General features: G+C 35.8%; 4 protein-coding genes and 2 pseudogenes across 4 annotated transcripts; 3 read left to right on the top strand and 3 right to left on the bottom strand.

Annotated features, from left to right (window-relative positions):
• Positions 1-14,746: 14,746 nt before the first annotated feature.
• On the bottom strand, positions 14,747-16,093 carry LOC149239634 (2-hydroxyisoflavanone dehydratase pseudogene; annotated as a pseudogene).
• A 7,825-nt stretch (positions 16,094-23,918) lies between these two features.
• Positions 23,919-25,236, bottom strand: LOC149239633 (2-hydroxyisoflavanone dehydratase pseudogene; annotated as a pseudogene).
• Positions 25,237-38,107: 12,871 nt separating this feature from the next.
• On the top strand, positions 38,108-38,926 carry LOC149239632 (uncharacterized). The gene has a single exon (XM_089369927.1). The coding sequence runs from the start codon at positions 38,108-38,110 to the stop codon at positions 38,924-38,926; it is 819 nt and encodes a 272-aa protein (XP_089226053.1).
• Positions 38,927-38,959: 33 nt separating this feature from the next.
• LOC149239631 (uncharacterized) lies at positions 38,960-39,574 on the top strand. Its single transcript, XM_089369926.1, has 2 exons — positions 38,960-39,088; positions 39,284-39,574. Exons 1-2 carry the CDS (start codon positions 38,960-38,962, stop codon positions 39,572-39,574), a joined length of 420 nt encoding a protein of 139 aa, XP_089226052.1.
• A 4,265-nt stretch (positions 39,575-43,839) lies between these two features.
• On the bottom strand, positions 43,840-44,941 carry LOC149239630 (tuliposide A-converting enzyme 1, chloroplastic-like). Its single transcript, XM_089369925.1, has 2 exons — positions 44,462-44,941; positions 43,840-44,373 (listed from the first exon to the last, which is right to left on the bottom strand). The coding sequence occupies exons 1-2, from the start codon at positions 44,939-44,941 to the stop codon at positions 43,840-43,842; spliced, it is 1,014 nt and encodes a 337-aa protein (XP_089226051.1).
• A 6,134-nt stretch (positions 44,942-51,075) lies between these two features.
• Positions 51,076-66,267, top strand: LOC149239629 (uncharacterized). The gene is made up of 4 exons (XM_089369924.1): positions 51,076-54,034; positions 62,692-62,777; positions 63,639-63,977; positions 66,211-66,267. Exons 1-4 carry the CDS (start codon positions 51,076-51,078, stop codon positions 66,265-66,267), a joined length of 3,441 nt encoding a protein of 1,146 aa, XP_089226050.1.
• The last annotated feature ends 5,822 nt before the right edge of the window (positions 66,268-72,089 follow it).

Raw genomic sequence — 72,089 nt, 5'->3', positions numbered from 1 at the left:
AGAATCCCTAATCGATGTTTCTACACTGACCTGATTTATAGCTTATTGGCATCTTGAGTTCTTATTTGTCCATGTTTTCGAACTATCTCTTATTTCTCCATGTTTTCGAACTATCTTTTGTTTATGTTGTAGGGTTGCATGCATTTTATATCTAGATTTTTTTTGTTGTTGTGGATGTCATGTATTTTACACCAAATCTTCTATTTAGATATCTCAATACATATATAATAATTTTTTGAATATAAAATCATCTTCTCTCGTCAATTACCCAGTTTCCCAAGTTGCATACCAGTGCCCAAAAAAACAAGAATAGGTCACTATGGATGTAACTTGAAGCTTTCATAAATGATCAATAGAAATTTAAATTTACTATATATATATATATATATATATATATATATATATATATATATATATATATATATATATATATATAATGATTCATTCTATGGAAACTACAACATCACTCCCATATTCAGTATAATTTAAAAGTTTACACTCATTTACAAGCACTACAATATATTCCCTATATTGAACTATAAAACACCTCTCAACATAATTAAAAACAACAAAAAATTAAATTTAACATTAACAAAAAATTATATTATTAAATAATCAATCTTTTTCACTTAAACTTGTTTTATCATACTAATAAATAAATAATTGATATCTGCCCAGAATCCAAATAAGTATCGTTTGTTTTATTTATCTAAATTCCTTAGATTGATTAGTGCAACTATTTGATACTAGGTCTTGTTAAATAATTTATAGCTTTTGCTTCATCTCTTCCCTTTATTAAAGAAACTAACTGATACTAAGTCTTGATTATAAATAACTTTTACCTATTGCTTCATCCATTGTGTAAGGACTTGTGGCCCAAAGGCATTACCGCTGTGAAGTGCAACTCGTTTGGGTGAACGAGCGAGGTGGAGAACATAACAATGTGAAGTCCTACAACCAAAGTGCGTGTGAAGAACATGGTTATAATGCGCATGAGAAGTGGAGGGTGAACATAATTATACGGTGGATAGCGTGGGCATTCACTTGTAAAGCCGACGGTGAAGAATAGTTGCGTTTGAGGTGTTGGCAATGGTCCGACTAAACGATAAGCAAGTAAAGGGCGTCGGTTTGGAGTAAACAAGAGTTGGCCAAGCAATGGCACGACCAGACAGCATAGCATATATATACAATGATGCATGGAGGCATTGGAACACATTCGAACGTTGCTCAAGGTACTCAAGCAAAGGAGAAGTGCGCAGTTCAATAGTGTAGCCGAAGTAAAGGAAGGTGAGGTGCAGTTCTATGCGCCCAGCCTTGGGCGAGGTTGCACGGAGGTGAAAATGCACAATCTTAAGTCTTGGGTGAAGGCGCAGGTAGGAGGTCGCCCAACGTATCGGTTAAGGTGCAGGTGAAGCTACCCAGTGTTCGGGTGAAGTCGTGGGTGGAGACTCGGGTGAGTCGCCCACCCATCAAGTAGGAATATTAAACGGTGCGATAGAACTCAGGTAAAGGCACTGGTTGTTGGGCGCGAGTGGTGACTCATGTGAGGGCGCGCCCGCCCATCGTTCAAAGGCATTCTTGGGTGAGGTCACCCACCAGTTGTGCGAAGGCGTGCACGGGTGACTTGGGTGAGGTCACCCGCCCATCGTGTAGGAAGAGCAAGGTTCGGTTGTGAAGTGCGGAAGGCAGCTCGTGTGAGGGCACGCCCGCCCGAATTGGGTAAGGGATCTTGGTTATCACATAGAAGTGTGACGAAGTTGTGAAATTGGCTAGGTATGAAACTTGGGGTTTCCAAGTATACTTGTAAAGCATTGTAACTTTGTAAAATACTGTATAATATATTATTCGGGTAGACTCATTGTTCAGGGAGTTGCCTCTCCCTTTATACTGTGAAATTGTGTTCTCTTGTATAATCGTTGATGATAATGAATGTGTATGGGTGTTCATTGGTATAAAGGAAATAGTAATAATACTTGGTTGCGAAACACAAACTAAGTAGGACACATGGTTATGCGTAGTCCATGAACATAAGTATTGGTGAAAATAAAGTGTTCGATGGTGCCGCACCTCGCCAAGAGCGGTTGAAAGACTACCGCCGGCCTAGGGGCATGACAGGTGGTATCAGAGCTAGTCTAAAGACTTGGAGAATTCTTGCAGGAAGCTGGGTGAAGCAAGTGTGTAAGCACTTGACAGTTGATGACAATGGAAGAAGGTACTTACAGGTGAAGGAAGTTGGTTTCACATACAAGTGGAACAAGGGCTGGTTCATGGTTGCAGGCAACTTGGTGAAGAATCAAGAAGGATGTCTATCTTGCAGGAAATGGGTTTTGCAACCTTTAAGGAATTTGAAGGAAGTATACTTGAAGAATCAAGGAAGGTTGAACAAAGATTTGCAGAATAGGGCAAAGGCTTGTTCAAAGCAAAGGATGTTCTTCGTGCTTTGGTCAAGGAAGGGATTTGTGATAGGAATAGGGATGAAGCCTATCGACTTGCAAAGGAAGTGGACTTGTTTGATTCAAAACTCAAGGAATTGAAGATAAGGCAGGACTTGATTCAAGAGAAGTGGAAATGGCTAACTCTTGAGAAGAAGCATTTCATAGCTTTGACTCATAAGGAGGAAGTTGCAGAATGCAATGATAAGGAAGAGGAAGCCGTGGTGATTGAGGATGTTGCAGATGTGACAACGATGGAAGATGAACTTGAGATTGATCACGTTGGACTAGGATCGTGTAGTTTGCAGACATGGATGAATGAGGATACTCACATGGAGGAGTCTCATGATGATTATGTAAGTACTATTGATACTTGTGTTTCATTTGAGCATTTGGTAGATGGATCGTATGCAGGGAAGGAAAAAATCAGTCTGCCAATGCTATGGAGGATCTTACCATGGATGTCTACAATGAGACCTTGTATGGAGAAGCAAGGATTGTTGACTGTTGCAGGACTTGTTGGGGTTGTTTGTGACCTTATGGTAGAAGGTACAAAGGCCCTTGACAAGGGAGGAACATGATGATCATTGAGGAGGATTGGGTCATGCTTTAGCCACATGGAGAATTGGCTAAGTGCCCGGCATGACTCATGGACATATTGAAAGAGGGCACACACTTGAGGTATGATGATACTTGGGTGGATTTCTCATGGCCAAGACCAAGAACAAGTCTTGGTGGAACCTTTAGTGGCGGAGCTATGATGGAAGGGACTCGTGATGGTGATGATATGGTTGGGTGACTGAGTTCACTAGACCAAAGATTGCAGAGTTGGATGAGGATGACCGATTATTGTGATGAGTCTACTTGGTTAGACTACATGGGCAACTTAGTCATGGACATCAGGCTAGAGACATGGAGCATGGCAGTCTTATGCAGGGACATGATGCAGGAGCACTTGTAGAGGTGTCATTTATGGACATCCAATGAGGAGTGCCAAGGCAGGGATGTTGTGCATGTGGATTTGCTGGTGTGACATGGAGATGTTTTATGGAGAGGTTGTGCACTCTTGTACAACAAGGCCATGGACTTGGACGGAGTTGTGAGCAGACTATGGAGCATTCCTACTACATGGAGAACTAAGGCATCTTGCAGAAACCTTTGGGCCGAGACTTGTATGCTTGCTAGAGTGTTGGTTGGGGATGGCATATGGAGCTCATGATGACCTGAGGTTGTGACTTTTGGAGACTTCATATATGGTGGACTTGGAGGATCTGATGCATTGAGGAGCTGAGGTCAGAGACTTTGATGCAGGATGGGGTGCATACTTTCAAGTACATGTATGGGTGTGGCTTGGAAGAGTGACTTGATGTGGAGGATTGATATGAGACACTTTTGAGTGATGGGGTTACAATGACGATGATGCCTTGGTGGCAACACTTAGGCATGGGTTGAGCCGAGACTTAACTAATTTTGACACATCGGAGCTGATTGGTCTATGATCATGGGCAGCACATTGATAGATGAGACAGGTGTATACCTGTTTCTATGGCAGACTTGAGGGATGGCACATACAGATATGATGGAGGTGACTTCATGGACCTGGATGTGGCACATCGAGAGTCGGAGTTTGAGGAGATGATCTCTTCACCTTGAGGAGACGGATGTTTTGCATATGGATGATGTTGGGATAGATGCGGCTGATTTCATGTAGCACATTGACACCAAACGTCATGGACAGCATGTTGCAGATGAGATGAGGACTACTTCATGGACCTAAGCATGGCTTACTTATATGAAGATGGATTCTTGAACGAGTTGCGGATGTGATGAGATGTTATAAGAAAGATTGATGATGGCATGGGGATGTGAATTCTCATGGTTTGAGCATGATAGTTGGACTAGCTACCCAACTAGTTCAAACATGAGGGAGCTCAATGTACAGAGATGTGTTAGCATTATGTTGGAGTATCATGGCAGCAGTTCACACAAGGATGACACATGATGAGGTCGACACAAGAGGTTACAGGAAGCATGTAGCTTGAGATGGAGGGACCAGCCTTCCACAATGGCGAGCAGCATGTGGAGATTGCGACGAGATGGTCGATGGTCATGGATTGAGATGATTTCTGGTGTATGACATACCGATGAGGTGTATACCTTGGTATGGTGATCTTGGTGACAGATGGTTGTCGGGATGAGATATTGTCGAGGACGACAATGATTTCAAGTGGGGGAGGATGTAAGGACCTGCGGTCCAAAGGCATTACCACCGCGAAGTGCAACTCATTTGGGTGAATGAGCGAAGTGGAGAACATAACAGTGCGAAGTCCTACGACCAAAGTGCGCGTGAAGGACATGGTTATAATGTGCATGAGAAGTGGAGGGCGAACATAATTATATGGTGGATAGTGTGGGCATTCACTTGTAAAGCCAATGGTGAAGAATAGTTGCATTTGAGGTGTTGGCAATGGGCCGACTGAACGATAAGCAAGTAAAGGGCATCGGTTTGGAGTAAACAAGAGGTGAGCAAGCAATGGCATGACCAAACAGTATAGCATATATATACAACGATGCGTGGAGGCATTGGAGCACATTCGAACGTCGCTCAAGGTACTCAAGCAAAGGAGAAGTGCACAGTTCAATAGTGTAGCTACAACAAAGGAAGGTGAGGCGCAATTCTATGCGCCCAACCTTGGGAGAGGTCGCACGGAGGTGAAAACGCACAATCTTAAGTCTTGGGTGAAGGCGTGGGTAGGAGGTCGCTCGGCGTATCAGTTAAGGTGCGGGTGAAGCTGCCCGGTGTTTGGGTGAAGTCATGGGTGGAGACTCGAGTCAATCACCTGCCCATCGTGTAGGAGTAAACGGTGTGGTAGAACTCGGGTGAAGGCGTTGGTTGTTGGGTGCGGGTGGCAACTCATGTGAGGGCGCGCCCGCCCATCATTCAAAGGTGTTCTTGGGTGAGGTCGCCCACCGGTTGTGTGAAGCCGTGCACGGGTGGCTCGGGTGAGGTCACCCGCCCGTCATGCAGGAAGAGCAAGGTTCAGTTGTGAAGTGCGGAAGGCAGCTCGTGTGAGGGCACGCCCGCCCGACTTGGGCAAGGGATCTTGGTTATCACACGGAGGTGTGACGAAGTTGTAAAATTGGCTAAGTATGAAACTTGGGGTTTCCAAGTATACTTGTAAAGCATTGTAACTTTGTAAAAGACTATATAATATATTATTCGGGCAGACTCATTGTTCAGGGAGTTGCCCCTCCCTTTATACTGTGTAATTGTGTTCTCTTGTATAATTGCTGATGATAATGAATTTGTATGGGTGTTCATTGGTAAAAAGGAAACAGTGATAATACTTGGTTGCGAAACACAAACTAAATAGGACACATGGTTAGGCATAGTCCATGAACATAAGTATTGGTGAAAAGAAAGTGTTCGGTGGTACCGCACCTCGCCAAGAGCGGTTGAAAGACTACCGCCGGCCTAGGGGCATGACACATCGCATCCTAACATCTCAAGGAAAAGCTTCAAGAAAGTCATAAAATTGAAGGAATCCATTATTAACTATTTTCACACATAGTAAATAAACTTGATGCATTTTTCAAAGAAACGGTGGGTCATTACTTTTTCACATAATCGGAAATTAATAAATTTTGATTATTCCTCCCTGCATAATACTAGTGATAAAGAATATATTATAAAATTAATAAGATTTCTTACCACTATTGTAAAATTGAATCCTCATGATTTTAATATTTATAAATAAATAAATAAATATTGTCATATCCAACCCTTGTTAACATTTTAGGGAAGAATACCAAGAAAGGCATGTAGGAATGTTTCAATTGGCCACCTACTTAAATATTTCATATGAAGTCGACCAACATGAAATATCTAGCAAGGAAATGGGAGGAGGACATTCCTCTGCCCCAACTTTGGTATGATTTAAAGGAGCATAATATTTTGGTAGGGAAAAGGAATGATATATCTAGCAAGGAAATGGGAGGAGAACATTCCTCTACCCCAACTTTAGTATGATTTAAAGGAGCATAATATCATGGTAGGGAGGAGGACATTCCTTTGCCTCAACTTTGGTATAATTTAAAGAAGTATAATATTTTCGTAGGGTAAAATTATTGAAATTTATTATTTAATTAAATAATAAAAATAGATTATGAAAAAAATAAAAATAGAAGGAAACAATATGTTTTGTTTATGTATATATAAATTATATCAAAATATAAAAAAGTTCAAAAATATTAATATCTCAGAAAATATAATTAAAAATTAAAATATCATAATAAATAACTACTGGAATTTTTAATAAAATATTAAATATCCAATATGTATTTTACCTCATATGTTTTTTTTTTTTTATGTTTTTTATATACTTGAATTAAAATATCATGATAAATAACTACTAAAACTCTTAATGAAATAAAACACTTCGTAATAAACATCAAATTAAAAAAATAGAAACACAATCATAATATATATAATATTCCACGTACAAGATTAAAAGTTAAGGCATGTGTTATGCATGACCATTATGAAATAGCACACACATGTTTACCATTCCACAGAGACTAAGAAAAATCTCGATTCACGTTAGTCAAGGGATGGACTTCTTTACAACCATTGTGAGGAGGGGCCACCCTCATGAAATGTTTTGTAAAACTAAAAGTTTTCTTGTTTTTCCCTACAGGGTTTCCAGGGCATATCAATGTCCAATGATGTGTTTTCTTATTGTGTCATGCTAATGATGTTTCTTTATTACATGACGTTAAAATTTACATTATTAAATATGTGAATAACTAGCCTAGGTAAAAGAACCATGATAATGATGTAAGTTTACAATAGGAAGCTTCTGTTAATTTATTGTCTCAATGTTTGTAATGTCATGTGACTTTCTATTCCATTTTTAAAGTTACTCTATGTAATGATGAATATTTAATCTAATGGATAGTGAGGGAATATGGAATAAGTAACTCGAAATTTTACATCCTATTAAATTCCGTAAAAATTGTCTAATCCTATGCATTTTTTCACAAGGATTATCGAGGGATGTTACAAATGGTACTAGAGAAAAATGTTGTAGCACTAACACCTTTTGGGAATCCGTAAGTGGAAACTAAGTAGAGGTATGATGTTAATGAATATCGGTTCAGGTATGAAACTCACAACAATTCCATGGAAATGTATGCAGTATACTACATTTTACATGAGATGCATGATGGTGTTAATAACTACATTAAAGAATGATAAGTGTTAGTGTCTACTTCAAAGAATAAGTGTGCTTATGGCATTTGAAGTTTTATGCAAATAAAAGAAAATAAGGAATTCTATTGTACTATTTGGAATTAAATTATGAACAATTTTGAATAATCACACTGTGATTAGCGATAGTGTGAGTTAATTATCAACCTTTGCATGTATATTCTTATGACAATATTTAATGGTTCATTTAAAGAAAAAAATGATTGAAGTTACAATTCATTTCTTATAAGAAAATAATCAATGCAATTTTTTGTGTGATAACGAAGGAATGGACAAAAGTGGGGGTTGTCTTTGAAGACGACAATATGATGTTTTAAAAGAACATTGAAAGAAGACCTTTGGATGTTAAAGATAAACAATGAGTCAAGTGTGAAGGTTTTGACTGTAATGACTAATTGACAATTGAATTTTGTTATGGAATTTGATTGAGTTATGATGGTTAGTAACATTGATTATTTGTTATTTCATTACACCATTATTTGTGGTAAGTTGACAAACTATATTGCAATATGCATCATTCAATTCTTAATTGAAGATTATTGTTAAAATGGTAAACAATGTGATCACAGTAGATTATTGTATGGTGACAATACATTGTTGAATTTGGGGTTGTTTGGACTATTGCATTAATTGTTATCGACACTTATTAATAATAATTTAGTGTTTTTGTATGATTAAATCTTTTCATAAGCTTTTACACATAACAGTATTATATGCAAGACATTATTGCGAAAGTGGATGCTTATTCAACAAGGCATACCTATGACTACAAGTTCTTGAATGATACAAAAAACTTAGATCATGATACGATAGTGTCGTTAAAGAGATTAGTTTGATAGAAATGCTTGGCTATGCGAGGGATTGTAGCTTTGCATATGAACATACAAAAATAACAATTACCAAGATGAGAGCAACTAAGATTATTTAATAGTATGATAATATACTGAAATGCATAAAATGGATTATGTATGTTCGACCAATTTAATGATATAAATAGTGGTAATCAAATGTTGATGATTAGTTTGTTTTTTCAAACTTCAAAACTCTACAAATTGATGACTTAATGATGATGCATGTTGGTGTGTGTTTTACATATAGGAAATATGTTAATTCACCATTTGAAAATATTCATCGAGTGCATGTGAATATTGTGGTGACATTACTTCTGAAATCTAATAAGTTAATTCCATTATGTTGTGGAGATGTGGTGTCTCTATTGTCATGACTAAAAAAAAATATGGATAAAATTTTGAATATATTAACATCACTGATTTATTAAGTTTAGAAAAGTTTGTGTGATTCTCTTGAATTTAGTATTGTTTCATAATGAATGTTGATTAGATACATATGCATAAATGAAATATCATTTTACATGAATTAGTGACTACAATATTTTTTTAGGTCTTCTTCCCTTAACTTTTGTTGGAAAAATAACTTCATGGAAACTTTGTCCTAAAGTTTCTTGGATGTAGTTTTATTTGTTATGCATCGAAATGGTTTATGAAATATTGATAGGACCAATTCCCTTCTACTTTCTTGAAATATTAATAGCATTGATTCCTGCGAAAGTAAAGTGCATCATGAATGTATTTGACAAAATGTTTTGTGCATAACAATATTTTGTAGAAGATGTGGTTTTAACAAAAGTAGTTGTGAATAATTTTTCTAGTGTGACTAAGCAAGGAAAGCTCAATGGAAGCATAGTGATGTCGCTAAGATTCTAGTAACATGGAACATAAAAACCTGCTAAAAGTAAAATACTACAATGTGATTTGCAATTGCGAATAAGAAGGTATCATGTCATGATATGCAAGATATTGTAATGTTTTTGTAAATTGCATGATGATTATATGTGGAAAATTTGTAATGAATACCACCTGTATGACATGTGATGCCAGTCATGAGTTCCTATCAATTTAATTTTAGAGACTATGGGACCCATGCTGAGGGTCAAGTATGAAGGCATGCTATACATAAATGTTCATTCTATTTTAATGTGAATGTGCATATGTTCAGTTATATAAATTACAGTTGGAAAAAGGTGTTAAAAGATAATTTCACATCTTAAATAGTTATAGGATAGTTGTGAAGGGGCAAGGAGGCCTTGGGCTGAGGTTTCCTCTCCCTCGAGATAGATGATCTCATTAACAGAAAAAGGTTGGCCAATATGGTGAGATGGGAAAATCCCTATGCAACCTTATGGATTTTGGAGCCTGTTGGTGGAGGCCCAAAGAGTGATTTTTTGAGTTGTAAACTCTTTAGGATGTGACATTGTTAGAGGAATAGGTAGGACCCTGCTCAGAGGAACCATGTGTTTGACCAAGTGTTTTCATTGTCATGGAAATATCTTTGATGTGAAATTGGCTTAATCTAGTTGTGGAAACTAGTTCCCATTGGTTGGAAGGAGCATTCTTTTACCCACTATGGTTTCTGTGGTAAACCAAGTTAACTAATATGATAATTTATGTGACTTTTTTGTATTATTATGTAAAAAATTTATGTACATATTGACAGGAAAGGAACCTAGTGCTCAGAAAGGAATTACTGGAAGTGTAGTTACTTTATTGTTCTACCAATATTGTGGATTCCTCTAGCGGGGGCTAAGACAATATGCACTCGGTGTAGTTATTGGTCATTTTGATGATTAGAGATCAAGGTTCTCTCTAAGTACTTGAAGAAGTACTTTTAATAAAATATCATCTGACATTGCATAAATGATTAATGATTGAAAATGTTGCAATTAATTTAATTATGTTGGATTTGTTGGTCATACGCTACAACGTAATTCCCATGGAGGTTGTGAACCACCCTAGGTGCTTGCTGTTCGGTTGTCAAACCACTCTTGGAATGCTTACCACAACTGATAATGATAAACCCCCTGTAGTTAAAATTATTGTGTAAATTGACCATGATTTCCAAGATAAATTGGCAAGTAACAATAAGTCGGTATAGAGACTTTATTTTGGCTTCTATTGAATTAAATAAGGGTTAACTGATTGGAATAAAAATTGAATATATTTGTAGGTATAAATGTTTATAATTATTAATAAACAAGATTGATTTTAGTTATTGAACACACAAATCCTTCATTTTGAAAGGGAAAACCCACTTTTGATGGTTCTAGATGGATGTCATGTGTGAAAGTTAGTGATGAACATTGAGGATGGTGTTGTCTTTGGGGGGGGAGTATATAATATTCCTATATTTATAAAACATGATATTTATTCATTTTAACAATTAAATAAAAAAAATATCTTAGAACAATTAGCATCCAGATTCAGTTATGGTTTTATAATAACCACCCAACTGACTTCAAAAGAAAAAAGAAAAGGGTTCATGACGTGTCTCCTAAAAAGATGATGTTTATGAATTGGTGTCAAGTAGAGCTTTATAGGAGGGTATCAAAGGTTCCAGGAGAGAACACATAAAATATGAGAAACATTTCCTTATGTGCATGTGTACACCAAGAAGTGGAGATGAAAAAAGTGTAAAAACTTGATGTATAAAAGTGAATCCACATTGAGTGCTACCTTGTGAAGCAGAGTGTTTCATGAAGGAGCTATGTGGGCTCCATCCACACCACAGGTGCGGGTTCTGATGTGCATCATGGATTCACTTGAGACAATCAATCAACTATATGGGTTTTGTACGGTGTGACCCGCAAGGGACTTGCACATGTGTGCTTTGTGATTTTGGATGACGAACGGGAGCCTAGCGGTATATCAAGGGCTTTTTCCACTGAATTTTTATTTTCTTTTCTCTACCATGTAAGTTTCATACTCATTTGCAGGCACCATGCATAAAGATGGGGCCCGTAGCTAAGTGTATTAATCCCTCCCTTCATTGTTTTCTCTAGACATATGTGGTTGTTACTATATAATCTGTGTTAGAGCTTGTTATTTTTACTGTCGGTGATGACCTTCTTATAAGACTTCCATGGATTCTCATGCGCAGAGAAATAAGTTTTGGTAGTTTTCTTTTAATATTTATAATTATAATTTACATAGAAGGTGTAATACTACAAGTATGGACATTGAATAACAATGCTCTCACTTAGTTTCTTCGTAGAAAATGACACATACCTTTTGATAAACACTTCATTCAAGAAATTATATTGAGGTCCATAGATTAGTAGAATCTTCTCGGCCTTTAATATATGTATATTTCATTATTTAGATTTTGTTTTGAGCGTGATGGTAAATGTTTTTAGTTTATTATTCTTTTTAAAGGGCATGTAGTTTGATTAACCTTTTTTTAGCCCATAGACAACAACTACTATGATAGTTTTCGTGAGGAAATAACATGTGCTTATATGCACAAAGATAAATAACTATTAGGCTAGATTTCTTTCAGAAAAATATATACATTATGTTAGTTTCTTTTGGAAAATGTTATGTATTTGCATTCAGGATTGTGTTAGCTTTCCTTTGGGGAAGATTATATATTTGCATGCAAGAATGTGTTAGCTTTCTTTCAAAGAAGATTATGTATTTGCATGCAAGATTGTGTTAGATTTATTTAGAAAAGATTATGTATTTTCATGCAGGAATAATATCTATGGTGTTAGCTTCCTTTGAAAAAGAATATGTGATTACATGTACCAAGATAATAGTTGTTAGGTTAATTTCTTTTGGAAAAAGAATATGAATTCACATTCACAAAGGTCATAGCTAATGTGCTAGTTTTAATTGAAAATAATATGGATAATTGTGATGGTTTTCTTTAGGAAAATAATGTGTCTTGTGGAAAGAAACGATAGTAAAATGTAGTGCTTATGTACTTTATCCTATGCATTTGAGTTATGGATGGACCAACATGTGTCATAACCATACATGTGTAAAGATAAATAGACATGTTTTTATAGTTTTGTACTTTAAGTAATGCATGCATATAGTTAAGAAAGAGGTATGTATCAACATTTTGTATGTGTTTTATGCACATGAAGAGAGACTTGAAGCTTAACTAGTAAATATTTTTTATTTGGATGTCAGAGTTTGATGACAACAATAATTGCAAGAAATGATTGTAACTCATGCGAAGGACAAATTATATTTAACATTATGGCAATGAAATAACTAGTGGTCAACGTAGATTGAAGTAATATCCGCTGCAGGATAATTGACTTATGGAAACAACCATGCTACAAAGTCACAATGTTCGAGGATTCATAGGTAAATGATATAATGATTAATGTAATAACTTCTACTTAGTTATGTTGTATTTAAAACGATATTTCTTTGTAATATTTTATGACAAGGGTCAAGATATGGACTCCCTTACAACCATTGAGTAAGGGGTGAACACGCTCGAGATGTTTAATAATATTAAACATTTGATGACTTTTCCCTACATGGTTTCTAGGTTATATTAGTGTCCAATAGTGCATTTCCCTATTGTGGCATGCTAATGATGTTGCTTCCTTACATGATGTAATATTTACATTATTAAATATGTGGATAACTAGCATAAGTAAAAAAATTCATGATAATGATGTAAATTTACAACAAAAATTTAATGTAATTTACTCCACAATAATTGTAATGTCATGTGACTTGCTATTCCATTTTTAAAGTTACTCGATGTAATAATTCAGATTTAATCTAATGAATAGTGAGAAAATATAAAATAAATAACTAAAAATACTACATGCTAGTAAATTCTATTAAAAAAATTTATAATATTATATATTATTTTGCATGAAATTTATGAAGATATTAAATTACAAAAATTTTAAAAATCAATAAACTTTTTCAGGAAAAAAAATAATAAATAAAAAATAATATATTTATGTAAAGTACAAATAATATCTTCCATATTTAATATTCAAATAATCATTATGATAGAGAGATAAAATATTTGAAAAGGATATAAGGAGAAAAAAAAACAAATAACTTGTTCATAATATAAATAAGATACAAGGCATATGTTTTATAAATAAGATTTTTTATAATATAAAGAAATTATATTTTTTATAACGATGAATGTAGAAATAAAGATTACAAATTTTGATGTTAAAAATTATAATTATATTAAGTTATTTAAAAAAATATTAATCTTCACTTTTGATTTACTTTCGATCTTTGTGAGGAGGATTTTTTTTTAAATATATATTTAAAAAAATAATTTATAATTCATAAATATTTAAAAAAACATTATAATTTATAATTTTTTTGAAAGTTATTTTTTCAAGTTTAAACAATATTACAATCATTTTAACTAACCACATTAAATAATAACCTTTATATCTAACCACTTAAAATAATGTCAATTAATCAATATTTTTTTCATATTTATTATTATATTTATTACAAGAATGGTGTTACTGGTATTAAGGCATTTAGTTTTGGGTTGATTGTGTATTAAATTTATGTAGCTTATTCATAATTTAACATTAGGAATTTGATTTTTTTTAATTTAAATTTATTTATTTGTAAGGTGATTGATTGACATCTTATAATGGATTTTTAGTAACTTCCATTTTTTTAGTTACTATTTTTTTTCTATTATTTCTATTTTCATCAATTATAATTTTTTTGTCCATATTTTCAATTTATAATGACTTATTATTGTATTAAAAACATATTTTAATAAATTTAATTATACCAATTTATATATATATTAAAAAAATAAACATATATATCTTTTATAAATAATATTAGTTTATTATATTTAGTAATTTATAATTTATTAGTTGTTTTATTTTTGTACTAATATCTTTATTTTTATTATTTTTTAATTTAATTAAACTATATTTAAAATATAATCCAACACTAACTACTATATAATCAATATTTTATATAATAAAATAAATCTGATTATATTTTATATAATAAAATAAATCATTTTTAAAAAATTTATTTTAATGCATGATAATAAAACTTTTAAAACAATCCTATATGTAACTTTTCCGTTTAGATGATATTCACAGATTTGACCATAAAGGAAAGATTTATCGCTCAGTTGTCTATGCGGAAAAAGCTAATGAACTACAAAAGCCAAGCAGAAACTGATTAACTACAATATGTGTCTCCCCAGTATACATAGATAATCACAAACTTTAATTTCATGCATTTTCATTATACTGCAGCTAAATCAACGGAATGTAAAAGCTATTACCCTCTACAATTTCTAAACTGAAGCCCTATTTGAAACCCTGTCCACACAGATACATGCGGATGGAATAAAATACTCACAGTTGTCTCAATCGTTTCCCTTATCGGAGGAGGAATCCATGAAATCCAAAATCCGTTTCATCATCAAGGGCGCATTCTCAGACTTTGGATTCAGGAGATGAAAGATGTGGTTTTCGCCTTCCGTCACAACGAGCTCGACATCTTTGCCCGCCCTTTTTAAGGCCTCGTAATACAATATACCCCGATCTCTTAAAAAATCCTTCTCTGCCACAAATATAAGCGTTCGAAGATACACCAGAGTGGACAGAGCCGGAGAACGGGGTCCATCTGGGTTGCAAAAAGGGTGGTCTCTGTCCGCTCCCACCGGCAGAGAGATACTCCACATTCCATCGACCGCCTTAATAAAACCCTGCACCTCAGCCGCCAATTCGCACTCAATTCGTTCTTCTCCGCCGAAATAGGGATGGACCAGAATGGCCCCTTGGAAACACAGACCATCCCAATTCCTTCCACTGGCACGGATGCCCATCTGGTGCACGATGTTGGCCCCGGCACTGTCTCCTGAAAAGAAAACGTTGCTAAAATCTGCGTGAGAAGCGAGCCACGGATCCACAGACACCCCATCCAGCGCCACTGCTTGACTGTCAAGCCATTCAAGAACACCAAAACAATCGTCATAAGCAGCAGGAAGGCGATGCTCAGGGGCCCTCCGGTACTCCACGGACACACAAATCACCTTGGCCTCTGCAGCTACTTTATTAAGATAGCTGTGATAAAGTGGCGATGCAGCCGATTCAACGCAGAAACCCCCTCCGTGAAAGTACACAAGCACCGGGACTTTTTGTTTTACATCTCTGACCTGCAGAGGAGGGAGATAGAGCCGAACGAAGACGCCTGTATGAGGATCCAACACAACGTCCTTGGATGCCACTTCCTCGTCAAACTTATCATCATGTGAATTAGTGGGTACCGTTCCCCTGTCCATCAAGCGTTCAACCGTCCCATCTTCGTAGACTCTGATAAAACTGGGAACTTCAAATACGATTGGTGAAGACGACGACGACTCCATAATTATGGTGAGACCAGAAGGGAGCAGATCGTAAAATCCCAGAGGTAGCGCTAGATTGCATTCAATGCTGTGAACACATTGGCGGGGATCTATACTCGCTGCATTATTGCACACTCGATGTGCTAAACGACAATACCAGTTCGTCATCGCTGAACTCTTCTTCCTAAAATTTCCATCAATACCAAATTCTTACAGTAGATTCTTTTTCTTTCCACAAAAGTCTTAACAAAAGTCACATCAATATCAGATTCTTAAGGTAGATTCGTTTTCTTTCTACAAAAATCATAACAAAAGACAAACTTCTTCAGGTGGATACATTTTCTCTTTGGGAAATCTCCATTAAAGTCATAAATTTAGTGGTACAGATTCATCATCCTTATTATTAGGGTGGATTCATCGAATATCTTCATCTTTGTACGAGTGTGTAAATTTTAAAATAATATATAAATGTGATGAGGGTCGATCCACTCGAACTTTGTGAAATTATTGAAGTTTACTGTTTAAAGACGGAATAAATTAGTGAAAATTAAAGGATTTTGTTAATAATTTTTAAATAAAAGTGATGGTGTTTAAAAGGGTTAGGATTCTATAGTGTGAGAAAATATTTATTACTCTCTAGTGAAGCTTTCTTATATTTATTTAATTATAGAATTGAAATTTAAATAGGTGTAATATTTTTAAAGAGGGATATGTTTTTAATTATTAAACTCTTTCATATATTTATTTAATTATAGAATTGAAATTTAAATAGGTGTAACATTTTTAAAGAGGGATATGTTTTTAATTACTAAACTCACATTTCTTTTAAATAGTATTAAATTAGTTTTTTAATTATTTTTAAGTTGTATTAAATTATTTCTTTTAATTAAAGATAAGAAATAGTATTAAATCAGTTTTTTAATTATTTTTAAGTTGTATTAAATTATTTCTTTTAATTAAGGATAAGAAATATAGTATGATATATTATTAAGTAGTTAAAATTTTCAAAGATACTAAATCAAAATTATCAACATTAAGGAACAACACAATCACTAAATGTTCCAAACAAGAATGTTTAATGTATTCAATATTCTTCTTACTTGTGTCCACTAAATAAGAATGTTTAATGTATTCCATATTCTTCTTAGTTGTGTTCATTTTTCTTTGGGTTGTGATATGTCTTATGGCTATAGATTCTAGCTCATTCCTATTTTATTAAGTTTGGATTGAGATAAAATTAATGATGGACAAACTATGAAATAAACGGTCGGTTCTACAAGAAGTGATTAATAATGAATTAATTTAGAATTAACGAGATTTCTCCATTATTTTGAAGTCTCCCCTTAATGGAGAAATGGATTTTCTTATGAAATAATGCCTCTTGGTCCAAGTCTAAGGCTTATAGTTTTACTTTAACAATTTCATTTTTATTATTCTTAATTTTAAATAGTAACAGTGTTTCTTCGTTTGTTTGTTTCTCTTTAACCGCATGTTACAATTGGGTTGTGGTCTTCTTTTCACAATTTGCGATTCTCCATCACGTTCTTGACACATAGTTTTGTATTCAATACTTACAAATTCTACATTATATTCATAAGTGAAGTGTTGCACTTTACATTTATCTAGTTCTTCTACATTAGATTCATAAGTGAAGTGTTGCACTTTACATTTATGTAGTTCTTGTTCACTTCATTGTTGCCTCATCAATTCATAATAACATCTAATTTCCTTTGTGCTCCAATGCATCAAAATACCATGGATCTCTTCAGATGTATCCACCACATTTTCTATTTCTATGTCATCAAAATTATTTATTGATTCACCATTTTTCTCATTTTCAAGAACCTCCACCATTAAGCATATAACTCCATATGTTGCTTTGAGACCTACATCAATTTTTTCAAAAGAATGTTCAATCCATTCTTTAATAAATTTTATATCTGCATCATAGTCTATTTGAACAACTTTAAACTAACTTGTTTCCTTAATTGTTGATATGGATTTTTCTTCATGTTCTTCTTTCTCTACTATTGTGATAACACTCTCATTATGATTTTAGGTTGCTTCTACTATGAGGGGCCAGATCATTAACCTCTTGGTCGTCTAAAGAAAACAACACTTTATCAATCAAATTCTTTTCAAAAATACCTGCAGTTTATTTTCATAAAACAAATATACATAATAAAATGTTATTGTTATTTCATATTTCTCTTTATCATTAGCAAACAAATTATTGAATTCACCACCCCTACTTTAAAAAGGAAATTAACTTTCTTCAATTCATTAGTTGTTGTTGAGTCCTCCATGAATTTTCTCTCTGCAATGTTTGCTCCTTTTTGTAGATCTACTAACAAATCACATAATGTAATAATCACAGCCAACATGACTACTCAACCACAACTTTGATATTCACAGCCTTGTGATCCTCTTTGAACGAGAAAAATAACACAAATCTGTCAACCTCTAGTGAAAATAGAATTCAATGTGTGGGATCCATCAACCTACAATCTTGAGCTCTATGTGAATGGTGCATTACTTTTCTCATCATCACCAATCATGGACGATCAATCCTGAAATCCTCGGTGATCTTCCCCACAAGTTGCATGAATTTATTTTGGAACTTTCAGATGTCAAGGAGCACCACCATCTTGAGAAAATCAAGTACATGGGATTGCACTACAATCAATCTCCAACAACAACAATCACACACACACTATGATTGTGATCATGATGCTACTTCTAGCACAAAGAACATCTAACATAGCAAGATGACCACATATATAGGAAATATGGCAACCTTCTATCAATCATCCCAACCTCAACCTCAGAGTAGTAGAGTAAAAAAACATATCCCAATTAGCATTGAATCGTATGGCACAGGATTCAATGCATAGGCAAGAAAAGAGGGTTCAACACTCCTCTAATCATCAACCAACACCATCAAATAACTATCCAACTCCATAAGAAATTATAATCACTCCAAAAAAAAGTCCGCATGTCCCTCACCTCAAGTCTGCAACATTAAAACTCGAACGATGATCTGGAACACATGCCCACTCTGCATGAACGCATTGCTGGTAGGCAGTAGCAAAAAAAAAATAGACACCTCCAACGTGGTCACTCATGCCAAAAATGTTTGTTGCATATTGGTTACACGCTCGCTCGCCCACTCTTGTGCTTACTCAACTCACAGAGCCATCAACTGACACTTGGACCTCGGCATAGAAACCTTTACACTAGCTTCATCCTCCAGCTAGATTTGAAAATAGAACAATCTCAAGTGAATCTCATCACCAATTGCTTCAACTCTCATGTCAACACTAATCACTCACAACATAGAAGGTTGATTCCAATAAAAAATAATGGTGACAAGATTTACAGAAGTACAAGAGATTTATAACATCATAACATCTCAAGCCCCAATCTAGCGTAGCTTAAAATAGATCTCTTCTCCCACACTTCTTGCCCACGAGGAAAGAAAAAAATAAATATTCACTTGGGTCGCATGCCACAGAACTTCACAATTTTACACAGGGCACCAAACAAAATACACAAAGTGCACATCTCTCCCAACAACAACAAATGCATGATAGGCTCAACCTCTGCACAATTTCACCCAACTGTCACATGACACTTTGATACCAAGATAAAATTAATGATGAACAAACTATGAAAGAAAGGGTTGGCTCCCAGGTGAGGTTAATTCACCATGAGTGTGTCCACAAAGGACACATCTATTCATCAGGAATAAATCTCTTACATATATAGGATTTCATGTTTGTTGAGGAGTTTGAATAAATCCCTAATAAATAGGAACTGAATCCTAAATAAAAAAATAAAATATCAATGCTCTACAACAAGTGACTAATAATGAATTAATCTAAGACTAACTAGATTTCTCCATTATTCCCAAGTTGTTTATGAAAACTATGCAATAAAATGTGTTATGAGTTTAGATTTTGGAAGTGGCAATATGAGTCTTTATAAAATGAAAGATTAGGTTCAGAAAGTGGTGATATTGGTTTTCAAAACTATGTTTTTTAGATTCAAATGGGAAATTTTGAACAATTTTGAACCCAAAAAATGTTATTTCAAAAATGTTGAATTTTGAAGTACTAAAGTGTCAATTATGATTCCAAATGTGTGGATTTCAATTTCGAAATGGTCAATATATAATTGTTACAAAATGTATTTAAATTGTAATATTTTGAAATTTTTTCTCAATTTATAAATAATATCTAGATTCAGTATTAACATACAATTCTCAACATATTATTTTTGTATGTGCATGCATAATATCATTGTGAAACCCATTCTTAAATATATCATGGTTAAAATGATTCAAGTAAACAAATATAAGTAAGATAACTATCATTGTATTCTAGATTTATGCCTTTTAATAAATACTTAAGGAAACATGGCATAGTCTTACTCTAAAAATTATTTTTAGTATATTCTTGGTATGCTTTACTTGTTGGAAATCCCTTATCATTTATTTTTATTTTCTCTCATATCCATCCTACTCTTGATGACCATGCACATATGATATTATTAAGGTGAACATATTTTTTTGAACTAATAAACTGTTTTTTCTATATTTAATGAAAATTTATACAATTATTTCTTAACATTTGATGTTCTATTTGGTTTCCACCATTAATCCTCTACTTTATATATCTCAATAATAGCCATGAATCTAAGTTAATACTTCGCTTTTTCTTATTCAACCATATCATACAATCTTGATCTAATGATTATACTATGAGCATTTGTCCATGCGCATCATCATCATTTCGAGAGAATTGATTTCAAAGTGTGTTACATGAAGGTATCACATAGTAATGCTTGATTATGGAGATATTTTCCTTCAAATATGCTTCCATAGCTTCATGTGATGTTTTTTTCTTAAATTAGAAATATATTTATATTCGAAATGAGGAATATACATGTTTTGATCATTGAGGGACTATATAGACAATAAGGCCTGAAGCTATTCTAGGAAATAGTCATTATGAGCTCAATATTCCATATGCAAGAATTAAACCCTATTGTGGAGGATAGTAACATTTGTTTAAACCACTTAATCTAAATCGAACTGACAAGCTCAAGTGAAAAATTTGTAGCAAAATTATTTCTTATTTCTTACATTATGTATGCCAAGGCTAGAAATTAGTTGTTGAGTACTCAATGCTTAGGCATAGAGTGTCCAAAGATTTGTATATAGTATCCCAATAAAACATATTTTGATGCCAATATTTTCCCCATCTCTTATCAATATCTTTCTCATAGAAGGAAAAATATGTTTCTAATCCCTTTTCATAATGGACCTAAAAGCCCTACAAAAAAATTGAAAATGCATCAATCATTCAGAAATCCATTCTTTCATCTTTCTACTTAGTGGGTGACTAGTTAGTCTATAAGATTGGAAGGATAAAAGTACTTATACGCATATATCCATAAATTGGATGCAAGGAAGCTCATAAACTTCCTAACCATTTGATCCGTGAGCTCAAAGTTAGAGGCTATTTCTTGGTGGATCAATTGTCCTTTAATTTAGAACAACAAATCCAACTCACACATAAACTTTCAATCTGGGTAGGATTTTTGTTTCAAGGTGACTGTGAAAAGTTTATGTAGGAACAAATGACAGCCAGTGCTAACCAAAAATCAAAACAAATCATTCTAAGTATCATTCTATTGTAGGCTCGAAATGACCATTCAACATTATAAGGGAGACCACCTGGTCGAGAACTCAAAGTAGCTCCTTTTTCGTTTATAACAGGGGTTCCAACTAGTTAAACTAGGTCCAGTTACCTTCTCTCTATCTCTACTAGCTTATAGTGTGTCATTTTCTTACCAATAGAGAAGAGACATCAAATTAGCCCTCTTGTTAAGCTCAAGCAAGAAAGTGGTTCTTAGGATGATCTAAGGCTAAGCCAAACCACAATTAAAGTTTCCCTTTTTGATAAGAGGACATCTAGAAGTGTAATTATTAATCTAAATGAAAACTAATCCTAGAATCCAAGCAAAAAGAAATAAATCCTAAGCCTATCTTAGTTAGGAAGATGTAGACCTAACCCAACCGAGAGAAAGATATTAACATAATTGGGATTACAACATGCTTGGCTTAAGATGAATATATAGCTAATGAAATAGTTCAATTAACTAATATTATAATTATCAAACATGTTGTTCAAATATCTATTAACAATGAATGATGAACCAATAATATTAGGAAGTCGTTTGTATAATGCCAATGGAAATTAAATTAGAATTAGATGACAGATTTCTGAGTAAATAGTTACTCAGAAATCTCGTTTTAACATATCATAGAAAAAGATATAACTGAGAATAGATCATGGGACAATCATATTAGATAGATAATCTATAAGACAGGTATTCATATTGACAGTAATGCACAATATAACTCCAATTAACATAATTATGTCATCAAGAATGAAATTTCACATTAAAAATAATAGTATTTCTAATACAAATGTCTGCTGCTCTTTTGCTTAAATATGATCTCGTACAATCTCCTCCAAAACATAAACTCTACTGCTAAAAGCAAGAGCTACAATAGTGCAAACTCTACCTCTCATACATAGTTTGGAATGGGAAAAAACAAATCCCAATAATTCTTAGATCTGAGATTGACCCTCTCTACCTACAACATGAAATCCCTATTACAATAGTGCTTTAAGAAAACAACGTTGCAGAGAAGATAGGCCCCTAACATTCTACAAACCACTAATTATAATTACAAAAATGAATTCCAAATAGGAGAGTTGTTGAAGAACAAATTTGCTCCAACAATTTTCATTGGTCGAAATTATTTTTCTTCTCTTGCAAGAGAAATTTCATTCATTCAAATCTTCTCTTCCTCATCTCCTCAATTGTTCTCCTCCCAAAACCAATCAAAATTCAATTAAAATGCAAATTAAAATAAAAAATACCAAATCTGAAAAACAAACATCTTCAATTAAAATTAAAATTAAATAAATAAATAAAAAGAATTATGAGCTTTTTGTTGATCCTTGTAAATATCTTATTGGTCAAAGAGAACATAAACGAATGGATCTGCAATTAACAGAGACTTCAAGCAAATGAAATTAAACTCAAAAAATGAGTTTTTGTAACAAATTTGGAGCTTAATTTTCAGCTAAATTTTAGACTCATTTAATGACCAAATATGGTCATGCAACCACTTTAGAGTTATTCTCCTTGATTTTATCTACTTAATGAGTCATCATGGGCCTTATTTGACTAAGTAAAACTCAACTTATGAGCTCCCAAAGTTAAAGAGTCAAAATTGTTAGAATTCTAGAAAAATTACTCCCTAGACCAAAATTAAGAAATTTTAATTAAAATCTAATCCTAAATTGAATCAACATTTATTACTTAATTAATATTAATTTAATTACAATTAAAAAATTAAATTAATTACAAACTAATTATATACCATTAAAATAAAATTAAAATAAATTAAAAATTATAATACTTACAATTAAAATATATTAAAATTATAATTATAATCAGATTACAATTTAAATATATTACAATTATAATCAAAATATATTAAATAAATTAAAAATCATTTTAAAAATCTTACAAGTGGTTTTAAACCCATGAGAATGGGTTGAAAATAAAGGAGGAAGGAGTTATATGAAGTGGAGGCTTTTACAAATGGGAGGCATAATGGGAAATCAGAGATTGGGGTTTTTTTAAAACACGAAACTTTTAACATAAAAAAAATCCAACACTAACTACTATATAATCAATATTTTATATAATAAAATAAATCTGATTATATTTTATATAATAAAATAAATATTTTTAAATAATTTATTTTAATGCATGATAATAAAACCTTTAAAACAATCCTATATGTAACTTTTCCGTTTAGATGATATTCACAGATTTGACCATAAAGGAAAGATTTATCGCTCAGTTGTCTATGCGGAAAAAGCTAATGAACTACAAAAGCCAAGCAGAAACTGATTAACTACAATATGTGTCTCCCCAGTATACATAGATAATCACAAACTTTAATTTCATGCATTTTCATTATACTGCAGCTAAATCAACGGAATGTAAAAGCTATTACCCTCTACAATTTCTAAACTGAAGCCCTATTTGAAACCCTGTCCACACAGATACATGCGGATGGAATAAAATACTCACAGTTGTCTCAATCGTTTCCCTTATCGGAGGAGGAATCCATGAAATCCAAAATCCGTTTCATCATCAAGGGCGCATTCTCAGACTTTGGATTCAGGAGATGAAAGATGTGGTTTTCGCCTTCCGTCACAACGAGCTCGACATCTTTGCCCGCCCTTTTTAAGGCCTCGTAATACAATATACCCCGATCTCTTAAAAAATCCTTCTCTGCCACAAATATAAGCGTTCGAAGATACACCAGAGTGGACAGAGCCGGAGAACGGGGTCCATCTGGGTTGCAAAAAGGGTGGTCTCTGTCCGCTCCCACCGGCAGAGAGATACTCCACATTCCATCGACCGCCTTAATAAAACCCTGCACCTCAGCCGCCAATTCGCACTCAATTCGTTCTTCTCCGCCGAAATAGGGATGGACCAGAATGGCCCCTTGGAAACACAGACCATCCCAATTCCTTCCACTGGCACGGATGCCCATCTGGTGCACGATGTTGGCCCCGGCACTGTCTCCTGAAAAGAAAACGTTGCTAAAATCTGCGTGAGAAGCGAGCCACGGATCCACAGACACCCCATCCAGCGCCACTGCTTGACTGTCAAGCCATTCAAGAACACCAAAACAATCGTCATAAGCAGCAGGAAGGCGATGCTCAGGGGCCCTCCGGTACTCCACGGACACACAAATCACCTTGGCCTCTGCAGCTACTTTATTAAGATAGCTGTGATAAAGTGGCGATGCAGCCGATTCAACGCAGAAACCCCCTCCGTGAAAGTACACAAGTACCGGGACTTTTTGTTTTACATCAGTGACCTGCAGAGGAGGGAGATAGAGCCGAACGAAGACGCCTGTCTGAGGATCCAACACAACGTCCTTGGATGCCACTTCCTCGTCAAACTTATCATCATGTGAATTAGTGGGTACCGTTCCCCTGTCCATCAAGCGTTCAACCGTCCCATCTTCGTAGACTCTGATAAAACTGGGAACTTCAAATACGATTGGTGAAGACGACGACGACTCCATAATTATGGTGAGACCAGAAGGGAGCAGATCGTAAAATCCCAGAGGTAGCGCTAGATTGCATTCAATGCTGTGAACACATTGGCGGGGATCTATACTCGCTGCATTATTGCACACTCGATGTGCTAAACGACAATACCAGTTCGTCATCGCTGAACTCTTCTTCCTAAAATTTCCATCCATACCAAATTCTTACAGTAGATTCTTTTTCTTTCCACAAAAGTCTTAACAAAAGTCACATCAATATCAGATTCTTAAAGTAGATTCGTTTTCTTTCTACAAAAATCATAACAAAAGACAAACTTCTTCAGGTGGATACATTTTCTCTTTGGGAAATCTCCATTAAAGTCATAAATTTAGTGGTACAGATTCATCATCCTTTTCCAAAAAATTATTAGGGTGGATTCATCGAATATCTTCATCTTTGTACGAGTGTGTAAATTTTAAAATAATATATAAATGTGATGAGGGTCGATCCACTCGAACTTTGTGAAATTATTGAAGTTTACTGTTTAAAGACGGAATAAATTAGTGAAAATTAAAGGATTTTGTTAATAATTTTTAAATAAAAGTGATGGTGTTTAAAAGGGTTAGGATTCTATAGTGTGAGAAAATATTTATTACTCTCTAGTCAAGCTTTCTTATATTAATAGGTGTAACATTTTTAAAGAGGGATATGTTTTTAATTATTAAACTCACATTTCTTTTAAATAATATTAAATTAGTTTTTTAATTATTTTTAAATTGTATTAAATTATTTCTTTTAATTAATGATAAGAAATATAGTATTATATTATTAAGTAGTTAAAGTTTTCAAAGATACTAAATCAAAATTATCAACTTTAAGGAACAACACAATCACTAAATGTTCCAAACAAGAATGTTTAATATATTCAATATTCTTCTTAGTTGTGTCTACTAAATAAGAATGTTTAATGTATTTAATATTCTTTTTAGTTGTGTCCATTAAATAATGAGTTGTGATATGTCTTATGACTATAGATTCTAGCTCATTCCTATTTTATTAAGTTTGGATGGAGATAAAATTAATGAATGACAAACTATGAAAGAAATGGTCAGTTCTACAACAAGTGATTAATAATAAATTAATTTAGAATTAACGAGATTTCTCCATTATTTTGAAGTCTCCCCCTTAATGGAGAAATGGATTTTCTTATGAAATAATGCCTCTTGGTCCAAGTCTAAGGCTTACAGTTTGACTTTAACAGTTTCATTTTTATTATTCTTACTTTTAAATAATAACAGTGTTTCTTCTTTTGTTTGTTTCTCTTTAACTGCATGTTATAATTGGGTTGTGGTCTTCTTTTCACAATTTGCGATTCTCAATCACGTTCTTGACACATAGTTTTGTATTCAATACTTACAAATTCTACATTATATTCATAAGTGAAGTGTTGCACTTTACATTTATCTAGTTCTTCTACATTAGATTCATAAGTGAAGTGTTGCACTTTACATTTATCTAGTTCTTATTCACTTCATTGTTGCCTCATCAATTCATAATAACATCTAATTTCCTTTGTGCTCCAATGCATCAAAATACCATGAATCTCTTCATATGTATCCACCACATTTTCTATTTCTATGTCATCAAAATTATTTATTGATTCACCATTTTTCTCATTTTCAAGAACCTCCACCATTAAGCATATAACTCCAGATGTTGCTTTGAGACCTACGTCAATTTTTTCAAAAGAATATTCAATCCATTCTTTAATAAGTTTTATATGTGCATCATAATCTATTTGAACAACTTTAAACTAACTTGTTTCCTTAATTGTTGATATGGATTTTTCTTCATGTTCTTCTTTCTCTACTATTGTGATAACACTCTCATTATGATTTTAGGTTGCTTCTACTATGAGGGGCCAGATCATTAACCTCTTGGTCATCTAAAGAAAACAACACTTTATCAATCAAATTCTTTTCAAAAATACCTGCAATTTATTTTCATAAAACAAATATCCATCATTAAATTTTACTGTTATTGCATATTTCTCTTTATCATTAGCAACCAAATTATTGAATTCACCACCCCTACTTTAAAAAGGCAATTAACTTTCTTCAATTCATTAGTTGTTGTTGAATCCTCCATGAATTTTCTCTCTGCAATGTTTGCTCCTTTTTGTAGATCTACTAACAAATCACATAATGTAATCATCACAGCCAACATGACTACTCAACCAAAACTTTGATATTCACATCCTTTTGATCCTCTTTGAACGAGAAAAATAACACAACTGCCAACCTCTAGTGAAAACAGAATTGAATGTGTGGGATCCATCAACCTACAATCTTGAGCTCTATGTGAATGGTGCTTTACTTTTCTCAGTGCCACCAATCATGGACAATCAATCCTGAAATCCTCGGCGATCTTCCCCACAGGTTGCATGAATTTCTTTTGGAACTTTCAAATGTCAAGGAGCACCCCCATCTTGAGAAAATCAAGTACATGGGATTGCAGTGCAATCAATCTCCAACAACAACAATCACACACACACACACTATGATTGTGATCATGATGCTACTTCTAGCACAAAGAACATCTAACATAGCAAGATGACCACATAAATAGGAAATAGGGCAACCTTCTACCAATCATCCCAACCTCAACCTCAGAGTAGTAGAGTAAAAAAACATATCCCAATTGGCATTGAATCATATGGCACAGGATTCAATGCATAGGCAAGAAAGGAGGGTTCAACACTCCTCTAATCATCAGCCAACACCATCAAATAACTATCCAACTCCATAAGAAAATATAATCACTCCAAACACAAGTCCGCATGTCCCTCACCTCAAGTTTGCAACATTAAAATTCGAACGATGATCTGACACACATGCCCACTCTGCATGAATGCATTGTTGGTAGGCTGTAGCAAAAAAAAAATAGACACCTCCAACGTGGTCACTCATGCCAAAAATGTTTGTTGCTCATTGGTTACACGCTCGCTCACCCACTCTTGTGTTTACTCAACTCACAGAGCCATCAACTGACACTTGGACCTCGGTAGAAACCTTTACGCTAGCTTCATCCTCCAACTAGATTTGAAAAGAGAACAATCTCAAGTGAATCTCATCACCAATTGCTTAAACTCTCATGTCAACACTAATCACTCACAACATAGAAGGTCGATTCCAATAAAAAATAATGGTGACAAGATTTATAGTAGTACAAGAGATTTATAACATCATAGCATCTTAGGCCCCAATCTAGCGTAGCTTAAAATAGATCTCTTCTCCCACACTTCTTGCCCACGGGGAAAGAAAAAAATAAATATTCACTTGGGTCGCATGCCACAGAACTTCACAATTTTACACAAGGCACCAAACAAAATACACAAAGTGCATATCTCTCCCAACAACAAAAAATGCATGATAGGCTCAACCTCTGCACAATCTCACCCAACTATCACATGACACTTTGATACCAACATAAAATTAATGATGAACAAACTATGAAAGAAAGGGTCGGCTCCTAGGTGAGGTTAATTCACCAAGAGAGTGTCCACAAAGGACGCATCTATTCATCAGGAATAAATCTCTTACATATATAGGATTTCATGTTTGTTGAGGAGTTTGAATAACTCCCTAATAAATAGGAACTGAATCCTAAATAAAAAAATAAAATATCAACACTCTACAACAAGTGACTAATAATGAATTAATCTAAGACTAACTAGATTTCTCTATTATTCCCAACTTGTTTATGAAAACTATGCAATAAAATGTGTTATGAGTTTAGATTTTGGAAGTGGCAATATGAGTCTTTATAAAATGAAAGATTAGGTTCAGAAAGTGGTGATATTGGTTTTCAAAACTATTGTTTTTAGATTCAAATGGGAAATTTTGAACAATTTTGAACCCAAAAAAATGTTATTTCAAAAATGTTGAATTTTGAAGTACTAAAGTGTCAATTATGATTCCAAATGTGTGGATTTCAATTTCGAAATGGTCAATATATAATTGTTACAAAATGTATTTAAATTGTAATATTTTGAAATTTTTTCTCAATTTATATATAATATCTAGATTCAGTATTAACATACAATTTTCAACATATTATTTTTGTATGTGCATGTATAATATCATTGTGAAACCCATTCTTAAATATATCATGGTTAAAATTATTCAAGTAAACAAATATAAGTAAGATAACTATCATTGTATTCTAGAGTTATGCCTTTTAATAAATACTTAAGGAAACATGGCATAGTCTCACTCTAAAAATTATGTTTAGTATATTCTTGGTATGCTTTACGTGTTGCAAATCTCTTCTCATTTATTTTTATTTTCTCTCATATCCATCCTACTTGGTGACCATGCATATATGATATTATTAAGGTGAACATATTTTTTTGAACCAATAAACCTTTTTTTCTATATTTAATGAAATTTTATACAATTATTTCTTAACATTTGATGTTCTATTTGGTTTCCACCATTAATCCTCTTCTTTATATATCTCAATAATAGCCATGAATCTAAATTAATACTTCCCTTTTGCTTATTCAACCATATCATACAATCTTGATCTAATGATTGTACTATGAGAATTTGTCCATGTGTATCATCATCATTTCAAGAGAATTGATTTCAAAGTGTGTTACATGAAGGTATCACATAGTAATGCTTAATTATGGAGATATTTCCCTTCAAATATGCTTCCATAGCTTCATGTGAGGTTTTTTTTTTTCTTAAATTAGAAATATATTTATATTTGAAATGAGGAATATACATGTTTTGATCATTGAGGGACTATATAGACAATAAGGCCTGAAGTAATTCCAGGAAATAGTCATTATGAGCTCAATATTCCATATGCAAGAATTAAACCCTATTGTGGAGGATAGTAACATTTGTTTAAACCACTTAATCTAAACCAAACTGACAAGCTCAAGTGATAAATTTGTAGCAAAATTATTTCTTATTTCTTACATTATGTATGCCAAGGCTAGAAATTAGTTGTTGAGTGCTCAATGCTTAGGCATAGAGTGTCCAAATATTTGTATATGGTATCCCAATAAAGCATATTTTGATGCCAATATTTTCCCCATCTCTTATCAATATCTTTCTCATAGAAGGAAAAATATGTTTCTAATCCCTTTTCATAATGGACGTAAAAGCCCTGCAAAAAAATTGAAAATGCGTCAATCATTCAGAAATCCATTCTTTCATCTTTCTACTTAGTGGGTGACTAGTTAGTCTATAAGATTGGAAGGGTAAAAGTACTTATACGCGTATATCCCATAAATTGGATGCAAGGAAGCTCATAAACTTCCTAATCATTTGATCTGTGAGCTCAAAGTTAGAGGCTATTTTTTGGTGGATCAATTGTCCTTTTATTTAGAACAACAAATCCAACTCACACATAAACTTTCAATCTGGGTAGGATTTTTGTTTCAAGGTGACTGTGAAAAGTTTATGTAGGAACAAATGACAACCAGTGCTAACCAAAAATCAAAACAAATCATTCTAAGTATCATTCTATTGTAGGCTCGAAATGACCATTCAACATTATAAGGGAGACCACCCGATCGAGAACTCAAAGTAGCTCCTTTTTCGTTTATAACAGTGGTTCCAACTGGTTAAACTAGGTCCAGTTACCTTCTCTCTATCTCTACTGGCTTAAAGTATGCCATTTTCTACTAATAGAGAAGAGACATCAAATTAGCCCTCTTGTTGAGCTCAAGCAAGAAAGTGGTTCTTAGGATGATCTAAGGCTCAGCCAAGCCACAATTAAAGTTTTCCTCTTTGATAAGAGGACATCTAGAAGTGTAATTATTAATCTAAATGCAAACTAATCCTAGAATCCAAGCAAAAAGAAATAAATCCTAAGCCTATCTTAGTTAGGAAGATGTAGATCTAACCCAACTGAGAGAAAGATATTAACATAATTGGGATTTTAACATGTTTGGCTTAAGATGAATATATAGCTAATGAAATAGTTCAATTAACTAATATTATAATTACCAAACATGTTGTTCAGATATCTATTAACAATGAATGATGAACCAATAACATTAGGAAGTAGTTCGTATAATGCCAATGGAAATTAAATTAGAATTAGATGACAGATTTCTGTGTAAATAGTTACTCAGAAATCTCGTTTTAACATATCATAGAAAAATATATAACTGAGAACAGATCATGGGACAATCATATTAGATAGATAATCTATAAGGCAGGTATTCATATTGACAGTAATGCACAATATAACTCCAATTAACATAATTATGTCATCAAGAATGAAATTTCACATTAAAAATAATATTATTTCTAATACAAATGTCTCCTGCTCTTTTGCTTAAATCTGATCCCCTACAATCTCCTCCAAAGCATAAACTCTACTGCTAAAAGCAAGAGCTACAATAGTGCAAACTCTACCTCTCATACATAGTTCGGAATGGAAATAGACAAATCCCAATAATTCTCAGATCTGAGATTGACCCTCTCTACCTACAGCATGAAATCCCTATTATAATAGTGCTTTAAGAAAACAATGTTGCAGAGAAGATAAGCCCCTAACATTCTACAAACCACTAATTATAATTACAAAAATAAATTCCAAATAGGAGAGTTGTTGAAGAACAAATTTGCTCCAACAATTTTCATTGGTCGAAATTATTTTTCTTCTCTTGCAAGAGAAATTTCATTCATTCAAATCTTCTCTTCCTCATCTCCTCAATTGTTCTCCTCCCAAAACCAATCAAAATTCAATTAAAATGCAAATTAAAATAAAAAATACCAAATCTGTAAAACAAACATCTTCAATTAAAATTAAAATTAAATAAATAAATAAAAAGAATTATGAGCCTTCTATTGATCCTTGTAAATATCTTATTGGTCAAAGAGAACATAAACGAATGGATCTACAATTAACGGAGACTTCAAGCAAATGAAATTAAACTCAAAAAATGAGTTTTTGTAACAAATTTGGAGCTTAATTTTCAGCTAAATTTTAGACTCATTTAATGACCAAATATGGTCATGCAACCACTTTAGAGTTATTCTCCTTAATTTTATCTACTTAATGAGTCATCATGGGCCTCATTTGGCTAAGTAAACCTCAACTTATGAACTCTCAAAATTAAAGAGTCAAAATTGTCAGAATTCTGGAAAAATTACTCCCTAAACCAAAAATAAGAAATTTTAATTAAAATCTAATCCTAAATTAAATCAACATTTATTACTTAATTAATATTAATTTAATTACAATTAAAAAATTAAATTAATTACAAACTAATTATATACCATTAAAATTAAATTAAAAATTATAATCAAATTACAATTTAAATATATTAAAATTATAATCAAAATATATTAAATAAATTAAAAATCATTTTAAAAATCTTACAAGTGGTTTTAAACCCATGAGAATGGGTTGAAAATAAAGGAGGAGGGAGTTATATGAAGTGGAGAAAAATTAGCATCCAGATTCAATTATGGTTCTATGATAACCACCCAACTGACTTCGAAAGAAAAAAGAAAAGGATTCATGACGTGTCTCTTAAAAATATGATGCTTATGAATTGGTGTCAAGCAGAGCTTTATAGGAGGGTATCAAAGATGCCAGGAGAAAGCACATGAAAGACGAGAAACATTTCCTTATTTGCATGTGTACACCAAGAAGTGGAGATGAAAATGTGTAAAAAATTGATGTATAAAAGTGAATCCACATTGAGTGCTACCCTGTCAAACTAAGGGTTTCATGAAGGAGCTGTGTGGGCTCTATCCACACCACAGGTGTAGGTTTTCATGTGCATCATGGATTCACCTAAGACAGTCAATCAAATATATGGGTTTTTTACGATGTGATCCACAAGGGACTTGCACATGTGTGCTTTGTGATTTTGAATGACGAGTGGGAGCCTAGCGGTATATCAAAGGCTTGTTCCACTGAATTTTTATTTTCTTTTCTCTACCAAGTAAGTTTCAAACTCATTTGCAGGTGCCATGCATAAAGATGGGGCCCACAACTAAGTGTAGTAAGCCCTCTCTTTATTGTTTTCTCTAGACGTATGTGGTTGTTACTATATAATCTTTGTTAGAGCTTGTTATTTTTACTGTCGGTGGTGTCCTTCTTGGAAGACTTCCATGGATTCTCATGCACAAAGAAATAAGTTGTGGTAGTTTTCTTTTAATATTTATAATTATAATTTACATAAAAGGTGTAATATTACAAGTATGGACATTTAATAACGATGCTTTCATTTAGTTTCTTCGTAGAAAATGACACATACCTTTTGATAAACACTTCATTCAAGAAATTCTTTGAGGTCCATAGATTAGAAGAATATTCTCGGCGTTTAATATATGTATATTTCATTATTTAGATTTTGTTTTGAGCTTGATGGTAAATGTTTTTAGTTTATTATTCTTTTTAAAGGGCATGTAGTTTGATTAACCTTTTTTGAGCCCATAGACAACAACTACTATGATAGTTTTTGTGAGGAAAGAATGTATGCTTATATGCACAAAGATAAATAACTATTAGGCTAGACTTTTTTGGAAAAGGTTATGTATTCGCATGCAAAATTATGTTAGCTTTACTTTGGAAAAGATTATATAATTTCTTGCAAGAATGGGTTATCTTTCTTTCGAAGAAGATTATCTATTTGCATGCAAGATTGTGTTAGATTTAGTTAGAAAATATTATGTATTTGCATGCAAGAATAATATCTATGGTATTCACTTCATTTGGAAAAGAATATGTGATAACATGTATCAAGATAATAGTTGTTAGGTTAATTTCTTGTGGAAAAAGAATATGAATTCACATGCACAAAGGTCATAGCTAATGTGCTAGTTTTAATTGAAAATAATATGGATAGTTGTGATGGTTTTCTGTAGGAAAATAATGTGTCTTTTGGAAAGAAATGATAGTAAAATGTAGTGCTTATGTACTTTATCCTATGCATTTGAGTTATGGATGGACCGACATGTTTCATAACCATACATGTGTAAAGATAAATAGACATGTTTTGATAGTTCTATACTTTAATTCATGCATGTATATAGTTAATAAAGAGGTATGTATCAATATTTTATATGCGTCTTATGTACATGAAAAGATGCTTGAAGCTTCACCAATAAATATTTTGTATTTGCAGGAAATGATTGTAACGCATGTGAAGGACAAATTATATTTAACATTATGGCAATGAAAGAACTAGTGGTCAACGTAGATTGAAGGAATGTTCACTACAGGATAATTGACTTATGAAAACAACCATGCTACAAAGTCAAAATGTTTGAGGATTCATAGGTAAATGATATAATGATTAATGTGATTACTTCTACCAAGTTATGTTGTATTTAAAATTATGTTTCTTTGTAATATTTTATGACAATGCTCAAGAGATGGACTCCCTTACAGCCATTGAGTAAGGGATGAACATGCTCACGATATGTTTAATAATATTAAACGTTTGATGACTTTTCCCTACATGGTTTCCAAATTATATTAGTGTCCAATAGTGTATTTCCGTATTGTGGCATGCTAATGATGTTTCTTCCTTAGATGATGTAACATTTACATTATTAAATATGTGGATAACTAGCATAAGTAAAATATCCATGATAATGATGTGACTTTACAACAAAAATCTTATGTAATTTACTCCCACAATAGTTTTAATGTCATGTGACTTGCTATTCCATTTCTAAAGTTACTCAATGTAATGATTCAAATTTAATCTAATGAATAGTGAGAAAATATAAAATAAATAACTAAAAATGTTACATGATAGTAAATTCTATCAAAAAATTTATAATCTTATATATTTTTTCATGAAATATATAGAATAAATAACTGAAAATGTTACATGCCAGTAAATTCTATAAAAAAATTATAATCTTATATATTCTTTTCAAGAAATTTACCAAAAAAAAAATTAAATCAATAAACTTTTCCAAAAAAAAAAAATAATTAAAAAATAATATATTTATGGAAATTAAAAATAATAATATCTTCAATATTTGATATTCAAGTAATGATTATGATAGAGAGATAAAATGTTTTAAAACGGTATAAGAAGAAAAAAATCAAATAATATGTTCAAAATGATGATCAACCTTACTTAAAAGGAACTATAGTTAAAAGAATTAAAATATTAATTTGATAATAAATAATATTAAAAATAGAAATTTAAAATTTTTCTATTTTGAAACTTGCAATTTCATTGTTTTATTTGGTTTGGTAAGGTATATGTTTTATAAATAAGCATTATTTTATAATATAAATGAATTATATTTTTTATCATATAAAGGAATTATATTAAAAATAATAATGATGAATGAGATCTCAGATTTGATTCACCTTATACTGATTTGCAGATTCTTAAATTGAAAGACATGTTGACATAGAGTTACAGATTCAGCGGCAGAAGGGAGCTCCAGAACCCTAACCATGGCAGAACCCTAGGGTTTCAGGTTATAGTTCCGCGGTTTCTGCCAATAGTGAGCTTTCTGTGGACATGGTAGCATGGTTATCTACGCAGGTCTGACCACGGGTTTGGTTTTTTAATGATTTCTGTTCTCTACAGTTGAGCCTGTCGGTGAATTTCTTTTGTCTGATGCGTGGTATTGCCCGTTGTTTTTGGCCTCAACTTCGTTCAACAACACAGTCAACTCCTTTCAACATTACAGCCTACCTTCCACTGGTCACATGGAGGTCAGGTATCACTATCAGCTAAAATGGTGGAAGAAGACCTCATGGATTACAAGGAGGACCCCATGCCTGAGCAAGAGATTTGGGCGCACCAATCTACACCGTTTGAGGGCCCTTGGTAGCATAAATAGGGTCGGATGATAGCTGTTGTCCAGTCGACACTAAACTCACCCATTTCCGGAAAGCGCCAGCACCCTGCTATCAATGTTGCAGACCTTCCCGGCTTGGAATGTCCCCCCCTCTCTCTGGCAACCCTGAATCTCCTCGGCTCCAGTTTACAGGCTTCCCCCTCCTTCGACTCCCCCCTGCCATATCTCCTGCAACATCCCCCTCCTCCTCCCCCACAGCACTCCCTGCCTATGCACCCTCCCTCCATCTCCCTGGCACAAACTGGCCCGTCCAACCCCCCGCGACCTGCACAATCCTACTTTCACCCGCGCTCGTGCAATCTCAACCCGCATTCCCCAATTCACTCTAGTTGTTTCAGCTCACCTATCCCAAATCCTCGACCTACTCATTCGGCGCAGCATAGCTCCTCAGAACCATGTCGGAACCTTCTTCAAGATTACCCTACGGGATGGCGCTCGGATAATCTGAAAAAGGGCCGGTGTCTCAGAGCTGTGGACACTGATATCAACCTGACCTTCAGAGAGGACGTTTAAATGGTGGATGCCATGGACACGGCGAGGAAAGTTCTTGTTGGCTATGTTAGAGGTAGGAACTACACGGTGGAGAAACTGCGTCAATGGACAGTGGAGATATGGGGCTCCCTGCTGAAAGAACTTCCTGTTATTAGGGTATTGGCCAGAGGATGGTTTGCCCTCCGCTTTCATAGGGAGGAGTATACAGAATGGATATTATCGGGCTACTGGCATATTGAGCTTGCACCAGTTCTATTAAAGCGATGGGATCCTCCATTCGATCCGGAGCAGGACCTATCTAGGTTAGACTACCTGGATTACCTATGCAATTTTGGACCCCTCAGTTGTTCAAACGTATTAGAGATGCACTGGGGACCTACCTTGAACATGACAAGTCCTTTGAAAAAACAGGAATCATGACTATGGCAAGGATATTGGTACACCTTGACACCAAGGCAGGACTTGAGGAAAAAATTACTCTTCACAGGAGGCACTTCTCACAAAAACAACTTCTGGACTATGAAGGAGTCCCATTCCGCTGCAGGAGGTGCCACAAAGTGGGTCACCTATACAAGGATTTCCCTCTACATTCTTCGGTGACCACTGAAATCTCGAAGGGGACGAAGCAACAGACCTCTGAAGAGCAAAACAAGGGAGAACAGGAACAAGGAGAGGCACCATCTGAAGCTGTGGTGGGCGCTACAAAGAAGGCTGGGAACCGGAGAAAAGTTTCATCCTCACCACCTCGGACTCGCTCCAAATCTGCAGTGAAAGCAACTTCTCTACCGGGTAATGAGTCTTTCCCAATATCCGCTGCTCTTTTTTCAGGTGTTATGTTAAATGCACTGCATACATCTTTGCATCCCTCCTCATCTGTACATTGCACTATTCCCTCCATCCCTTGTTCCTTATTTCCTCCCCCACCCACGTTCTCACCACTCCTACTTCCCTCAGGGAATTTTCCACCCCCCCTTCTCACACTTCCTCCCCTTCTGGGCTAGGATCCCATCCCTACAACCTCCGATCCATAGTGCAACCTAAACCTCCGCTTCTTGGATTGGGCCTCTCCCAAGGAAGGACCAAGCTTCATAAACCAGCCAAAGGGCACCCATCCAAGATCAAAACTGCCATAAACTCAGCGGTGGTAGATGTAGCGAGGGGCCAACAAACCACCATTGAGAGGGTGCTTAGAGCATTGGAGCCCATTGCCCATGTTTCCCCATGATTTGGCTCTCCTACAACTGCAGGGGATTAGCCAACCCCCAGAAGAGATTGGCTATCAAAAGGCTGTTAAAGGATACATACTGTGACATCCTTTTCCTTCAGGAAACCCTTGGCACTTCTGATAACATAACCAGAACCCTACTCTCGATTCTGTCGGGCTGGGTATTCCAAGGCATGGATGCCATAGGCAGATCTGGCGGTCTTGCAATTGGCATCAATCCTAAAATTTTCAAGCATATATCCACCTGGGGCGGTATGGGGTTTATTGGCATGGACATATTTTTTGGGGAGCTGGGACTTCAATTAAAACTGATCAACATTTATGCACCTAATCAGAACATATTGGAATTTTAGCACAATTTGTTGGAACATAATCTTGTTTCAAACACCACCATTATTGGAGGGGATCTAAACTTTTCCTTGGGCATAGAATAATCCTGGGGACATCATGCTCAAATCGACCCTATTTCTGATCAGATGAGAACTCTACTGGATACCAGAAAATTAGTTGATGTTCCTATGAACAAGAAACTGCCCACCTGGCATAATAGGCGGACGGAGGATGCTGCCCTGGGTCGACGATTGGATCGGTTCTTGATACATGAAGATCTCATCCATTACATCCCCCTATATCGACAATGGGTGGGTTCTGGGGGATCATCTGATCATCTACCCATTTTTCTCCAAATCACCGGTCCATCAAAAAAGCCGCATTCCCCCTACAAATGCTTTACTGGACACCTAAAAGATCCTGACTACATCAACCTGGTGACTGAGTTCTGGAGAGCTCAACCCCCTCTGAGGGAACACAGGTTGGCTGCGGACTTCTGTATTAGGTTTAACAAACTCAGGACATTGACAGAGCAGTGGTCAAAGAGGAAGAAGTTGAGAGATGAACAACATCTTTTTGACATTGAATTACAGATTGCACAGCTAACGGATGAACAGAGGTTGGGTTTCTTATCGAAGGAGACTAAAATACATCTGGTTTTGCTGGAGAACCAAAAGAATAATATACTACTGGAAAAGGAAGAAAAATGGAGATTGAAAAGTAGAGCCACCTGGCTTCAAGCGGGAGATGGTAATACCAAATTTTTCCACAATTTTGCAAACGGAAGAAAGGCCACCAACACTATATGGCAGATGCCCTGTGAGCCTGATGGATGGGCCTCAACTCACCCTCAATTAGCTAGATTGGGGATTACACATTTCAAAAAACAATTTACAGCATCGGCAGCCATCAATCTCCCGGACATCATAAACTTGGCTGGCCACTTTCCAAGGTTTGTGGAATAGGATGCTGCAGAGGATTTAACTCAAACGGTCACCATGGAGGAATTGGAAGGAACTCTCAAATGGTTCAAGAAAGATAAGAGTCCTGGCCCGGACGGCTGGCCAGTGGAGTTCTATTTGGCTTTCCTGGAGTTACTGGGATGGGACCTACTTGCTATCATTGAAGTAAGCAGAACCACTGGACACATCCACCCCCCCCCCCCCATTAACTTCACCTACTTGGCCTTGATTCCTAAGATAGATTCGCCATCCTCCTTTAATGACTTCAGGCCTATATCCCTTTGCAACTATCTATACAAAATCATTTCTAAAATCATCACCAATCGCATCAAGCCTATATTATCTAACCACATCTCTCAGGAGCAATTTTCTTTCCTCCACCATAGACATATACAGGATGCCATTGGTATAGCCCAGGAAGCCCTCCACTCCATCATACTCAAAAATCTCAAGGGACTCACTCTCAAAATTGATCTGGCAAAGGCCTTTGACAAAGTGAATTGGCTGTACATCAAGATGATTATCACTCACTTGGGATTCCCCCCTGCTCTTATCAACTGGATCATGGGTTGCATCTCCTCTGTTTCTTTTGCCATTCTCATTAATGGTTCAGCATCGCCCACTTTCAATATTGATAGAGGGATAACGTAGGGATGCCCTTTATCACCACTTCTTTTCTTAATAGTCATGGAAGGGTTGAGCAGATGCATAGCTACAGAAAAAAGAAGGGGGGGCCTTCAAGGTCTAAAAATTATGGAACATTTCTACTTGACACATCTACTTTTTGTAGATGACATATTGATCTTCTTAAATGGGAGTGTCCGGGACACGAATTCATTGAATGAGATCCTGATCCTGTTCTACAGAGCCACGGGAATGGAGATCAACAGAGAAAAATCCACCATCTCTCTATCTGAATGTACCCTACAGGAATCTCAGTTAGCCACTCAAAATTTTCCCTTTCAAGCAACTGAATTGATGGGGGGATTGAAATATTTGGGCTTCAGACTAAAACCAGATGGTTATAAGATTGCTAACTGGACCTGGCTCATCACAAAAGTGGAGAAGACAATAAGTTGTTGGTGTCATAGGTTCCTCTCTAGGGCAGGCAGACTGATACTTATCAAATCAGTCCTCGAAGCCACCCCGGTGTACTAGATGTCACTTGCCTGGATTCCAAGAGGGATTCTTCACAGAATTCAACAAATTTGTTTTAAATTCCTCTAGAATGGAAGTAAGGAGGGTAAACCATTTGCTGGGTAAAATGGGCAAAAATTACTACTCCTAAGAAGTGGGGAGGCTAGGGACTTAAATTACTTCTTGCCTTTGCTCAAGCCTTGGCAGCCAAACAGAGTTGGCTTTTACTAAAACAAAATAGTCTTTGGGTTGAGGTTATTCTTCATAAATACATCTGGTCGTTGACTATCATAGACTGGATTAGAAGCCCATCTTGGAACAGGAAGGGCATCTCAGTGATTTGGAGGGCCATACTCAGTTCTACTTCTATCATCAAGGATGGCTTACTATGGAAAATTGGCAATGGTGCCTCGGTCCAAATTGGCATTGATCCTTGGACAGGTAGTGGTAACTCCCATCTACTACTAGTTGGACTGATACAACACCTAAACAACAGGGGCATAAAGTTTCTGGGACAGATTGGGGACCAGCAAAATTCTACATTCCATACACAAGGCTGGCTAACTGATCCGCACTGGCATATACCAATTGAATGGAGTAGAATTTGGCAAATATACCTTCAGGAACTTATAGAATCACATGTTAGATTACAGAATGTTGAGGATGAACTTATTTGAGCCCACTCAAAAACTGGGAAACACACACCAAAACAGGGGTATGACACAATAATAGCAGTCAAAAAACTGGAGGTCTTAAGAAGCTAGTGGGATACCTTATGGAAATTAAAAGCTCCTCCACGCACCAGACTGTTGATGTGGAACATATTAGAAGATAAGGTCCCCACTGGATCCTATCTGAAAAGAAGGGCATTTTTGGGTCCTACCCGGTGTGTACTTTGCCTCCAAGAAGAAGAATCGACCCAGCATCTTTTCCTTACTTGCCCAACCACCAGGAGTATATGGTCACAAGTCCTACTATCTCTAAATATGACTATGAACTGGCAGGGGGTCGATATAACAACGGCTTGGGAAAACTGGTGGAGTACAGTAGCTATGGCAAAATCAAGAAACCTTCCTCTCCTAGTCTCATGGTACATCTGGCTCAAGAGAAATAATAAAATCTTTGAAGATAAATTGGTAAACTGGAATCTTCTCCCCCCACAAATTTGTGCTACATATGAAGAACTTCCAAACGATGACAACCAAAAGAGACCTAGAATTATACAACATGAACAAATAAACAGATTGATCCCATGGGCCTATTATAATGGTGCTGCCCAATGGCATGGCTGTGGGGGTGGCATTTGCTTCTACCTTTCTGAAGCACACTACTTCCAGATTTGTTTGGGTCTAGGACCCGGCACCAAAAATCATGCTGAATTGATAACACTTCGCCATCTGCTATACTTTGCTATTCTGAAACAATGTCGAAATATACAAATTTATGGAGATTCAAAGATAGTGACTGATTGGTTTAACAATATAGCTATTTGCTCTACATACTCTTTGAGAACTATTATGGAAGAAATTGTTTTTTTCAAAACATTCTTTGATCAGATTTGTGTTTCTCATATCTACAAGGAAAAAAATGAAATTGCTGACAAGCTATCGAAAGAAGCGACGCATCGTCCTCTTGGAGAGTGGATGATCGCCGAACATACACCTACAGGGATCTATCATTATTTTCACAGGCCATATATAGATGAGGGACTACAAAGGGGCAACAGCCCCTAATTTCACAGCCTTTTGATACTGAACATTTATAGAATTTTGCTCTGTATATAACAGAATAGTAAATATGTTTGTCTACCCCTGTGTGGGTGAATTTTGGTTTTTTACATAGTGGTTATTTGCATCAGAACAGCATACCCTTTTGGGTTTCTATGTATATATTTGTTTTTGACAGTGGACAAAAAGCCACGTTTACAGCATATGCCTTCGGGCATCCACAACATGTAATTTCTCTTTATGAAATTATGAATTTTCTTTACAAAAAAAAAAATAAAATAAAAAAATAATGATGAATGTAGAAACAAAGATTACAAATTTTGATGTTAAAAATTATAATTATATTAAATTATTTTTAAAAATTATTAATCTTCACTTTCAATTTTTTTCGAGAGAGGATTTTTTTAAATATATATTTAAAAAAATATTTATAATTCATATTCATAAATATTTAAAATAAAAATTTATAATTTATAAATTTTTGAAAATGTTTTTTTCAAGTTTAAACAAGATTATAATCATTGTAAATAACCACATAAAATAATAATTATTATATCTAACCACTTAAAATGATGTCGATTAACCAATATTTTTTTTCATATTTGTATGGTATTACTGGTATTGCGACATTTAGTTTTGGGTTGATTGTGTATTAAATTTATGCAGCTTATTCATAGTTTAACATTAAGAATTTGGTTGTTTTTATTATTTAAATTTATTTATTTGTAAGGTAATTGATTGACATCTTATAATGAGTTTTTAGTAACTTCCATTTCTATTAGTTACTAATTTTTTGTTTTTTATTTTATTTCTTTTTTAATTAATTTTTTTTCTATTATTTCTATTTTCATCAATTATGAAAACAATCATGCTACAAAGTCAATTTTCTTCTGCGGCTAGATCTAGATCTAATCTTATCTTCTGCCTTATTTTTGGGTTCTACAGGCAAGTAAAATATGGCTCCCAGCTTCGCGAAAATAGATGTTGGCTCATCCGCTTTTGGATGGCAAGCTCCTACCCATATCATCAGTGAAGCCCCAGCTCCCACTGTCCAGGTGGTCTAGGCCTCACTCGATGAGGCTTTGAAGTTTTCCAAAAGTGCCCTAATCTGTCGGTTCAATGGTTTTTTGCCACGGCTTACACTTCTCCACAATTGGATCTCGGAGGTATGGAAGCCTGTCATTTATGATGAAATTAATATCTACCCCTGTGCTAGGGCTTTCTTTATAGTAGATTTTGAAAATCCTGAAAGCAGACAATGTATTCTAGATTCTGGCCCTTAGTTTTGGGAAAAATCAGGCCTACTCATGAAGCCATGGAACCCATCATTCGATCCCTCTACAGCAGTCAAACTCTTTTTGGGCTTCTAGTGATTCCAGTGATTCTATATGGTTGTGAACTGTGGGCAGGCAGTACTTCCGACATGCAGTGGAGACAAATTGAGAAAATTCAGAAGCGTTTGATTACAAACAAATTTAAGATTAAAAGTGCATTTCTTTATGATATCTTGTTAAGTGAAACAGGGACTGCTCCTATTGAAGCAATTGCTATGGTGCGAGTAATAAGGTATTTAAAAAAAATTGAGCAAATGGAAGAGGGTAGATGGCCTAAGGTTGTCTTTAATGAAAGATTGTGCAAGAGCAAAAAAACTTGGATGCAGCAAAATAACAAATGGTTTAGTAAATGGGATATTTGCTTGAACGCGTGCCCCATAAAGAGCAAAGAGATAAAAACTTTGGTTATGGAAAAGCTCCACAAACGTACTTGGGAGAAGGAGCAAGGAAGAAAGAAAAATTACTATATTGAAGTGTTTAATCCCACTCATAATCATCAACCAAAAGCATACATAGAAGCCAATATCTCTTGGAGAGCCAAAATTCTTATTGCTCAGTTAAGGACTAATTCTCATCAACTCCGTTGTGAAACAGGGCGCTGGAAAAGGCCAAAGGAAGTGTGGGAGGAAAGGGTATGCATTTTTTGTTCTTCCGGAAAAGTGGAAACAGAAAAACATTTCATTTTAGAATGTGAGGCCTTCAAAGACAATAGGGAAAGTTATGCAGATACACTGGCAACTAGCTCTTGGGATAATCTATTTAACAAGGGGTTTGTCGAGAAGATGGGAGCATTTATTGTGACAACGAGCTCGACATCTTTGCCCGCCCTTTTTAAGGCCTCGTAATACAATATACCCCGATCTCTTAAAAAATCCTTCTCTGCCACAAATACAAGTGTCCGAAGATACACCAGAGTGGACAGAGCCGGAGAACGGGCTCCATCTGGGTTGCAAAAAGGGTGGTCTCTGCCCGCTCCCACCGGCAGAGAGATACTCCACATTCCATCGACCGCCTTAATTAAACCCTGCATCTCAGCCGCCAATTCGCACTCAATTCGTTCTTCTCCGCCGAAATAGGGATGGACCAGAATGGCCCCTTGGAAACACAGCCCATCCCAATTCCTTCCGCTGGCACGCATGCCCATCTGGTGCACGATGTTGGCCCCGGCACTGTCTCCTGAAAGGAAAACCTTGCTAAAATCTGCGTGAGAAGCGAGCCACGGATCCACAGACACCCCATCCAGCGCCACTGCCTGACTGTCAAGCCATTCAAGAACACCAAAACAATCGTCATAAGCGATGCTCAGGGGCCCTCCGGTACTCCACGGACGCACAAATCACCTTGGCCTCTGCAGCTACTTTATTAAGATAGCTGTGATAAAGTGGCGATGCAGCCGATTCAACGCAGAAACCCCCTCCGTGAAAGTACACAAGTACCGGGACTTTTTGTTTTACATCAGTGACCTGCAGAGGAGGGAGATAGAGCCGAACGAAGACGCCTGTCTGAGGATCCAACACAACGTCCTTGGATGCCACTTCCTCGTCAAACTTATCATCATGTGAATTAGGGGGTACCGTTCCCCTGTCCATCAACCATTCAACCGTCCCATCTTCGTAGACTCTCATAAAACTGGGAAGTTCAAATACGATTGGTGAAGACGACGACGACTCCATAATTATGGTGAGACCAGAAGGGAGCAGATCGTAAAATCCCAGAGGTATTGGTAGCTTGCATTCAATGCTGTGAACACATTGGCGGGGATCTACACTCCCTGCATTATTGCACACTCGATGTGCTAAACGACAATACCAGTTCGTCATCGCTGAACTCTTCTTCCTAAAATTTCCATCCATACCAAATTCTTACAGTAGATTCTTTTTCTTTCCACAAAAATCTTAACAAAAGTCACATCAATATCAGATTCTTATAGTAGATTCGTTTTCTTTCTGCAAAACTCTTAACAAAAGACAAACTTCTTCAGGTGGATACATTTTCTCTTTGGGAAATCTCCCTTAAAGTCATAAATTTAGTGGTGCAGATTCATCATCCTTTTCCAAAATAATTTATATTAAAATGAGAAATTATTATCTTCATCTTTGTACGAGTGTGTAAATTTTAAAATGATATATAAATGTGATGAGGGTCGATCCACTTGAACTTTGTGAAATTATTGAAGTTTATTGTTTAAAGACGGAATAAATTAGTGAAAATTAAAGGATTTTGTTAATTATTTTTAAATAAAAGTGATGGTGTTTAAAAAGGTTAGGATTCTATAGCGTGAGAAAATATTTCTTACTCTCTAGTCAAGCTTTCTTATATTTATTTAATTATGGAATTGAAATTTAAATAGGTGTAACATTTTTTAAGAGGGATATGTTTTTAATTATTAAACTCACATCTCTTTTAAATAGTATTAAATTAGTTTTTTAATTATTTTTAAGTTATATTAAATTATTTCTTTTAATTAAGAATAAGAAATATAGTATTATGTATTATTTAGTTAAAGTTTTCAAACTTACTAAATCAAAATTATCAACATTAAGGAACAACACAATCACTAAATGTTCCAAACAAGAATGTTTAATGTATTCAATATTCTTCTTACATGTGTCCATTTTTCTTTGAGTTGTGATATGTCTTATCGCTATAGATTCTAGCTCATTCCTATTTTATTAAATTTGGATTGAGATAAAATTAATGATGGACAAACTATGAAAGAAATGGTCGGTTCTACAACAAGTGATTAATAAGACATATTTGCAATCATTGAGAACTCTTTCAGCTCCCTCGATCGTAAGACATCGGTGAAGAACTGAATCGACACTAACACTGTATAAAGTATCGCCAATAATACGGTAGGGTTGGGAGTGATGCCAAATCCTGCGGCAATCATCTTTAGTCAATGCGGACCGTAACATGGACGTCTGGAGATACACGATGATATATATATATATATATATATGTATATATATATATATATATATATATATAGTATTTACTTTTAAATTATTGGGTTAACATCCAAACTGGGTTGAACATTGAATTTCACCTAACTCATATACCTCTTTGTCTGTGACATGTATCCTTTGACAATTTTAAGATGATGTAATTACAATGTTATTGCCTTGGTATATATTCCTACCTAAGCCTAGAGCTAAGGGTTAATGTTATCTATATATTTTTTCTCTTTATGAGATATTATTCCAATCTCATTAAATTATTTCTTACCACCTATAAAATATAGTTATGGTAAACTAAATATCATTATGTCAAACTTAATACATATATGTATCATGTTCGAGCTTGACTACCAAGTCTATGCATAACATATATATATATATATATATATATATATATATATATATATATATATATATATATCTATATATATATATATATATATATATATATATATATATATATATATATATATTTACCATCGTATTAAAATCCATAGGCAGACATATTCAATGTTCAATGAAGCTTCTAGAGCTTGAGGGCCTCATGACACATGTGTACACATGGATCTAGTCAGCACTCTGTCCACGTGATCAAAATTACGTGGAAGGGATCCGCGTAGCCTACAAAAACTTAGACATGTGTCTTAATTTAATAGTAATGATTGTTATGATTTTGGTCGATGATGGAAATTCTCATTGCAAAGTTAGGGTAACTACCACCCTAAGCCTCCCACCACATTGGTCTCATTTACATTTTACATGTTAAGGGAGGACCTCAGAAACCACAAGGAGTTTTGGGTAAAATGAGAAGGGTTTATGTTTGCATTCGAATAGCTTTCCATTGAAGATGAATTTTCTCGCTAACATTATGAAGAGAATAAAGGTTACCTACCGAACGTGGTGGTATTTTCACATAAGGTCTTAGAATAAACCTTTTGAATATGTTCACCTACTTGGATATTTTGTATATATATTTATATTCTATGAACATGGGTTAAAATTAATGTAGATGATATTCACTAATTTTCATTTGTCTTGGTAATGAGTTGTAGGTTAATCCACTAGCTTCTGTTGTAGGTTATGTCACAACATCTCCCCTTCATCAGAACTCAATGACGCTATGCATTACTCATAGTTTCTTCAAAGATAAATCTTCAAAACCAAATTTTAAATTAAAAACCCTAACTCTATTCCTTTCAAAAGGGTTTCTTCATCCAGAAAATTTCCTTCGATGATGTTAAACAAAAATACTCAAAGAGCATGAAAATATCATAAATTCAACATACATGAAGAAGAAACACAAAAATAAGGTAAGATAGATGATGCACCAAGAATTTTTAACGGATTTCACTCACAATGTGTTAGCTACGTCGTTGGGCCCTGCTTCATGTGGGGAGGCCTCTATATTTTTCCTAGCAAAATAATGTGAAGTACATGGAAAAATAAATGCAAATACCTCACATATGGGAATGACCCAGAAATATGTTACTCAAAGTGCAGCATACTCCATACCATCCACTCAACCTCAAAATTATGCAGCTTTAGAGTATAAACAAGACCACCTTTTGACATGTGAAAGGTCTCCTCAAAGTTCATTCCAAGCCTTTAATGACACATGTGGAATTCTTCCATAAGCCCTTAGATCCACTGTTTAGATCACCATTTCGACTACACCATTGTATAGATTCCTTGTGAAATTATGAGAAAATGAGTATAAACTTCACTAGGTTATATAACATTCACCTTTGGATTCCTAGAGAATCCCCAAGATTCCATAGCATTAGAATATAATAGAATATTCTCACAAAATATTCCTTGAAATATACCACATAGTATTTTGTGGAATATTCTATATATATATATCTATATATATATATATATATATATATATATATATATATACATATATATATATATATATATATCTATATATATATATATTATATACATATATATATATATATATATATATACATATATATATATATATACATATATATATATATATATATATATATATATATACATATATACATATATATATATATATATATATAGATATATATATATATATATACATATATATATATATATATATATATAGATATATATATATATATACATATATATATATATATATATATATATATATATTTACCATCGTATTAAAATCCATAGGCAGACATATATTCAATGTTCAATGAAGCTTCTAGAGCTTGAGGGCCTCATGACACATGTGTACACATGGATCTAGTCAGCACTCTGTCCACGTGATCAAAATTACGTGGAAGGGATCCGCGTAGCCTACAAAAACTTAGACATGTGTCTTAATTTAATAGTAAGGATTGTTATGATTTTGGTCGATGATGGAAATTCTCATTGCAAAGTTAGGGTAACTACCACCCTAAGCCTCCCACCACATTGGTCTCATTTACATTTCACATGTTAAGGGAGGACCTCAGAAACCACAAGGAGTTTTGGGCAAAATGAGAAGGGTTTATGATTGCATTCGAATAGCTTTCCATTGAAGATGAATTTTCTCACTAACATTATGAAGAGAATAAAGGTTACCTACGGAACGTGGTGGTATTTTCACATAAGGTCGTAGAATAAACCTTTTAAATATGTTCACTTACTTGGATATTTTGTATATATATTTATCTTTTATGAACATGGGTTAAAATTCACGTAGATGATATTCACTAATTTTCATTTGTCTTGGTAATGAGTTGTAGGTTAATCCACAGGCTTCTGTTGTAGGTTATGTCACAACATCTCCCCTTCATCAGAACTCAATGACGCTATGCATTACTCATAGTTTCTTCAAAGATAAATCTTCAAAACCAAATTTTAAATTAAAAACCCTAACTCTATTCCTTTCAGAAGGGTTTCTTCATCCAGAAAATTTCCTTCGATGATGTTAAACAAAAATACTCAAAGAGCATGAAAATATCATAAATTCAACATACATGAAGAAGAAACACAAAAATAAGGTAAGATAGATGATGCACCAAGAATTTTTAATGGATTTCACTCACAATGTGTTAGCTACGTCTCTGGGCCCTGCTTCAAGTGGGGAGGCCTCTATATTTTTCCTAGCAAAATAATGTGAAGTACATGGAAAAATAAATGCAAATACCTCACATATGGGAATGACCCAGAAATATGTTACTCAAAGTGCAGCATACTCCATACCATCCACTCAACCTCAAAATTATGCAGCTTTAGAGTATAAACAAGACCACCTTTTGACATGTGAAAGGTTTCCTCAAAGTTCATTCCAAACCTTTAATGACACATGTGGAATTCTTCCATAAGCCCTTAGATCCACTGTTTAGATCACCATTTCGACTACACCATTGTATAGATTCCTTGTGAAATTATGAGAAAATGAGTATAAACTTTACTAGGTTATATAACATTCAGGCCCGGCTTGGTGGAAAAAATTACACTGCATCACAATCACGTCTCACGTAAGCAGCCTCTAGATTACGAAGGTGTTCCTTACCGCTGTCGTAGGTGCCACAAAGTTGGCCACCTCTACAAGGATTGCCCTTTGATCTCGAAGGTTAATACTGAGGAAGCTAAAGGAATTCGCCAGCCGGCCACTGATATACAACATGAGGGAAACAACATCCCTATGGAGCAAGCGCAGAACCATCAGGTGAACCCCTCCTTGAAGAAAGGGGACAGCGTATCAAAAGCGGCACGCAAGAAGGACCTGGCTGCTTCAGGACCGCCGAGGACACGCTCAAAGACTGCTGTCATTGCTTCACAACCTGCGGCGACTGCACTCTCTCGACCGGGTAATGACTCCATTCCTACTTTCACACAGTCTTTTTCTATGAACATGCTTTCTCTCGTTCATTCTTCTGTTCATGATCCTCTTTCGGCAATTGCGTCTATTCCTTCCATTCTGTGTACCATTGCCCCTCCGCCACCCACCTTCTCCACCACCCCTCCTTCTCATAATCCTATATTGGGTGGCATGGACACCCCATCCTCTCCGGGTGCATCCGGCTCACACCACTATCATCTTAGACCTCGCGCCCGCCCCTGCACCTTGGGTCTGGGATCTTCCCCTGGACGCCACTTTAAACTAAAGCGTGGTCGACCCTCTCATTTATCTTCGGCAAAGCTACACGCTGTTGCTGATGTCGCCAAGGGGCGCCAGGTTACTATTGAACGGGCACTTAGAGCTATCGAGCCCTTGACCTGTGGTGATCCATGATCTGGCTCTCCTTCAACTGCAGGGGATTAGCCAACCCCAAAAAGCGCGTGGCTCTGAAGAGACTTCTTCTAGTCTCTCGATGTGACATCATTTTCCTCCAAGAAACTCTTTGCTCGGCTGAGACGGCGGTGCGTTACTTGCAATCCTTGCTCCCTGGTTGGACCCTGCATGGACTCGATGCGTGTGGGAGATCTGGTGGACTTCTCATAGGTATCAACTCTCGGAACGTTAGACCCCTTTCGGCCTGGGGGGGCAGAGGTTTTCTTGGCATGGACATTATCCTAGGTGAACTGGGTTTACCAATCAGGATCATCAATATTTATGGGCCAAATCAGAATCGTCTTCCTTTCTGGCAAGATTTTCTCAATGGAGGCCACATTACACAGCATACTATATTGGGGGGGGATTTCAATTTTTCTCTGGGTGCTGGTGAGTCCTGGGGTCATAATGCCCAGTGTGATCCCATTGTGGATCAAATGCAATTGCTCCTCGACTCACACCATATTGTGGACATCCCCATGAACAAGAAGCTACCTACTTGGCACAATCAGCGTACTGGTGTGGCTGCTCTGGGGCGGCGGCTGGACAGATTTATGATGCATCAGGAACTCATACAGATTTGCCCTCTATACAGACAATGGGTGGGATCTGGGGGCTATCTGACCACCATCTGATATTCCTACAGATCAGTCAGCATAACTCGAAGCCTCGGTCTCCATTTAAATTCTTTGCCGGGCACCTAAAAGAACCGGATTATATCAAGATGGTCTCGGACTTCTGGACAACTCAGCCCCCTTTACGAGAACGGAGAAAAGCCTCTGATTTTTGTGAGAGACTCAGAAAACTCACAGGCTTAACTGAGCACTGGGCGAAATCAAAGAGGCACAGGGATGATCAGACTCTGCTAGATACCGAAGCTCAGATTGCCTCATTGACTGATGAGAAGGGGGAGGGATATCTCTCGGATGCCACAAAAACCTCCCTACAACAATTGCTTGAGGTCAAAGCAAAAATTCTACAAGAAAAGGAGGAGCAGTGGCGACTTAAAAGCAGAGCCATCTGGCTCAAAGAAGGGGACTGTAATACTAAATTCTTTCATAACATGGCTAATGGCAGAAAGGCTACTAATACCATCTGGAGACTTCCATTGGAAACAGGAGGTTGGGCCAACACACACCAACAACTGGCAGGTATAGGGGTCTCACATTTCAAGAGGCTCTTTACGGCTCCGAATGATATAATCCTTCCAGACATCATTAGAGTTGCAGAAAAATTCCCTCGGTTCGTTGAACAGGATGACATTGGAGACCTTACAAATCCTGTCTCTGCACAAGAACTGGAAGGTACCCTTAAATGGTTCAAGCGAGACAAGAGCCCGGGACCGGATGGCTGGCCTGTTGAATTCTACCTGGCATTCTATGATCTGCTGGGTGAGGATCTTTTAGCAGTTGTTGAGGAAAGCCGGATCTCGGGACACATCCACCCTCCTATGAACCAGACCTTCATAGCCTTGATCCCCAAATCCGATGATCCAACATCCTTCAATGATTTTCGGCCTATATCCCTCTGTAATTGCCTCTATAAAATTATTGCCAAGATTATTGCAAATCGTATCAAGCCGATCCTCTCCTCCCATATATCTGCTGAACAATTCGCTTTTCTTCAAAACCGCCATATTCATGAGGCTATTGGTGCTGCCCAGGAAGCATTACACTCTATCAAGTTGAAGAACCTTAAAGGAGTTTCCTTAAAAATTGACCTTTCAAAGGCATTTGATAAGGTCAACTGGCTATATCTGAAAATGATACTCACCCATCTTGGCTTTCCTCATATGTTTATCAATTGGATCATGGGATGTGTATCCTCTGTCTCTTTCGCTATTCTAATAAATGGCGCTGCCTCTGATCGATTCTTCATCAACAGAGGTATCCGACAAGGATGTCCCCTATCTCCACTACTCTTTCTAATAGTTATGGAGGGACTGAGTAGGCTCATTGTGGATGCAAAGCGGAATGGGGAGCTGTGCGGTATCAAGATTACTGATCAATACACCATAACACACTTATTATTTGTAGACGACATTCTTATCTTCCTCAATGGCAGCATCAGAGATAGTATTGCCCTATATAATATTCTCCTTCTTTTCTGTAAAGCCACGGGCATGGAGATAAATAGGGACAAGTCCACCAGATCAGTGACGAGATGTACACATCAGGAATCCTTATTGGCTGAACAATTCTTCCCATATCTGGAAAATAACCTTTTAGAAGGCATTAAATATCTTGGCTTCAGACTAAGACCGGATGGATATAAAATGGAACACTGGGCTTGGCTAGTCAACAAAATTGAAAAAAGGATCACAGGCTGGCACCATCTTTTTCTATCCAAAGCAGGCAGACTACAGTTGATCAAGTCAGTTCTGGAGGCCACTCCGGTGTATTGGATGTCCCTCACTTGGATTCCAAAGGGCATCTTACAAAAAATTCAACAACACTGCTACAGATTCCTATGGAATGGGAATAAAAAAGGTAGGGTTTTTGCTTGGACAAGTTGGTCTATTGTATCCATGCCAAAGAAATGGGGTGGATGGGGACTTAAATCCCTCACTGATTTTGCTCTTGCCTTATCAGCAAAACAGGGCTGGTCTCTTCTTAAGATGGATAGTTTATGGGCTGAAGTCATTCACTATAAATACATCTGGCCATCCAACATCATTGATTGGTTCCGCAGACCCTCATGGAACCAGCAGAGTGTTTCAGCTATTTGGAGAGCTACCCTCAAAGCTCTGCCTCTCATTAAGGATAATCTGTTATGGAAAATTGGGAATGGTTCTCAAGTTCGAATTGGGCGTGATCCATGGACTGGGTCTGGGAACGCACACCTTTTGCCGGACGACCTTATCCATCACCTCAATGATCGGGGCATCAAATATCTGGCTCAAGTTGGGGATCCTCACAGATCCACCATTTTCTCTCAGGCATGGGTCACGGACCCACTGTGGCAGCTGACCGATGATTGGTCTGATAATTGGCAAAGATATACTCAGGCACTCAAAGAATCTCATATCAAGTTACATGAGATGGATGATGAGCTTATATGGGCACCGGCCAAATCTGGCTCTTACGCTCCTAAGCTTGGATACATTAAGCTCATTGAAGACAGACAGCCTGAATCCCTCAATAGCTGGTGGTCGGATATCTGGAAGCTACATGCTCAGCCTAGGACCAGACTATTATTGTGGAACATTTTGGCAAATAAAATACCTACTGGGGAGAACCTGAAAAAAAGAGCATTCGCGGGTCCGAACTGGTGTGTTCTGTGCAGAAAGGCGGAGGAATCTACAATGCATCTCTTTATGACTTGCGAGACCACTGGTATGATCTGGCAGCAGGTTACTCAGTCCCTCAATATCCCCACTGTCTGGCAGGCAAATGACTTACTAGCTGCCTGGACGCACTGGTGGTCTGCTGTGCCCTCGGAAAAGGCTAGGAACCTACCTCTTGTTGTGTCTTGGTATATTTGGATAAATCGCAACAATATTATATTCGAGCAGGGCAGGGTAAACTGGCAGCTCCTCTCGCCCACCATTTGCGCTGCCTACTCTGAAATCCCTTTTGAGTCAAAACCAAATCCTCCCCGGCATATTGTGCCCGAAATCATCAACAGAGAGATACCTTGGGCTTATTTCGATGGGGCCACATCGGAACGAGGTTGTGGCGGGGGTATTCTTTTTCATGTTTCAGACTCACATTTTTTCCACCTGAGATTGGGACTCGGGAGGGGCACCAATAATCATGCAGAGCTTATCACTCTGAGACATCTACTATACTTTGCACTATCTAAACATTATCGACAAATTCAAATTTTTGGAGACTCAAAGATAGTGATTGACTGGGCCAATAATATTTCTGTCTGTCATACTTATTCTTTGAAACATATCTTGGAAGAAATTGTTTTTCTCAAAACTTTTTTTGACCGGATCACTGTTTCTCATATCTACAGGGAAAGAAATTCAACTGCTGACCAGCTCTCGAAAGAAGCGGCGGATCGGCCTTTAGGTGATTGGATGATTGAAGAATACAGTCCAGATGGGATGCACAGGTTTTATCATCGTCCGTATATTGATGGTCACCAACTTGGGGGAGGCTTCCCCATCTAAAATTTTTTTGGATATACAGAACTTTTTGTACACATCGGCTTTACATGACAGTCACTGTTATTTTTGTTTCAGTACATGACCGGAGGTCATACCTCACTCTTTGCTTCTCTACTGAACTCTAAGTTATATATCTGTTTATATTGTATGGATACAGTCCTTTCGTATCCAAGAGACACCTACTGAATGTATTTTTTGTAACATTTCAGAACTGTGGTTGATACCACACATATGCATATGCCTTGGCATCTACAACATGTAATCTCTATTACTTCTTCATAATAGAAATTACGAACTCTATTTTCCCCGGAAAAAACATTCACCTTTGGATTCCTAGAGAATCCCCAAGATTCCATAGCATTAGAATATAATAGAATATTCTCACAAAATATTCCTTGAAATATACCACATAGCATTTTGTGGAATATTCTACCTGGAGAACTATGCTTAGTTGTGGTTCCATTGCCTTGTTCCACCCACATACGTGTCCCAATTTCCTCAATCTGACTCCCTGTGAAATGAGAAAACTAATGGTTTAAATATATTATGCTTAGGAGAATGACCCAATAACACCATTGGGAACATTTGTTAGTGTGTATATAAAAATATGTTTCTTTTTAAGTGGGTACTAGGGTGAAACCTCGCGAGCCTCCTTTTTTAAACACAAGTTTGACAAGTTTGACAAAATATAAAACACTTTGTCCATACATTAATAAACCATACCAACCATTTGTATGAGAGAAAATTGGATATTACACACATTCGAGGGCTACTTGGCATAATTTGAGGTTCCACATGACACCGTGTGATTAGGGCACATGGCATACTTTCATTGGTCCATAATTACCCAGTCAGCATGCCACATAACTTATAAGTGGGTAACACATGTCGCTGTGTAATGCTTCCACATCACCCTATTGTGCAACATCACTTATTGTGGGTCTCACCTAGGCTTGTTGATTGGGCTGCCACATGGAAACTTGTGGGAGTGCCAAGCGCCACCCTCTAGATCCCACCCACACATCATTTTTATTGTTTGCCATGAACTTAAGATTAGAATAACTTTCTAATACCGATTTCGATGGAGGTGTCATTGACACAATTGGAATAAGCTCGTATAGATGTATGACTTGATGTTGTTTCCATTAACTTTGAGCAATTTTATTTTTGATTTTTTCCATAGCCACCTGGATCATCCTTCCCCATTAAAGGACTTTCACATCTCAAAATTTACATACAAATTTCATACATGTTTTCTCATATTTACAACAGAACCCATGCCCTTTGCTACCCATAATTCAAGAAAAGGCCAAATTATCATTATGTTGCATATTCAAGTGATGGTATACACTTCATCACTTTTACAATTAAATTTCCATCCATGGGGTCTTCAAAATCCAACATGTAATTTACAATGCTACTCACACTCAACTACTTAAAATGGCTACCCATTTCTTACCTAACCAAGTTAATGGGCCTTCTTCTTATAGTTGTCTTTCTTCATGAATTGGTTCATCATTTATTTCCTTCACATGTGTTTTCATAAGCTTCTAGTCCTTCTTGAGATGAAACATTGGATGGAGATTCCAATATGTAGCTCTCTAGTGTCCTCTATTATTGCAATAGGTGCAATGGTTTTTCTTCACCATACTTTCTTCATATTGTTTTTCTTCTAATGTAGAGAGGGATGCTTATGTTGTGTCTTCTTCCTTAAATAGGTGTCTTTGATTTGGCTCTGGTGATGTGAATTTGACTTCGTTGATCCTCTAAAATGATCACCTCCATTTGGAGAATGCTTTCTTTCATAGTCACTATAATGGTGTGATGTTCCCTCAGAATGCACGGATTCAGACTTTCTTTCTTTTATGGATTTAGAGTGTATTTTGGGGATGATCTTGAGGCTTCTTTATTTGATGTATTTCGATAATGTTCCATCTTCCCCTCTGACATAGCCTAGTCCTGCATATCAAGTTAGTTCCACCACTTGGATGGTATTCAAAATTCCCTGGCCATTAATCCTAAGGCCCTTTCCTTCATATCCATCTTCATTACCAAATTTGAACCAATTCCTTTAGTTTTTTATTCTAGGGTGGGTGTGGATGAATTGATAAGCCTCCATTGCACTACAACTTTACGAAGACCACCTCTCTAGCTTATAACTGAAGTTGCAATCCATGCTTCTCCTCTTCTACTTCTTGTAGAAATCTCCTCAGCTCAGTATTCTCTACTTGATTTTGTATTTGATTTCCTTGAGTTCTTGGAACCATGCATTCTTTGATGTTGTGGTCCAACATTTTCAATTCCAATAGTAGTGAAATTCATCTCATTGCCTGAATCAAAACCTAGGTCATGTTGCACTCTAGCAACAATTTTATCCGTCCATTTTCCACCAAGGCTGCCTTGAAGTTCATTCCAAGAATTTAATGGAACATTTGGGCTTCTTCAATAAGCCCTCAAATCCACTTCTCAGATCACCATTCTTACTCGACAAGTGTATTCTTTGTGAAATTATGAGAAAGGTTAGTATAAACTTGATTAGGTTTTGTAACATTCACCTCTATATTCCATAGAGTCTTTAAGGTTCCATAACATAAGAATATACTAGAATATTCCCTTTAATATAACACAAAATATTCCATGGAATACTCTACCTCAAGAATAGTTCTTTGATGTGGTTTCGCTACCTTATTCCACCTGTGCACGCATCCCACTCTCCATAATATTTCTGCCCATAAATTGAGCAAATTATTGGTTTAAATATATTTTTCCCAGGTAGATATCTCGACAAGATCATCGGGCATATTGGTTGGTGTTCATATAATAAGGGATTGGTTATTAAGGGGGTCCTGGGATTAAACCTCGTGGGCCTCATTTTTAAACTTTTGTTTCGGAAAATATAAAACAATTTGTCAACATGTCCATATGTTAACGAAATTTGTAATATTTAGTTTGGCCATACATTAACAAACCATACCAACCATTCATATGATACAAAATTAGAGATTTTCTGCATTCCAAGACCGCTTGGGATAATTTCAAGTGCCACATGGCACCTTGTGATTGTGTCATGTGGTATGATCTCGTTGGTCCACAATTACCCAGTCACCATGCCACATAACCTTCCAGTGAGTGCCATGTATCAACTTGCAATGCTATCATGTCACCCTATATTACCACATCACTTGTTGTGGGTCCCAACTTAGTCTATTGAAAGGGCTATCATGTGGTGTCCTATGGGAGTTCCATGTGGCACCCTATGGGTCCTACCTTCACATAATTTTTATTATTTTCCATGAACTTTCGATGAGAATAAATTTCTCATACAAATTCTAATTGAAGTGATGTTCACGCCATTGGAATAAGCTCGATGAGATCTACAACTTGATGTTGTTTCCATCAACTTTTGAGCACTTCAATTTGTGAGGTTTTCCATACCCTCCTGGATCATTTCATCTCATAAATATAATGTTATAATTGCATCTTTCGAATGTAGTAGGGAATATGAAGTGGAGATTTTACTTATTCTCCACCACTCGCCAAGGTGAGACACAAGTTCCCATATAATGGTTTATGATATTCTTATAAGGAATTTCTAGGAAATACAAGACCAACTAATGGTTCCTTTCTCTATTTATAAGTTAGTCCTCGACGATAACTAGGGTTTCTACCAATAATAATTATCAAGGTTTATTTACATACAAATTGCCTTGTTTCAACTTCATCCCTTAAGCTACTGATGTTTTCCTTCTTATTACAGGCCCTTAGCGGTATCATCCACTCAAGCATGGTTCACTGACTGCATAAAAATTATTTTTAGTTCATATATATATGAAAAATTCCTAGACTGGTTGGGGTTATAAATATCTCTACTATATCTTGTCTTACGTTTTCCATGAAATTTTTTGGCCAGAAGGGCAAGTCTTGATGGATAGAGCCTTGTAACTTTATTTTAATTAAGGGTGATTTTCCTTCTTGTTAACTGAATACTTTTGTAATTCATTATTTTGAATTTGCAATTGAAACCCACATGGTCATAGCTGTCATTTTTTTTCCTTTCCTTTATAAAGAATGTGAAATAAGTATATATTTTCTTTACCATACTATATGTGAATATAATGGAAATCTTGGCTTTCAGAGCATTGTTAGCTTTATTTACCTTCCTATAACCATGCATGTGTTCAATGTTATTTTATTGAAACTTTATTTATTATTATGACTATATATCCATACAAATTATGTGGTTATTATTTAATCTAGAAGGCACAAACTAGGCTAGAATCCTAGTGGACTCCTATCATGGAGAGAACCCAAGAATTTTTTTAGGCCTTAATATTCACTTGCCTAGGACTACATGTCTCTTGGTTAATTGACGAGGTTCCCTTCCTTGTCATGGGACTGCAACAAGCTAACATAGGAATATAATTTTTTCTACTTCTAATCAATTGTATTACTTACTACCTTGTAATAATAATTTTCTTTTACTATAGACTATAATGAACTGATTTTTTTGTTCAAATATAAAATTAATACTTACTATAGATGGCATGTATTTGTGTTATTTCCATTCCCACTAGGCAAATAATACTTAGTCAAACCTTCATGTTCTTCCTTTCACCTTCACCAATATAGTGCACACCAGGGTTAGTTTTAATTACATATTCTCTTCCGCAATTTTTTTTAGTAGAGGGAACACTCACTTTGTGCCTATGACCACTAGTTTTAATGTAACATAAAGAAAAATAAATACACTACACACACACACACACATATATTTTTACTCACGGAACATTAGTAGGTTTATCCATCCATTTTACTAAAAATATGTAGAAACATATAAAATCATAATAGTAGCATCTTATTCCATTCTTTCATAACCCCTAAATAGACATACATAACATGAATAACACAAAAGTATCGAGACATTCACATACCTACATAAAGGTTTCTTGGAAATATATTAAAGATTTTATGTTCCTCACAACTGTGAACTATGTTTCTTAGTAGTTCCCCCCAAGCTCTGCTCCCCCCAATAGGGAAACAACTTAGGATTCTTTCTCAGCTTCATCTCCTTAATCCCTAGTAGTGACTTGAAAATTTTGAGGTTTAAGCCAGGTCTTTCTCTCCTATTGGCCTTTTCTTTTAATTTAACTACATTTATCTCCTGCAATCTTCTCAAACAACTAACATCCATGACATTTAACTGTAGTCATGTGTTTCTTGGTAGTCTTCTCAACCAACATTCTACCTATCTTCGACAAAAAGCATGATTCTTCTTTCTTTGTTCCTACCCCATTCTTGGGCATAACTGATACCAACTATATTCCTAGAATTTAGGATTCAATTATCACACATGATGTCCTTTAATATATATTCAAGAGTAATAATACACAGATTACTTTCATTTTTGTTACACAAAATAAATATTGAAATTATCACGTGATATCACATGTACCCCTTGACTTTTTCAGTCCCATGTCCAATATAGATGTCATAAATACAAATTTAGCAGGGGTATAAAACATTCCTCACTAGAATCGCTATCCCTTTATTCCTTTGCAGCATGAATCTCTATGGGACAATTGATGTTTCCCTCATAGAATTCAAAGTGAATCATAGTCCTCCTATCTAGGCCACCCCATCTGCCTTTAATGGCATCTTTTCTCTTAATTGGTCTATGAATTTTGTAACAGAATCAGATGTTATGCTTACCTCTTGTAGTGAAGGTTCCTCCCACAACTTCCCTAATAGACGATGTACATCCAAATCCATTAGTAGAGGAGGGACACAGGAGGGTTTGCACAATGCCCATGAATGCATTGGTAGATCATTAGATATTATCATTGAGGCATAACTCAAAAATCTAAATCCCAGCGTAGGATGCATCCCACAGGTGGTTCACTCTAGTGTCGACTACATCTCTGAGGTGGAATCTTGATATTTATTTTATCGCTCACCAATTGTACTATAAATCCTTGTATTCCTCAACAATTTCTTCATAAACTCATTCCTAGCTTTTAGGATTCATTAGAAAAAATTAATGTGGGTCTTCTTCTGATGGACTACACACCCACAATCTATTTAGAGCCTAAGTACACTCCCTGGGCTTTCCTACCTTCCATATTTCATGGCCTTGGGCCCCCAACTTATCTGTAGACTTGTACAAGTCCCTTTCCACCCCACAAACACCTCTTCCTGCACCATCTTGACATGTTTTTATGACTCTTAGCATCCCATGTCTCTCTCCCCAACAATTCAGTATTAGATACATGTTGCATTTGCACTCACTATAGCTTATCCTGATCACTCACCACCCCTCTCCCATGGGACCTATCTCACTAGATTAGCTTTACACTACCTCTAATACCCCATTAGTCTGATATTATGCTTTGCAAAATAATGTTTGGGCTCCTCGAGCTGTCACATAGGCGAAGTCCAAGCTCATCTCAGAGCCTTCTCAGTTGTTAGATAATTCAAATCCCTCACTCCAAAACCAACTGAAATTATCTTAAATAAAAATCCATCTACTGTAATGGAAAAATTGATCAAGTTCACTAATTCAGAGATTTTGGCCTCAATTGTTGAGTGTGTCCCAGATCCATGGCATGGTCAAGATTGACAAAAGCAAGATCTTTTCACGGTATAACTCTATTGGCATATATAATATTTACTTGAACAGTTGTTAACAAAAAATCATTAGGTCCATTGTGATATCCCCATACAGCTCAATGATCTCATCACACAGCATAGAGACCAATCCCTAGAGCACCAAGACTTAGCTATGCATTTTGGAAAAATTAAACGAATCCTCCGCTGAGGCAAGGGGCCTTTCTCCCCTGGCACTCTAGAATCCCTAATCGATGTTTCTACACTGACCTGATTTACAGCTTATTAGCATCTTGAGTTCTTATTTGTCCATGTTTTCGAACTATCTCTTATTTCTCCATGTTTTCGAACTATCTTTTGTTTATGTTGTAGGGTTGCATGCATGTTATATCTAGATTTTTTTTGTTGTTGTGGATGTCATGTATTTTACACCAAATCTTCTATTTGGATATCTCAATACATGTATAATAATTTTTTGAATATAAAATCATCTTCTCGTCAATTACCCAGTTTCCCAAGTTGCATACCAGTGCCCACAAAAACAAGAATAGGTCACTATGGATGTAACTTGAAGCTTTCATAAATGATCAATAGAAATTTAAATTTACTATATATATATATATATATATATATATATATATATATATATATATATATATATATATATATATATATAGATAATGATTCATTCTATGGAAACTACAACATCACTCCCATATTCAGTAGAAATTTAAAAGTTTACACTCATTTACAAGCACTACAATATCTCCCCTATATTGAACTATAAAACACCTCTCAACATAATTAAAAACAACAAAAAATTAAATTTAACGTTAACAAAAAATTATATTATTAAATAATCAATCTTTTTCACTTAAACTTGTTTTATCATACTAATAAATAAATAATTGATATCTGCCCAGAATCCAAATAAGTACCGTTTGTTTTATTTATCTAAATTCCTTAGATTGATTAGTGCAACTATTTGATACTAGATCTTGTTAAATAATTTATAGCTTTTGCTTCATCTCACAATTATTTCCCTTTATTAAAGCAACTAAGTGATACTAAGTCTTGATTATAAATAACTTTTACCTATTGCTTCATCCATCGTGTAAGGACCTATGGCCCAAAGGCATTACCACCGTGAAGTGCAACTCATTTGGGTGAACGAGCGAAGTGGAGAACATAACAATGCGAAGTCCTACAACCAAAGTGCGCATGAAGAACATGGTTATAATACGCATGAGAAGTGGAGGGCGAACATAATTATACGGTGGATAGTGTGGGCATTCACTTGTAAAGCCGACGGTGAAGAATAGTTGCGTTTGAGGTGTTGGCAATGGTCCGACTGAACGATAAGCAAGTAAAGGGCATCGGTTTGGAGTAAACAAGAGTTGGCCAAGCAATGGCACGACCAAACAGCATAGCATATATATACAATGATGCGTGGAGGCATTGGAGCACATTCGAACGTCACTCAAGGTACTCAAGCAAAGGAGAAGTGTGCAGTTCAATAGTGTAGCCGAAGTAAAGGAAGGTGAGGCATAGTTCTATGCACCCAGCCTTGGGCGAGGTCGCATGGAGGTGAAAACGCACAATATTAAGTCTTGGGTGAAGGCACAGGTAGGAGGTCGCCCGGCGTATCGGGTAAGGTGCAGGTGAAGTTGCCCGGTGTTCGGGTGAAGTCGTCGGTGGAGACTCGGGTGAGTCGCCCACCCATCAGGTAGCAGTAAACGGTGCGATAGAACTCGGGTGAAGGCACTGGTCGTTGGGCGCGAGTGGTGACTCATGTGAGGGCGCACCCTCCCATCGTTCAAAGGCATTCTTGGGTGAGGTCACCCACCGGTTGTGCGAAGGCGTGCACGGGTGACTTGGGTGAGGTCACCCGCCCGTTGTGCAGGAAGAGCAAGGTTCGGTTGTGAACTGCGGAAGGCAGCTCGTGTGAGGGCACGCCCACCCGACTTGGGAAAGGGATCTTGGTTATCACACAGAAGTGTGACGAAGTTGTGAAATTGGCTAAGTATGAAACTTGGGGTTTCCAAGTATACTTGTAAAGCATTGTAACTTTGTAAAATATTGTATAATATATTATTCGAGTAGACTCATTGTTTAGGGAGTTGCCTCTCCCTTTATACTGTGAAATTGTGTTCTCTTGTATAATTGTTGATGATAATGAATGTGTATGGGTGTTCATTGGTATAAAGGAAATAGTAATAATACTTGGTTTCGAAACACAAACTAAGTAGGACACATGGTTAGGCGTAGTCCATGAACATATATTTTGGTGAAAAGAAAGTGTTCAGTGGTGCCGCACCTCGCCAAGAGCGGTTGAAAGACTACCGCCGGCCTAGGGGCATGACAGGTGGTATCAGAGCTAGTCTAAAGACTTGGAGAATTCTTGCAGGAAGCTGGGTGAAGCAAGTGTGTAAGCACTTGACAGTTGATGACAGTGGAAGCAGGTACTTGCAAGTGAAGGAAGTTGGTTTCAGATACAAGTGGAACAAGGGCTGGTTCATGGTTGCAGGCAACTTGGTGAAGAATCAAGAAGGATGTCTATCTTACAGGAAATGGGTTTTGCAACCTTCAAGGAATTTGAAGGAAGTCTACTTGAAGAATCAAGGAAGGTTGAACAAAGATTTGCAGAATGGGGCAAAGGCTTGTTCAAAGCAAAGGATGCTCTTCGTGCTTTGGTCAAGGAAGGGATTTATGACAGAAATAGGGATGAAGCCTATCGACTTGCAAAGGAAGTGGACTTGTTTGATGTAGAATTCAAGGAATTGAAGATAAGGCAGGACTTGATTCGAGAGAAGTGGAAATGGCTAACTCTTAAGAAGAAGCATTTCATAGCTTTGACTCATAAGGAGGAAGTTGCAGAATGCAATGATAAGGAAGAGGAAGCCGTGGTGATTGAGGATGTTGCAGATGTGACAACGATGGAAGCTCAACTTGATATTGATCACGTTGGACTAGGATCATGTAGTTTACAGACATGGATGAATGAGGATACTCACATGGAGGAGCCTCATGATGATGATGTAAGTACTATTGATACTTGTGTTTCATTTGAGCATTTGGTAGATGGATCGTATGCAGGGAAGGGAAAAATAAGTCTTCCAATGCTAGGGAGGATCTTACCATGGATGTCTACAATGAGACCTTATATGGAGAATCAAGGATTGTTGACTGTTGTAGGACTTGTTGGGGTTGTTTGTTACCTTATGGTAGAAGGTACAAAGGCCCTTGACAAGGGAGGAACATGATGATCATTGCAGAGGATTGGGTCATGCTTTAGCCACATGGAGAATTGGCTAAGTGCCCGGCATGACTCATGGACATATTGGAAGAGGGCACACACTTGAGGTATGATGATACTTGGGTGGACTTCTCATGGCCAAGACCAAGAACAAGTCTTGGTGGAAACTTTAGTGGAGGAGCTATGATGGAAGGGACTCGTGATGGTGATGATATGGTTGGGTGACCAAGTTCACTAGACCAAAGATTGCAGAGTTGGATGAGGATGACCGATTATTGTGATGAGTCTACTTGGTTAGACTACATGGGCAACTTAGACATGGACATCAGGCTGGAGACATGGAGCATGGTAGTCTTATGCAGGGACATGATGCAGGAGCACTTGTAGAGGTGTCATTTATGGACATCCAATGAGGAGTGCCAAGGCAGGGATGTTGTGCAGGTGGATTTGCTGGTGTGACATGGAGATACTTATGGAGAGGTTGTGCACTCTTGTACAACAAGGCCATGGACTTGGACGAAGTTGTGAGCAGACTATGGAGCATTCCTACTACATGGAGAACTGAGGCATCTTGCAGAAACCTTTGGGCCGAGACATGTATGCTTGCTAGAGTGTTGATTGGGGATGGCATATGGAGCTCATGATGACATGAGGTTGTGACTTTTGGAGACTTCATATATGGTGGACTTGGAGGATCTGATGCATTGAGGAGCTGAGGTCAGAGACTTTGATGCAGGATGGGGTGCATACTTTCAAGTACATGTATGGGTGTGGCTTGGAAGAGTGACTTGATGTGGAGGATTGATATGAGACACTTTGGAGTGATGGGTTACAATGACGATGATGCCTTGGTGGAAACACTTAGGCATGGGTTGAGCCGAGACTTAACCACTTTTGACACATCAGAGCTGATTGGTCTATGATCATGGGCAACACATGGATAGATGAGACAGGTGTATACCTATTTCTATGGCATACTTGAGGGATGGCACATACAGATATGATGGAGGTGACTTCATGGACCTGGATGTGGCACATCGAGAGTCGGAGTTTGAGGAGATGACCTCTTCACTTTGAGGAGACGGATGTTTTGCAGATGGATGATTTTGGGATAAATGTGGCTGATTTTATGTAGCACATTGACACCAAACGTCATGGATAGCATGTTGCAGATGAGATGAGGACTACTTCATGGACCTAAGCATGGCTTACTTATATGAAGATGGATTCTTGATCGAGTTGGGGATGTGACGAGATGTTCTAAGAAACGACTGATGATGGCACGGGGATGTGCATTCTCATGGTTTGAGCATGATAGTTGGACTAGCTACCCAACTAGTTCAAACATGAGGGAGCTCAATGTACAGAGATGTGTTAGCATTGTGTTGGAGTATCATGGCAGCAGTTCACACAAGGATGACACATGATGAGGTCGACACGAGAGGTTGCAGGAAGCATGTAGCTTGAGATGGAGGGACCAGCCTTCCACAATGGGGAGCAGCATGTGGAGATTGCGACGAGATGGTCAATGGTCATGGATTGAGATGATTTCCGGTGTATGACATATCGATGAGGTGTATACCTTGGTATGGTGATCTTGGTGATAGATGGTTGTCGGGATGAGATATTGTCGAGGACGACAATGATTTCAAGTGGGGGAGGATGTAAGGACCTGCGATCCAAAGGCATTACCGCCGCGAAGTGCAACTCGTTTGGGTGAATGAGCGAAGTGGAGAACATAACAGTGCGAAGTCCTACGACCAAAGTGCCCGTGAAGGAAATGGTTATAATGCGCATGAGAAGTGGAGGGCGAACATAATTATATGGTGGATAGCGTGGGCATTCACTTGTAAAGCCAATGGTGAAGAATAGTTGCATTTCAGGTGCTGGCAATGGGCCGACTGAACGATAAGCAAGTAAATGGCATCGGTTTGGAGTAAACAAGAGTTGGCCAAGCAATGGCATGACCAAACAGCATATCATATATATACAACAATGTGTGGAGGCATTGGAGCACATTCGAACGTCGCTCAAGGTACTCAAGCAAAGGAGAAGTGCGCAGTTCAATAGTGTAGATGCAACAAAGGAAGGTGAGGCACAATTCTATGTGCCCAGCCTTGGGCGAGGTCGCACGGAGGTGAAAACGCACAATCTTAAGTCTTGGGTGAAGGCGTGGGTAAGAGGTCGCTCGGCGTATCGGTTAAGGTGCGGGTGAAGCTGCCCGGTGTTTGGGTGAAGTCGTGGGTGGAGACTCGAGTCAGTCACCTGCCCATCATGTAGGAGTAAACGGTGGGGTAGAACTCCGGTGAAGGCGTCGGTTGTTGGGCGCGGGTGGCAACTCATGTGAGGGTGCGCCCGCCCATCGTTCAAAGGTGTTCTTGGGTGAGGTCGCCCGCCGGTTGTGCGAAGCCGTGCACGGGTGGCTTGGGTGAGGTCACCTGCCCGTCATGCAGGAAGAGCAAGGTTCAGTTGTGAAGTGCGGAAGACAGCTCGTGTGAGGGCACGCCCGCCCGACTTGGGCAAGGGATCTTGGTTATCACACAGAGGTGTGATGAAGTTGTAAAATTGGCTAAGTATGAAACTTGGGGTTTCCAAGTATACTTGTAAAGCATTGTAACTTTGTAAAAGACTGTATAATATATTATTCGGGCAGACTCATTTTTTAGGGAGTTGCCCCTCCCTTTATACTGTGCAATTGTGTTCTCTTGTATAATTGCTGATGATAATGAATTTGTATGGGTGTTCATTGGTAAAAAGAAAACAGTGATAATACTTGGTTGCGAAACACAAACTAAGTAGGACACATGGTTAGGCGTAGTCCATGAACATAAGTATTGGTGAAAATAAAGTGTTCGGTGGTACCGCACCTCGCCAAGAGCGGTTGAAAGACTACCGCCGGCCTGGGGGTGTGACACATCGCATCCTAACATCTCAAGGAAAAACTTCAAGAAAGTCATAAAATTGAAGGAATACATTATTAACTATTTTCACACATAGTAAATAAACTTGATGCATTTTTCAAAGAAACGATGGGTCATTACTTTTTCACATAATCGGAAATTGATAAATTTTGATTATTCCTCCCTGCATAATACTAGTTATAAAGAATATATTATAAAATTAATAATATTTCTTACCACCATTGTAAAATTGAATCCTCATTGATTTTAATATTTATAAATAGATAAATAAATATTGTCATTTGATTTTAATATTTATAAATAAATAAATAAATATTGTCATATCCAACCCTTGTTAACATTTTAGGGAAGAATACCAAGAAAGGCATGTAGGAATGTTTCACTTGGCCACCTACTTAAATATTTCATATGAAGTCGACCAACATGATATATCTAGCAAGGAAATGGGAGGAGGACATTCCTCTGCCCCAACTTTGGTATGATTTAAAGGAGCATAATATTATGGTAGGGAAAAGGAATGATATATCTAGCAAGGAAATGGGAGGAGAACATTCCTCTACCCCAACTTTAGTATGATTTAAAGGAGCATAATATTATGGTAGCGAGGAAGACATTCCTTTGCGTCAACTTTGGTATAATTTAAAGAAGTATAATATTATCGTAAGGTAAAATTATTGAAATTTATTATTTAGTTAAATAATAAAAATAGATTAGGAAAAAAAAAAAATAGAAGGAAACAATATGTTTTGTTTATGTATATATAAATTATATCAAAATATAAAAAAGTTTAAAAATATTAATATGTCAGAAAATATAATTAAAAATTAAAATATCATAATAAATAACTACTGGAATTTTTAATAAAATATTAAATATCCGATATGTATTTTACCTCATATGTTTTTTTTTATGTTTTTTATATACTTGAATTAAAATATCATGATAAATAACTACTAAAACTCTTAATGAAATAAAACACTTCGTAATAAACATCAAATTAAAAAAATAAAAACACAATCATAATATATATAATATTCCACGTACAAGATTAAAAGTTAAGGCATGTGTTATGCATGACCATTATGAAATAGCACACACATGTTTACCATTCCACAGAGACTAACAAAAATCTCGATTCACGTTAGTCATTATAAACTTAAACAAACAATAATTTTGATTCGGATTACTCAATACGGATTTCACTTAGCAAAATTTTTAATTCTGCATTACTCAATGTAAACCTCAAAAAAAATCTTAATTTATATTTTTAAAATTAATTATTCATAAGTGAAAATTCAAATTAGGATATGCAGTTTTGATTTAACAAAAATACTAAACTTAAAAATAAAAATTTACATGATAATTAAAAAAAAAAATGAATATCTTTATATTCGTTCAACCTCATTGGAAATTTTTAAAATTATTTCACTATAATATCTCTATATTGGAGAGAGTGAGTGAGAGATGAGAAACCGTTCATCATGTGACTGCGTACACCAAGAAGTGTACGCAGTCACATAACCTGTATACCTTGTATACACATTTCACATTGCGTTGAAATGTGTAGAACTTGTGGTATAAAATGAATCTGCATTGAGTGATACCCTGTCGAACAGAGTGTTTCATGAAGGAGGAGGTGTGTGGGTTGTGCCAACATTGCAGGTGTAGGTTTTCATGTGTGTCATGATTCGTATGAGACAATCTATCAAGTATATGGGTTGTATACAACGTGACTCGCAAGGGCCTTGGACATGTGTACTTTGTGCTTTTGGTTCACGAGTGGGAGCCTCGCGGTATATAGAGGTTTTATTCCACCAGCTTTGTGTTTTCTTCGTTCTTCCAATTAAGTTTCTTACTCATTTGCACGTGCCATGCAAAAATACGGGGCATGCACCTAAGTATATTAAGCCCTTCCCTTATTGTTTTGTTTAGACATTTGTGGTTGTTACTAGGGTTAGAGCTTTTTATTTTTATTGTAGATGGTGACCTTCTTGGCAGGATTCAATGGATGCTCATGCACATACGAATAATTTTTGTTATTGTTCTCACTTAGTTCGTTCATGGAAAGAAACACATGCTTTTTGATAAACACTTTTTTCAAGGAAATAAGTTGAGGTCCATAGATAGGTAAAATATTTTTGGCATTTAATCTATATATATTTCATTATTTAGAAAAAAAAATTGAGATTTATGTTAATGTGTTTAGTTTATTATTTTTTATAATGGTTATGTAGTTTTACTAACATTTCTTCAGTCTATACATAACAACTATTATGATAGTTTGCATGAGGAAAGAATGTGTGTTTATATGCACAAAAGTAAATAGCTATTGGGCTAGATTTATTTTGGAAAAGAATATGCATTATATTAGCTTTTTTCGGAATGAATTATGTATTTACATGCAAGATTATGTTAGCTTTCTTTTGGAAAGGATTATAATTTTCATTCAAGAATGTATTAGCTTTCTTTTGGAAAATCTTATGTATTTGCATGCAAGATTGTGTTAGCTTTATTTTGTAAATGATTATGTATTTGCATGCAATAATAATAGTTATGATGCTAGATTCCTTTGGAAAAAAATATCTATTTACATTTCTCAAGGTAATTGTTGTTACATTAATTTCTTATGGAAAAAGGGTATGTATTCATATGCACAACGATGATAGCTAGTGTGCTAGTTTTACTTTAAGAGAATATGGATAGTTGTGATGTCTTGTACAAACAAATGATAGTTAATGTGGTGTTTATGTATTTTACCCTATGCATGTGAGTTATGGATGAACCGACATGTGTCCTAACCATATGTGTGTAAATATAAATAGACATGTTTTGGTAGTTATGTACTTTTAAATAATGTGTGTGCAGAGTTAATAAAGAGGCGTGTGTCAAAACTTTGTATGTGTTTCATTTATGTACATGAAAAAGAGGCTTGAAGCTTAACCAGTAAATATTATTATTTGGATGTGAGAGTTTGTTGACAATAGTAATTGCAAGAAAGGATTGTAACTCATGGGAACAATAGATTATATTTAACATCATGGAAGCAAAAGATTTAGTATTCAATATAGATTAAAGGAATATTAGTCATAGGATAATCCACTCATGAAAACATCCACACCACAAATACATAATATTCGAGGATTTGTGGGTAAATATGGGGTAAATGATATCATAATTAATGTAATAGCTTCTAGCTAGTTATGTTTTACTTAAAATGATATCTATTTGTAATATTTTATGACAATGGTGAAGGGATGGACTTCTTTACAACCATTGAGTGAGGGGGGACCACCCTCACGAAATGTTTAGTAAAATTAAAAGTTTTCTTGTTTTTCCCTATGAGGTTTCTAGGGCATATCAGTGTCCAATGATGTGTTTTCTTATTGTTTCATGCTAATGATGTTTCTTTGTTACATGATGTTAACATTTAAATTATTAAATATGTGAATAACTAGCCTAGATAAAAGAACCATGATAATGATGTAAGTTTACAATAGGAAGATTCTGTTAATTTACTGTCTCAATGTTTGTAATGTCATGTGACTTGCTATTCCGTTTTTAAAGTTAATCTATGTAATGATGAATATTTAATCTAATGGACAGTGAGAGAATATGGAATAAGTAATTCAGAATTTTACATGCTAGTAAATTCCATAAAAAAATTCCTAATCATATGTATTTTTTTCACAAGGATTATCGTGGGATGTTACAAGTGGTACCAGAGCAAAATTTTGTAGCACTAACACCTTTTGGGAATCCGTAAGTGGAAAATGAATAGAGGTATGATGTTAATGAGTATCAATTCAAGTATGAAAATAACAAAATTTCCATGGAAATGTATGCAGTATACTACATTTGACATGAGATGCATGATGGTGTTAATAACCGCATTAAAGAATGATAAGTGTTAGTGTCTACTTCAAAGAATAAGTGTGCTTATGGCATTTGAAGTTTTATGCAAATAAAAGACAATAAGGAATTATATTGTAACGTTTCGAATTAAATTATGAATAATTTTGAATAATCACACTGTGATTAGTGATAGTGTGAGTTAATTATCAACCTTTGCATGTATATTCTTATGACAATATTTAATGGTTCATTTAAAGAAAAAAAATGTTTAGATTTACAATTCATTTCTTATAAGAAAATAATCAATGCATGTATTTGTGTGATAACGAAGGATTGTACAAAAGTGGGGGTTGTCTTTGAAGAGGACAATATGATGTTTTAAAAGAACATTGAAAGAACCCCTTTTGATGTTAAAGATAAACAATGAGTCGAGTGTTATGGTTTTGACTGTAATGACTAATTGACAATTGAGTTTTGTCATGGATTTTGATTGAGTTATGATGGTTAGTAACATTTATTATTTGTTATTTCATTACACCATTGTTTGTGGTCAGTTGACAAACTATATTGGAATATGCATCATTCAATTCTTAATTCAAGATTTAAAATGGTAAAAAATGTGATCACAATAGATTATTCTATGGTGACAATACATTGTTGAATTTTCGGTTGTTTGGACTATTACATTAATTGTTATCAACACTTACTAATAATAAATTAATGCTTTTGTATGATTAAATCTTTGCATAGGCTTTTACACATAACAATATTATATGCAAGACATTATTGCAAAAGTGGATGCCTATTCAACAAGGCATACATATGACTACAAGTTCTTGAATGATACAAAAAACTTAGATCATGATACAGTGGTGTCGTTAAAGAGATTAGTTTGATATAAATGTTTTGTTATGTCAGGGATTGTAGCTTTGCATATGAACATGCAAAAATAACAATTACGAGGATGAGAGAAACTAAGATTATTTAAT

Source organism: Pinus tabuliformis, chromosome 8 (assembly GCF_031772625.1).
Source record: "Pinus tabuliformis cultivar Carrire ecotype Pingquan chromosome 8, CPIR1, whole genome shotgun sequence".
Classification (NCBI taxonomy): domain Eukaryota; kingdom Viridiplantae; phylum Streptophyta; class Pinopsida; order Pinales; family Pinaceae; genus Pinus; species Pinus tabuliformis.
The sequence above is the reverse complement of the archived record's forward strand: the minus strand, read 5'-3'. Positions and strand labels throughout refer to the sequence as shown.

Excerpts from the sequence above, each read along its gene's own strand:
- LOC149239629 (XM_089369924.1), top strand. The coding sequence starts at position 51,076 with ATGGTCTCGGACTTCTGGACAACTCAGCCCCCTTTACGAGAACGGAGA. Across the intron at positions 54,035-62,691 it reads GGAACGAGGTTGTGGCGGGG|GCACAGGTAGGAGGTCGCCC; the intron begins GTATTCTTTTTC and ends TCTTGGGTGAAG. Across the intron at positions 63,978-66,210 it reads ATAAGGAAGAGGAAGCCGTG|GTGCTGGCAATGGGCCGACT; the intron begins GTGATTGAGGAT and ends GTTGCATTTCAG.
- LOC149239632 (XM_089369927.1), top strand. The coding sequence starts at position 38,108 with ATGAGAACTCTACTGGATACCAGAAAATTAGTTGATGTTCCTATGAAC.
- LOC149239630 (XM_089369925.1), bottom strand. The coding sequence starts at position 44,941 with ATGACGAACTGGTATTGTCGTTTAGCACATCGAGTGTGCAATAATGCA. Across the intron at positions 44,374-44,461 it reads AAGTAGCTGCAGAGGCCAAG|GCAGTGGCGCTGGATGGGGT; the intron begins GTGATTTGTGCG and ends CTTGACAGTCAG.
- LOC149239631 (XM_089369926.1), top strand. The coding sequence starts at position 38,960 with ATGGAGGAATTGGAAGGAACTCTCAAATGGTTCAAGAAAGATAAGAGT. Across the intron at positions 39,089-39,283 it reads ACCTACTTGCTATCATTGAA|GAGCAATTTTCTTTCCTCCA; the intron begins GTAAGCAGAACC and ends CACATCTCTCAG.